Here is a 72,089-nt window from a genome sequence, read left to right on the forward strand (position 1 = left end):
GGACCAACCTTCAACCTTTACCAGTAGGATGCAGTTACAATCGGTGTCACAAGTGCGGAGATCCCAATTACTTTGCCAGAGACTGCCGGCAGCCCGGGGGCAAAGCAGGCAGGGTGCTTCCAGAGATATACTGTTATCAATCCAAGAAGCAAGGACATGTGGCATCCAGGTGTCCTGGAAACGAGACAAGGGGCGAGAGGCCAATACAATTCTCTCCCCACATAAACTAGAAGAGGTACTCCCCGTGGTAAAGATAAAGATTGACGGCTAGATCGGATAGCGTTGGTGGATTTTGGCTTCTCATCATCGGTTGTAAATGGGTTCTTATGTCAACCCAAAATACGAAAGAATACCACAATTCTGACGGCAGGACTGAAGCGTCTGTTAAGCCATCGTGTTGACAGCATAACATTAATATTAGCCAACAGGAATCCTCTGAAGACCGACGTACTGGTGGTGGACAGCAAACCATTGGTGTTTGACCTCCTTCTGGGGATAGACGTTATCAAGAAATTTGGCAGCGTACATATTGATAAGGGAGGCAAGGCACATTTTGTTGGGACAGCTATCCTTTTGGTGTGACCATTCAGATGGACCAACCCAACTTTCGTGCGGGATTCGACCAACGCACCAAAATCTGGACCGTGTTGTGGAAGTGGTCCGGTGATCAACCACAACAAAATTGATACAATTGAGTGCCAGAATATAACATCCCCGCGAAAGCCCGCGGAGACTATGATAATGAGCTACAGATCTGGATTAATAATGGATTGTTGGTTCCGTACCCAAAGAAGGAACTGGGGCCCCCAAGGGTCTGATCTCACTAACGGCGGCCATTCACCAGAACCAACAAAAGGTGAGAACAGTGCTCGACTATCAGGAGTTGAATAAATATTTAGACCTTTTTACGGCCCGTGCAGACATATCTAATCTAAGATCTGAAAATGAAATCGTATGTAAGACTAGTGAGACACCTCGTTATCCTGAAAAGAAGGAATTCAAGGGGAGACACATTCCATTAAAATACTTGTAAAACAGGTGATACAGCATTGAACCAATAGAACAGGGGTTGGGGCTTAGTTGACAGCGCGGGACCTATTAGACGAGAGACACTTTTATGGACACTGTCCAGAAAGGAGAAACTATTGGTAGAAAACCAAAGTTCACCAAAGAATTCTCAAAAGAATCTTGGCTAAGTCCCTTAAAAGAGAAACCGTTAAAAGAAAGGTTGATCAGGAGGCCGCAGTAAAAGAGGGGTCGTTACTTTAACATAGAACTGAAAAGTTCAATAAGAAATATTCCAACTCAATCAATAATAATCTTGACTCGTGGTATCGGAAATCAGCAATGACAGTTCAAAAAAGCAATCGATCGAACAAAAGATCTGGCATTAAAATCGTACGTTAGAAAAGATTCACGAGGGCAAGAACTTTACAGAATAAAAACAAAAACATGTAGTGATTTTTTTGACAAAGGGCAGAGGACTGCTCGAAATATCAAAATAAAAAAAAACGATAAATTAAAAAAATGCAACAACATAGTTTCAATGCTTCTGTTGATTTAATACGTCGAGCCTTTCTGTTTGTGGCTTGATAAAACTTCTCAAATGCACTTTTCGTGTTTTGGTCAAAATCGGACTGTTCCAAGTTTAATCAGAATTTTGTAATTATCAATTATCGATACTTGTCGGAGGCATTCCGATGCAAAACCTATTTGATCACTCCCAGACAGATGGAATACATTTGTGTGCAATCTCACAGAAATCGGTTCAGCCATTTCAGAATCCATAGGAAATGAACTCACCCACACAGTGTCGCTTTTCTATAAGTAAATATATAGGTGTATGTTTCTAAATATATGGGATATTTAGTCAAATCAAATCAAAGAAATTTAATAAAACAATGAGTTACAGAGAATTGAATTAATATGTTTTTTTTTTCTATAATATCTTCCAGATTGTTGGTTGGTTGGTTGGTTGTTTGTTTTACGGCATATCAACCCTTTTCGGGTTATTTAATGCCGAATCCAAAGATTTTGAAGAAAAACTTTTTTAATAGAATATATTTGTTGTTTTCACGTCGTTTTCTATTTAACCCATAGTTGGAACCCTAACAGGTACTACCACTCCGGGTCAGAGTGGACCTGGGAGCAATGGTAATTAAAGGGTGGCTCCACACTCCCAAAAGCCCACAAGCTGGGGCCTCACCACTGGATATAGTTTAAGGTCATAACCAGGACCGCAAATTAGGGAGTGTGCTCGAAAAGCAAAAGGAAAAAAGGCACCACATGTTGGAGCAGAAGGAAAGTCTTCGTCGAGGAAAATGGACGTGTAAAGTCGAGGCTAAAATAGACATGTGATAACAAGTAACGGTAATAAAACCATTTGTTAAAAATTGTAATTTATTTTGTTTGTTTTCACTGCAACGTTACATATGAGCGTCCTTTCCCAGCGTGTTGATTAATAGAACAAACAGAAGTTAAAAAGAGGATCGGAAATAAGATGGATAATGGTGTGACAGTGACTAAGACAAAAAACCGAACATAGGATTTCCGATTTTGTCCATAAATTTAAGAATGGAGACTACTAGTTTTATGGATAGTTTCTAACAATCTTGAGTTGATGTCAGTTGACAACTGCTGGGTGATCTGGGTCGATCAAAGGAGAACAGTTGACATTAGCGTTTAGAGCAGTGGTTCCCAACTTTTTTTCACGGTTGCACACTATTGGATTTTTTAAATGTTCGCGCGACACCCATCACAAAATATATTCTACTCATAAACCTGTTGTACAATAAAATAATGTAAAAACAAGAAATGATATAAAGAGAATTTTGATTCATATACATATTTGGTAAAGAATAATAATGTTACAGTTGTGCCTGGTGTTTTTTCACTATTGCAGCAATATGTAAGCAAATATAAGAAAGACACGCCGCAACGTTATGAACCAAAAACTCATTTAGGCGCCAAAGCAAACTAAAAAAGTTCTCTTATTTATTTTTATGTTTTAAAGTGTTTTATTTTTTTTATTTTTTATTTTTTATTTTTTTAATTTTTATTTTTTTAATTTTTTAATTTTTATTTTTATTTTTTTAATTTTTTATTTTTTTTAATTTTTATTTTTTTAATTTTTAATTTATTAAATTTTTTATTTTTTTTATTTTTTATTTTTAATTTTTTATTTTTTTAATTTTTACTTTTTTTTATTTTTTATTTTTTTAATTTTTGATTTTTTTAATTTTTTATTTTTTTTAATTTTTTAATTTTAATTTTTATTTTTTTAATGTTTTATTTTTTTAATTTTTTATTTTTTTAATTTTTTATTTTTTTAATTTTTAATTTTTTTAATTTTTATTTTTTTTAATTTTTAATTTTTTTAATTTTTTATTTTTAATTTTTAATTTTTTAATTTTTAATTTTTTAATTTTTTTATTTTTAATTTTTAATTTTTTTAATTTTTAATTTTTTTAATTTTTTTATTTTTTTAATTTTTTATTTTTTTAATTTTTAATTTTTTTAATTTTTGGATTTTTTATTTTTTTAATTTTTAATTTTTTTAATTTTTTTATTTTTTTAATTTTTTATTTTTGTAATTTTTAATTTTTCATTTTTAATTTTTTTAATTTTTTATTTTTTTAATGTTTTATTTTTTTAATTATTTATTTTTTTATTTTTTTAATTTTTAATTTTTTATTTTTTTAATTTTTATTTTTTTATTTTTTTATTTTTTAATTTTTTATTTTTTAATTTTTAATTTTTTAATTTTTTATTTTTTTATTTTTTTATTTTTTATTTTTTTAATTTTTATTTTTTTATTTTTTTAATTTTTTTAATTTTTAATTTTTTGATTTTTTTAATTTTTTATTTTTATTATTTTTTTATTTGTTTAATTTTTTATTTTTCATTTTTTTTATTTTTTTTATTTTTTATTTTTTTAATTTTTAATTTTTTTAATTTTTTATTTTTTATTTTTTTAATTTTTTATTTTTTTAATTTTTTTTTTTTTTAATTTTTTTTTTTATTTTACAGTACTCGCCTTACGTCATGAAATTGACACCTGAGAAAAATTCCGGGTTTGAAGGATTTGCTGTGGACATTTTAAAAGAATTGAGTCGCCAGATGAATTTCAGGTAAATTGGTTCATGATTTGATAAAAGTTTTATTGGTGTTACAAGCAAAGGGGAATTAAGTTTAATAAGAACACAATTAAAGTCTCTTACTCTACTATGCCTAATCTTCATCAGAAAATAATTAGCTCTAAAAATAAGAAAAGTAATAAACTACAAAATACAACTATACAAAATACATCGGATTGTAACTGTAGAAGAAAAAATAAATGACCCCTACAAGGCTCATGTAAAATTAAAAATGTTATCTATAGCTGCACAGTATCAAAAACTCCAAATATACAAGAACCTATCAGCAGCCATAACTCAACTACCAGATTAAATAATAACACCAACTTAAATCAATCTACAGATCAATTACTAATCAACCCACCACATTATAATCCAACAATAGACCTAACGGAAAATAATCATAATAATCAAGAGGTAATATATATTGGTTCCACATCTGGCCCAATAAAACATAGAATTTCAACGCACAAACATACTTTTAAAAATAACTCTCTATCAAACCAAACTACTCTATCCAACTATATTTGGCAACTAAAAAATAGCAATATTTCTTTCAACTTAAAATGGCAAATAATTGAGACTTGCAAATCATATAAACCAGGAGATAAATTTTGTACACTATGTACAAAAGAAACCCTAAAAAAATTTTAAATATGAAGATATAAAAAGCACAACCAAACTAGTAAATTCAAGACACGAGCTTCTAACATGTAATAATAAACGTTGGTTTAAATTTAATAAATATAAACCACATTAAATCATTAAAAATTACTCATTAGTAAAAATAGATTACAATTTTTTTTTTTTTTTAATAAATTAAGTTAGACCAATTACCGCCCTTAGACCCGTAAATCAAATAATAAATAAAGCCAATAACACATGACAATTATCTCCCCTTAAAAACTTGCAAAATAAATATTCTCTCTATATATATTAACTGTAGCGTCTTTAAATCAAAATACGCTAACGGAAACAATTTACTGCACGAGCGTCGCCCTTTTAAAATTCATCATTCAATAAAATAAAAAGCTATAGCAAACATCTAAATGACTACTTTAAACACAGTTCCTGATTTCAAAAAACGAAAAATTAAAAGGTAACTATCTCTATATATTTTTAAAGCAAATTTATTATGTACATTCAAAAATATATATTTTTCTCTACTTATTTCTATCTCTAACCCATATTAATTTTCTTATAAATTTTAAATCCAGACCTTTTATTTCAATTTTTCAGATTCATCTGCCTTACTTTTAATGCTAGGTTTATTTATGGTGTCTTTTAAATTCAATAAAAACCCTTCAAAATTTGCTGATAAGGAGACCTTGCTTACCAAAAAACTATATATAATTATTCTACATAACTTGATGTATACCACAATAAAAAGCATTGTTTTCCGAAACGATCGTACAGATAATTGATTTTGTTGTTCCTTCTTATGAAACGGATTTTTAATTTAATTAAAATTTGATTTTTAAATTTTAAATTATAAATCACATTATTTAATATATATATATATATATATATATATATATATATATATATATATATATATACTAGCGGGGAATCCCGGCGTTGCCTAGGATGGAATGTTGAATGAGGATAACTACTATGCACTTTTTCGTTATTCTCAAACACAGTTTTAGTTCCTTTGTTTTTACTAACTTCTTCCTCGCGTTTCAATTTCTAATATAATCGCGATGTTGGCAGGCCTTAGAGCTTACATATTTATATATACTAGCGGGACTCATTCATATGTAATATATTGATGTTGGCATTCTGTAGATGTTCAGCGTAAATGGAGACACTGATATTATTGTAGCCTTTTTGTTAAAACTGCAAAAGTATTTATCTAAGCTAGCGGGGACGCCCGGTAAAGCCCGGTCGTAAAATACGCGTAAATATGATATTTTAATGATTGCAGATTTCGTATATATTATTATAGAGTTAATGTTCTATCGAATTTTATGTTTTATTAAGTTATGATTTCAAAAATTAAAAAAATATATCCATATCACTTCGAAACCGAAATAAAAACTTATGAAAAAAAATGTATCTATATATATATATAAATATAACTTGAGTTCCTTCAGCCATAATCGAAACCGAAACCAAAACTTATGACGAATTCCTGGTAAAATTATTTATGACAAGAAATAAAACATAACAATTTAACGACCCGGATGTAAGCGTCTCACACAAAAGAACACACACGCTATGGTAGTTATATATATAGATTATATAGTTTTATTTTACATCATTAAATCATTACATTATTTCATATTATATTTTATTATATTTTAGAATTATAAATGTTATATATTCTTATCTTTATTATATTTGTATATTAGTTATAAGCGCAAATTAATCCTGATATATTTTTGAAGATTTTAGCTGTTTAGATGCGAATTCTGTTTATGTTACAGGACATTTATGCAGTTATTATAATGAAATGTTTGTCTTGTGTTGTAATGTCTCCATTTTTTTTTGTAATATCTCTTTTTTTTTGTAATGTCTCTTTTTTTGTAATGTCTCTTTTTTGTAATGTCTCCTATTTTGGAATGTCTTTTTTTGTAATGTCTCTTTTTTTTGGAATGTCTTTTTTGTAAAGTCTCCTTTTTTTTAATGTCTCCTTTTTTTGGAATGTCTTTTTTGTAATGTCTCCTTTCTTTGTAATGTCTGCTTTTTTGGGGGAATGTCTCTTTTTTTGTAATGTCTCCTTTTTTTTGGAATGTCTTTTTTTGTAATGTCTCCTTTTTTTGTAATGTCTCCTTTTTTTGGAATGTCTTTTTTGTAATGTCTCCTTTTTTGTAATCTCTCCTTTTTTTTGGAATGTCTCTTTTTTTGTAATGTCTCCTTTTTTTGGAATGTCTTTTTTTGTAATGTCTCCTTTTTTGTAATGTCTCTTTTTTGTAATGTCTCCTTTTTTGTAATGTCTCCTTTTTTTGTAATGTCTCTTTTTTTATAATGTCTCTTTTTTTGTAATGTCTCTTTTTTGTAATGTCTCCTTTTTTTATAATGTCTCTTTTTTGTAATGTCTCTTTTTTTGTAATGTCTCCTTCTTTTTGTATTGTCTTTTTTGTAATGTCTCTTTTTTTTGTAATGTCTCCTTTTTTTTATAATGTCTCTTTTTTTTGGAATGTCTTTTTTGTAATGTCTCCTTTTTTTGTAATGTCTCCTTTTTTTATAATGTCTCTTTTTTTGTAATGTCTCCTTTTTTTGTAATGTCTCTTTTTTTGTAATGTCTCCTTTTTTGGAATGTCTTTTTTTTGTAATGTCTCTTTTTTTGGAATGTCTTTTTTTTAATGTCTCTTTTTTTGTAATGTCTCTTTTTTGTAATGTCTCCTTTTTTGTAATGTCTTTTTTGTAATGTCTCCTTTTTTTGGAATGTCTCATTTTTTGTAATGTCTCTTTTTTTGTAATGTCTCTTTTTTTATAATGTCTCCTTTTTGGAATGTCTTTTTTGTAATGTCTCCTTTTTGTAATGTCTCCTTTTTTTGGAATGTCTCTTTTTTGTAATGTCTATCTTTTTTGTAATGTCTCTCTTTTTTGTAATGTCTCTTTTTTTGTAATGTCTCCTTTTTGTAATGTCTCTTTTTTGTAATGTCTCCTTTTTGGAATGTCTTTTTTTTGTAATGTCTCCTTTTTGGAATGTCTTTTTTTTAATGTCTCTTTTTTTGTAATGTCTCCTTTTTTTGGAATGTCTCTTTTTTGGAATATCTCTTTTTTTTGTAATGCCTCTTTTTTTGTAATGTCTCTTCTTTTTTGGAATGTCTCCTTTTTTTGGAATGTCTCTTTTTTATGTACCTTTTTTTGTAATGACTCTTTTTTTTCTTTTTCTTTTTTTTTTTGATGCGCAAAAGACATTTCTTTGTTTCTTTTTGTCTTCTTTTTAGTTTTTCCTGGCGCGAACCGGAAGACGGACAATTTGGAATGCTTATAAATGGCACATTCACGGGACTTGTAGGTCAGCTCGAGAAACGGGTAAATCTATGCAGACATAATTATAATTAACCCTAGGTGTCTACGTTTTGAAGATCGACTGAGCTCCTCTTGCTAGTTCATCTTTTTAAAACATTCGCAACAAAAACTCTACTTTCTATACGAAAGACATACTTCTTTCATGACCATAACGTGAGGCCGAATTTCCATGAACAGAATTTCTTTTCTTATAAATTCAAGACTGCGAAACATATTACTACAAAACTGCGTCTCTTCAAACTGCAAAATGGTCGTCTTCGAATCCAATGTTTTTTAATATGTTATAATCTGTCCTAATATCATTTTGCATTAGAAAAAAAAAACAATTTTAATAATTCACACAATAAGAGCCATTGCCAATATACACATGAAGAAGGCCAGATATTATATCGACCGAAACGTTCTGAGAATAACATCCAAGATAAGAACAATAGTTCGAACATATATATATATATATATATATATATATATATATATCATTACTTTATTAAATCACATAAATTTATAATTTTATGTGTAAATTTATCAGTATTTACTTCAACAGTGCTCAATACATAGGTAGAGCTAGATAGTAAGTTATGAAAATATATATGGCAATTAAACTACACCGAATAAATCGCTTAAGACTGACGAATTCTCACGAGAATGAAACGCGAAATATTCTGTGTCGCTTAATTGCCATATATATTTTCACAATTGACTGTATATATATATATATATATATATATATATATATATATATATATATATATATATATATATATATATAGTAGCAGGTCGCCCGTCGTTGCCCGGTAGTAAGATACTCATAAATATTATATTTTAATTCATACAGAAACTGAGACATGTGCATATGCCAGTATGTTTTTTTTCTAAAAAGTGCACTTCTTGCAAGTAAAAATAAAACATACTCCAGCTGAGATCGAAACCAAAACCTAAAGACACTGAGTCAAGTACGATAACCATTAGCCCAGCTTGACACGATCTTTAAAATGTGTTTTCAAACACCTTTATTCTTAATATCAGTGCATGTCCATTCGTGAAACAGTTGACAAACAGATAAAACTCCGATGATCCTTACTTAACAATGTTTAATTTCTGACATCTTAGCAGCCCTTTTTCCGAATGAAAACTGATTTAAAAGTTTTTCATAAGTCAGAATATCCTATATACCTAATTTCAAGTCCGTAGATCTTAAATTCGTGGTGTACATATGTTCAGAAGTATCACTGCACCCATTCTCACTTTTATAGATATATAGATAATACAATATATAACAAATACTGATCCAACGGGTCACGTGTGATCTTACTATTCTCTGTGTTTTCATGCCCTGTTTCCTCTACTATGTTTTTTTTTCTTATCTGTCTTTATAAAAGGATGATTGTAAACCAATATTAAAATTAAGAGCATACATATGTAATACAACATATAATGAATACTGATCCAACGGGTCACGTGTGATCTAACTTTTCTTTTTCTTATTTGCCTTTTACTGTTCTCTCATTTGAAAAGTGCCGATTCATAAATAACAACTCGTACGTCTGATACATCAACTGATCTAATAATTTCTCTTTTATAAATTAACTAGCGGGGGGTAACCGGCGTTGCCCGGGTGTTTGGAGGTGTGTGTGTTAAAAAAAAAAGAAAATTTTTAGTAGGAAGATAGGATTGAACCCCGTAGCCTTGACGCGGAAACAAAAGCCAACCACTTAACCATCTCGGCCACGAGTGAGAGAAATTGGTTATCGTGTTAAGTTAAGGGTTATAAAGTGAGTGAAAGAGGTTTGATTGAGAGGTAGATGCTTAATGAGGTCATCACAGGAGCGTTACAATGACGTGGCAGTATTTTATTTACTGCGGGGCAGTTTTTGAGGTTTGTTTACTTTGTTTAAATGCGGGGCGGTTTTCACTTCCCCAAGATGCTGGTGTGTGTGTGGTGGGTGGGGGGAACCAGCTTCCCATTTAAAGGGGGTTGTCCAAATTGAATAGCAATTGTCTGATATAAGAAGACACTCCACATTGATCAAAAGCTGGTTGCTTTCTGGACGTTCTGACGCGAAAGCCGAGAACACGCAACGTTTCAATTTAGTTTCACTTTATTTATATTAAAAAGTCGACCAAACAGGCGACACGGTGAAATAGCGCAATTTTTTATAAACGTCGATGTAAATTAATCTAGATGCGACGCACGTTCCCAAATTCTAGATATTATAAACACTTCTAAGTGATAGTAACTCCCCCTCCCCCGAGAATGGCGGCGAAAAAAGCCTTTGCTAGACATACATAAAATGATCACACACATTTTGCCTTTTATATATATAGACTAGACTGGTTGCCCGGATGTTTGGAGGTGTATGTTAAGCAAAAAAAAAAGTGGAAGTAGGCAGGCAGGCTTGAACCCGTTAATGTGGAGAGAGGTGTTAAAAAATGGTAGTAGTATGAGGAGTGAATCAAAACAGGGTGATGAGAGGTGTTAAAAAAAGTGGAAGTAGGCAGGTAGGATCGAACCCGTGGCGTGAAAGCAGAAAGAAAGTGAAAGAAAATCTGACGTCTTAGCCGCGAACGGAAGTCAAAGGTATGGAAATTAACCAAAGTTACTCGAACGCTAAATTGTTAAAATGTCAGCGAAAAAAATCGATCCCTCCTCGGCCGAGTTTGGGGTAAAGGAATTAATGTTTTGGGGCCAATCTTTTCGATATTTGTCATCTGAGAAGACGAGCTTTACAATGATATCAATCTTGTTATGATCCATTGCCTCTGTCAAAAGTTTTTGCGAGACATACATACATGCATACATATATGCATACATACATATATACATACATGCATACATATATACATACATACATACATACAAATATACATACATGCATACATATATGCATACATATATACATACATATATACATACATATATATATATACATATATACATACATACATATATACATACATGCATATATACATACATATATATATACATACATATATACATACATATATAGATACATGCATACATATATATAAATACATACATATATATATATATATACATACATATATATATATACATACATACATATATATATACATACATATATACATACATATATATATACATACATACATATATACATACATATATATATATACATACATACATATATACATACATATATATACATACATACATATATACATACATACATACATATACATACATATACATACATACATATATATATACATACATACATATATATATACATACATACATATATATACATATATATACATACATATACATACATACATATATATACATACATACATATATATATACATACATACATATATACATATATATATACATATATATATATACATACATATATATACATACATACATATATACATATGATGATTGCAACGTCTCTTGTCAGACGAGTGCCACCCCCTCAGACATTTAAAATTCATGAGCCCAAATGCCTTAGAGAGTATCTATACAAAGATGATGTTACAGAGTCTTAGCTTTGTACGACAGCTAAGTCTCTCTCTCAGTTCAAAATGTTGAGATCCAGCAACAAGCAAGAGCAAGATAGCCAGCAACAAATTCAACTGCAGACCGGCTTAATGCGGGTACTGGTCTCCCGCTTTAAGGTTTTTTCAAATCAGAGATTTGCTTCTCCTAGAAAGGTTGCCTTCACCACGGCTTACGGGAGCCCTCTCTACCCCAATACACACATATATACACACACACACACACACACACACAAATATACACGGTGCTAGTTGGCCGTTGACCCAGAAAAAGAGTTCATTCGCCCTTTGGAAGGTCTTGTTTTTAATCCTTCAGGGAGACTAGCTACCCTCCTCACCAAACAAGTCTGGTGGGGGAACCAGTTTAGTCGCCGGTGACCCGACCATGAGGCAGGTAGTACTGGGTTACATGGTACCAGTAGCATATGACATGACCTGACATAATGATATATATACATATATATATATACATACACACATATATACATACATATATACATACATACATATATATACATAAATACATATATACATACATACATATATATATACATACATACATACATACATACATTTAAACAGGCATATGAGATTTATATTATATATTCGTTTTTTTTTGTTTTGTAAATACAAAACATTTTATTCCTTTTTGTTTTGTAGGAAGTTGATTTGGTTGTGGCTCCCTTGACGATAACTTACAGTCGATCCAGAGTAGTTGATTACACGTACCCGTTCACGGAGGAAGGCTTAGCGATGCTTATCAAGAATCCAATTGATTCGTCAAAACTCGACCTGTTCAAAGTCTTTCGCGCCTTCAGTCTGACCACATGGCTGTCATTCATCATCGCCATCGTCGTCGTCTCGCTCTCCCTGACCATCATCGACGGCTTCAAACGAATGTCAGGTTCTCACAACACGATCAGAGGTTTCCCCGACAATCGGATGGATAAGAATCCTTGCCTTTTCTTCAACCTCAACTGGAAAGAGACATTATGGTCTATCTACACGATGCATTTATTCCAAGGTAAGATTGGCATGCCTATTATTGATATAAAAGAGTGAAATCAGATTCGATATGAAATTTTGATCATCCTACAAAATAAAATTTAAATTGCAATCGACTGCATCGATTACATCCAATATCCAAACAAATATTTCCTTCGGTAAAAGATATTTTATAATAATCATCTCTACTATTACATAAAAAGAACTGAGTTCGTTCCTTACGGTCTAGCTACACGATGCATTTATTCCAAAAGTTTATATTATCTATATAATAGAATAAAATCAGCTTCTTTGTGGATTTTGATCATACTACAAAATCAATATTTGATTCTGATTATCCAACCACTCACGGCAATTATCGTTCTGTTACTTTATTTTAAGGAATAAAATGTTAACTAAAATCAATTTCATCGATTACAATTGAGTAACGATTAGTCCCCGATTTCTATTGGCTTCGTTTCCTAATAATATATGACAATTGAACAGATAATACTGTTATCATTTATCTTTTTGTCCGGAGGGTTAGAGAGAGATATTGTGCATCATCATCATCATCATCATCATCATCATCATCATCATCATCATCATCATCATCATCGGCATCGGCATCGGCATCGTCATCATCATCATCATCATCATCAAATAGTGTGATATATTGCCATAGCTTTCTTTACAGTTACACAGACAGTAGGTTACAGTTTATTTCTGCCCGTGCAGTGCTCATACTGGGCGATTGTCCTGACCATTATACCCAGATGTATATTCTGTCTAGCACAACGAAATACGAAACCATAAACCAAATTATTTCTGCTTACATCCGTATTATGTCAGCCACCTGCTTTCCATGACCTCGCGTTACCCCAATCGAGTGGCTGGAATCTATATATATAATATATATGATTTACCTCAAGACACCCGGGCATCGCCGGGTACCCCCCGCTAGTATAAGAACTAAAGGACAAAATAGGGAATACATATGAATGCTCTGTTTGCATAATTAAAACTTTTTTATTATAAATAAATAACTATATCTTCAATTATTATCTGTAATTTATGAAAAGGCACATTTGAAATCAATAGATGAAGTTGGTTCTGTGTTTCTGCTATTAAATCAATTCAGAAATCTTTGTGATTTGTCCACACGTATTTATTTATTTATTTATTTATTTTTACTTAGTCATAAAATGTACAAACACAAACAAAATCCATAGTTTAGAAGTAAATCGATTTGGAAATGTTGTAGCTTTGGACATTTAATAAATAATTATGAATAATTATGACTATGTTTATTGTTGTCGCCAACAGGGGGCGCCCAGGAACCAACGTCTGCCCGTTCACGGGTGATTGTCATGAGTTGGTGGTTGTTTACGCTCCTTGTGAGCACTTACTATACGGCTAATCTGACGGCGCACTTCACGATAGTCGACCAACCTTCAACGATTGAAACGCTTAGCGATCTTGCGAAAGAGGAAACTCTCGTCCCAATCACGTTTAAAGGATCAAGTATCTACGATTCTTTCAAGGTAAGTTGTTAAATTAGAATGTGAAAAATTTCTGTTTCTCTTCAGATATTATTTTGGAAATTATTTAATATTTACAAATGATGAAAAGTCCATGAAGATTTTAGTGGATGGTGACGGCCTTTTCTAACCAGTAAAAGGTTAATCCATGTCAATGGCATTATTGTGTGCTTTTGAAATATGTAACGTATCGTTTTTAAATAGATAGTTTATACACACACACACATATACATATATATATATATAACTACTTCATTTACTCACGTAAAATTAATATACAAAAGTATAGATTAATGCGTAAACTTTAAGTATTTACTTCAAAAGTGCTCAATACATAGGTAGAGCTAGTTAGTAATTTCTAAAATATATATGGCGATTAAGCTACACTGAATATTCGGTGTTTCATCCACTCTAGGATTCCTCAGGCTTATGCGCGAATTCTGTGGTTGTTTGTCGTTTTTATATGGTCCTCTTCTATTGAGGATTTAGTTAGCCAATCAGCTTTCTAGTATCCACCGCGCCCCCTCCTATCAGCCAATGGGCATGCATTTTATCGAACAAAGGATCTGTTTTAAAACTAGGTTAGTGGTTTAAGACAGACATTTTCTTTTTTTTTTGTTAGTTTATATATAAATATACATATGTGTACATACATATTTGCACATATATATACATATATATATACATACATATATGTGTGGTCGTTTATGTATATTCATGTTTATTTAATTTATTTATTTGTTTATTTTCTATTGTTTTTGTAAGTTTTAAAACTATTTTGTATCGCTATCCTAGAGTAAATTTTATTTTGTGAACACAGTTATTTGCTATTTCTCTTCTACAGTTTAATAGATGTTGGGGTTCTTTAAATCAATAGAAGAGGAGCATATGAAAACGATAAACAACCACAGAATTCGCGCATAAGCCTGAGGAATCCTAGAGTGGATGAAACGCCGAATATTCAGTGTAGCGTGTAGCTTAATCGCCATAGACATTTTATAAATTACTATATATATATATATATATATATATATATATATATATATATATATATGATTGCAACGTCTTGTCAGACGAGAGCCAGTCCCTCAAACATTTAAAATCCATGAGCCCAAATGCCCGAGGGAGTATTTATACAAATATGATGTTATAGAGTCTTAGCTTTGTACGACAGCTAAGTCTCTCTCTCTCAGTTCAAAATGTTGAGATCCAGCAACAAGCAAGAGCAAGATAGCCAGCAACAAATTAAACTGCAGACCAGCTTAATGCGGGTACTGGTCTTCCGCTTTATGGTTTTTTAAATCAGAGATTTGCTTTTCCTAGAAATATACAGAATAAGAGAGAGATAGAGAGAGAGAGAGAGAGAGGAGGGAGAGAAACTACAATAATCAGGTTAATTGTTAAAATAGATGTTAAAGAATTATGTGGGAAAAACTCAAACGATGAACGAAATAAGCACAATGTTATAACTTGTAACGCAGTTTTATGACAAATCTTTGTTGAGAATGTATTTGAAGACAACTATATAGTAGTAAGAAGGTATTGTGTTTGAACCGACCGACAGACTTGTTTTGACTGACAGACTTGTTTTGACCGACAGACTTGGGTAAAACATTGTGCATGAATATCACTCCTGTCACGCATGGAAAAGAAAGGGATATTTATTCGTTATGGTAGGCAGACGATTGCTCCACTGTTAATGTCTTACCAGGTTAAAGAAAAATTGGAGCCAAGTCAAGCATCTTCTGTTAAACCGACAGTAAGAAGAGATTATACCCTACGAGATTATGAAAGTTAGTTTTGTACATATCTAAAGCAAGGATAATGCATTTGAAATATACACGTCTAAGGCAAGGATAATGAACTTGAAATATACATGTCTAAGGCAAGGATAATGAATTTGAAACATACACGTCTAAGGCAAGGATAATGAACTTGAAACATACACGTGAAAGGCAAGGATAATGAACTTGAAATATACATGTCTAAGGCAAGGATAATGAACTTGAAATATACATGTCTAAGGCAAGGATAATGAATTTGAAAATACACGTCTAAGGCAGAGATAATGAACTTGAAACATACAAGTTTAAAGCAAGGATAATGAAATTTAAACATACACGTCTAAGGCAAGGATAATGAGTTTGAAACATACATGTCTAAGGCAAACGTAATGAACTTGAAAAATACACATCTAAGGCAGAGATAATGAACGTGAAGCATACACATCTTAAGCAAAGATATTAAACTTGAGACATACACATTAAATGCAAGGATAATGAACTTAGCACATACACGTCTAAGGCAAAGATAATGAACTTGAAACATGCACATTTAAGGCAAAGATAATTAACTTGAAACATACACGTCTAAAGCAAAGATATTAAACTTGAAACATATATGTTTAAAGCAAGTATAATGAAATTAAAAAATACACATATAAAGCAAAGATAAGGAACTTAATACTTACACGTCTAAGGCAAGGATAATAAACTTAAAATATACATGTCCAAGGCAAAAATAATGAACTTGAAATATACACGTCTAATAAACAGATAACGAACTTGAAACATACGAGTCTAAGGCAATTATAATGAAATGAAAACGTACACATCTAAGACAAGGGTAATGGACTTGAAACATACGTCTAAGGCAAAGATAATGCGCTTGAAACATACACGTCTAAAGCAAAGATATTTAACTTGAAACATACACGTTTAAGGCAAGGATAGTGAAATTAAAACATACACGTCTAAGGCAGAGATAACGAACTTGAAACATACACGTTTAAGGCAAAGATAATTAACTTAAAACGTACACGTCCAAAGCATGGATAATGATCTTGAAACATACACATCTAAGGCAAGGATAATGAACTTGAAAATATTCTAAGGCAAGGATAATTAACTCGAAACATACACGTCTAAAGAAAATATATTCAACTTGAAACATACACGTGTAAGGCAAGGATAATGAACTTGAAACATACATGTCTAAAGCAAAGATAACAGACTTGAAAGATACACGTCTATGGCAGGAATAATACGCTTGAAACATACACGCCCAAAGCAAGCATAATGATATTGAAACATACACGTCTAAGGCAAAGATAATCAACTTGAAACATACACGTTTAAGGCAGAGCTAATGAACTTGAAATATACACGTCTAAGGCAAGGATAATACGCTTGAAATATACACGCTCAAAGCAAGCATAATGATATTGAAACATACACGTCTAAGGCAAAGATAATCAACTTGAAACATACACGTTTAAGGCAGAGATAATGAACTTGAAATATACACGTCTAAGGCAAAGATAATAAACTTAAAACATACACGTCTAAGTCGAGGATATTGAACTTTAAACATAAATTTCCAAGGCAAGGGTAATTAACTTGATACATACACGTCTAAGGCAAAGATAATGCGCTTGAAACATACACGTCTAAAACAAAGATATTTAACTGAAAACATACGAGTTTAAAGAAAGGATAATAAGCTTGAAACATAAACGTCTAAGGCAGAAATAATGAAATTGAAACATACAAGTTTAAGGCCAAGATAATGAACTTGAGACATACAAGTCTAAGGCAAGAATAATGAACTTGAAATATACTCGTCTAAGGCAAAGATAATGACGTGGAAACATACATGGCTAAGGCAGGAATAATGAACTTGAAACATAAACGTCTAAGACAAGGATAATTAATTTTAAATATACACGTCAAAGGCAAAGATAATGAACGTAAAACGTACCTATCAAAGGCAACGATAATCAAGGTGAAACATGCACGTCAAAGCCAAAGATAATGAACTTGAAAAATACACGTTTAATGACAGGGTTAATGAACTTGAAACGTATACGTCTAAGGAAAAATAATGAACTTGAAATATACACGTCTATTTTAAGTGATAATAAAATTGGAACCTACACGGTTAAGACAAAAACTATGAACTTGGAACATGAAATGTTATCCTTGAATTGGCATTCCACTGAAACATGTCTGCACATATGTAACCAATAACGTTTGTAGAATAAACAAACTATATACGAGCTCTGTCCTTTTGCATTGAGCACTCTTTAAAATCTAGAATGAAACCTAACCTGGTGATTCTCGATGCAAACTATGTACTGCATGCAAGCAAATGTAAATATACAACTTTGCACTCATTTTCGAGGGGCGTTCGTATATATAGGAGGGAGTGTGGGTGCGTATCTTTGCAGGTGTATATAACGAGAGCATATGTGCGTGCGTATGTGTATGTGCGTATGCATGCTTATCCGTGTACATGCATGCGTGTGGGAGCGTGCATCTGTGGGTTATATTTGTATGCAGAGAAGTATGCCGGCGCGCCCGTGTGCACCCACATCTAACCAAAAAAGTGAATGTAAATATACAACTTTGCACTCATTTTCGAGGGGGCGTTCTAATATATATATATATATATATATATATATATATAATTATTTTTTTGCTATAATAATTAAATACCTACAGGCACTAGTGTTTCATCATTTCGGGAATCTTCAGTGCAGTTTTGAACCCCGCACCACGAGACACCTCTGGCTCGATTTAGCGAAAACCTAATCCATTCGGCCACCATTAACCGCGTGAAATAACGTCGAATTTAAATATTTTAATTGTAAATGTTCATTTACGTCAGTCAGAAAGTGATCTAATCGTTAAACGATGATCTATGCATAAGAGCTAAATTGACCAACTTTAATTCAACTGAAAGTGCTCAACGATAAGAAATGAATTTCTTAAAGGGGCTGTCATAATTATTTTTTTGCTATAATAATTAAATACCTACAGACACTAGTGTTTCATCCTTTCAGGATTCTTCAGTGCAGGGTGTCACGATTAACACCAGCCGAACGATTCGAACCCTGCACCACGATATAGATATATATATACATACATATATATATATATATATATATATATATATATATATATATATATATATATATATATATATTATACCTGAGGGGATCAGAGGGGATTTCAAATTGCATTGTTATGATAATAGAACTTATGCATTCATGACCTGAAAGTTTCATCTCTCTATTGCAGATATTGATAGTGTGAGACTAATGCCATAAAAGAAGACAACGAAACGAAAAACCATGAGTAAATATTTGAGGATGAAATGAACTTGAAACTTCTTTATATAACGTGGCAGTTTGGAACAAATGACAGAAAGAAAGAAAAATCCAGGTCCGCAGTTTTTCTTTCTTCTATTTACATAAGTCGTTTATTACTGTTACCCTCCCGTCCTGACACCAGCTTAAAAGTCTCTCGATTTTGCTCCACTACACGCCGTTATATGTCCATTTTTTTCAGGCAAACTCTTTCTTCCCTCTTCATTTTACACGTCCATCTCCTTCGGCGCCGACTTTGTTTTTCCTCGACCACGTGGTGTCCTTTTTTTTCTTTTTCTTCAGACGCAAGCCCGGGCACACTTACTAATTTGCATATGTGTTAAAACACTGCTCCTGCTGCCGCCATCCATCCTTCGGCTGCCGCTGATATTTTCATACGCGCTCATATACGCTCTGTTAAAGAAGATTTGGCATTAACCTGCCATGAAACAAAACAACCAAACCAAACTCTACAAATAAATACTTGAAGATAAAAAGAAGTTGAAACATAAAAACTTTCCAAAATAACTGAATCCAGCATTAATTAACCTAAAAAGGGTTGATATGCTGTAAAACAAAACAACCAAACCAAACACTTTGAATAAATGTTTGAAGATAGAAAAAAATTAGTACATAAAATATTTACCAAAATGATGTGTTACTTTGGCCTTCGGGCCGAGATCAAAGTGTAGTATCTGTTCCGGCAGATACTGCAAGCAAAGACCATATGTTGGGGCAATCCCACATTTAAGACCTTGGTCAATGTAGGGGCAACCCTTCATACCAATTGTCACTATCCAGCTCCCCTACTCCCCGGGGAGTTGGTCCCCATTTCTCCTTCACTCCTCACTTTAAAAATCGGCCTTGTGCCTAATTTGCTCGGTGGGGGAGCAAATAAATACCATCTGTTCCGGCAGATACTGCAAGCAAAGACCATACGTTGGAGCAATCCCACATATCAGACCTTGGTCAATGTAGGGGCAACCCTTCATACCAATTGTCACTATCCAGCTCCCCTACTCCCCGGGGAGTTGGTCCCCATTTCTCCTTCACTCCTCACTTTAAAAATCGGCCTTGTGCCTAATTTGCTCGGTGGGGGAGCAAATAAATACCATCTGTTCCGGCAGATACTGCAAGCAAAGACCATATGTTGGGGCAATCCCACATATCAGACCTTGGTCAATGTAGGGGCAACCCTTCATACCAATTGTCACTATCCAGCTCCCCTACTCCCCGGGGAGTTGGTCCCCATTTCCCCTTCACTCCTCACTTTAAAAATCGGCCTTGTGTCTAATTTGCTCGGTGGGGGAGCAAATAAATACCTCAAAGTGTAGTACCTGTTCCGGCAGATACTGCAAGCAAAGACCATATGTTGGGGCAATCCCACATATAAGACCTTGGTCAATGTAGGGACAACCCTTCATACCAATTGTCACTATCCAGCTCCCCTACTCCCCGGGGAGTTGGTCCCCATTTCTCCTTCACTCCTCACTTTAAAAATCGGCCTTGTGCCTAATTTGCTCGGTGGGGGAGCAAATAAATACCATCTGTTCCGGCAGATACTGCAAGCAAAGACCATACGTGGGAGCAATCCCACATATCAGACCTTGGTCAATGTAGGGGCAACCCTTCATACCAATTGTCACTATCCAGCTCCCCTACTCCCCGGGGAGTTGGTCCCCATTTACCCTTCACTCCTCACTTTAAAAATCGGCCTTGTGTCTAATTTGCTCGGTGGGGGAGCAAATAAATACCTCAAAGTGTAGTACCTGTTCCGGCAGATACTGCAAGCAAAGACCATATGTTGGGGCAATCCCACATATAAGACCTTGGTCAATGTAGGGACAACCCTTCATACCAATTGTCACTATCCAGCTCCCCTACTCCCCGGGGAGTTGGTCCCCATTTCCCCTTCACTCCTCACTTTAAAAATCGGCCTTGTGTCTAATCTGCTCGGTAGGGGAGCAAATAAATACCTCAAAGTGTAGTATCTGTTCTGGCAGATAATGCAAGCAAAGACCATATGTTGGGGCAATCCCACATATAAGACCTTGGTCAATGTAGGGGCAACCCTTCATACCAATTGTCACTATCCAGCTCCCCTACTCCCCGGGGAGTTGGTCCCCATTTCCCCTTCACTCCTCACTTTAAAAATCGGCCTTGTGTCTAATTTGCTCGGTGGGGGAGCAAATAAATACCTCAAAGTGTAGTACCTGTTCCGGCAGATACTGCAAGCAAAGACCATATGTTGGGGCAATCCCACATATAAGACCTTGGTCAATGTAGGGGCAACCCTTCATACCAATTGTCACTATCCAGCTCCCCTACTCCCCGGGGAGTTGGTCCCCATTTCCCCTTCACTCCTCACTTTAAAAATCGGCCTTGTGCCTAATTTGCTCGGTGGGGGAGCAAATAAATACCTCAAAGTGTAGTATCTGTTCTTCAAATGCGGCACTTCCATTTCTTGTTCTCTTTCAGTGGATGAGAAATCCTTCACGGCTGAGACAATTTTTATTTTTGTACCTTTTCTCCGCGTAAAAAACGACCCTGGTGTCTAACTCTGCCCCGTGGGGAGGCAGTGTAAATATGTTTTATGATAGAAAGTCAAATAACATCATGAATATTTTTTTTTTCAAAATTAATGCATTCGGCATGAAATTATCTGAAAACTGGTTATGTACTATAAAACGAAATAATAACACCAAAACCTGATGGAGCGCGTATGACTACGAGGAAAAAAATCACGAACAGCGAAGGATGGATGGCAAGCGATTGTATTAGCAGCAGGAGCAGTGTTTGAACGCGTATGCAAATTAGGAAGTATGCACGAGCTGACGCGAAAAGAATAGGGGAAATAGGACACCAGGTGGTTGAGAAGAAACAAAATCGGCAAAATTCTTACGGGGAGGGGCATTCATAAACGTTACTTTAAATATATATATACATCAGGTCACATAGTCGCCAACATAGGAACGTATACAGCATGTTTGTCGAGCCCAGCATCAATTGTAAACTAACTATAGCTTTGATAAAAAAAATAAATCTAAAATGATGAAGTTAAACTGATCTTTGATTCACTTTGTGAAAAGATGTGTATTTGTTGTATTCTACCTTTAGATTTATTATTTTTTATTGTTTATGATTCAAATTTAATTATTTAAAAATCTTCTTCTGTTTTAGATGTCAACGAATCAGGTGAAACAAACGATTTATAATCGGATGAAAGACGCGCCCAACGTGGTTACGTCGGAAGAATCTATACCGTTGGTGAAATCGGGGAAATATGTGCTTATCAGCGAGTGGTCAAGTCTCAACTTGTTGGCGGCCCAAAATTGTCGAAAATTGATGGTCCCCGGCAAAACGTTCGAGACAACCCAAATTGCGTTCGCCCTCCCCAAGGGATCAGCGTTGAACTCCGAAATGTCAACATTGTGAGTCCCCGTTTTTAGTTTTGCTTCGCAATCCTTATGATGAGAATTGTCAATTTGGATTATTTACTCACAAAGTGTGACACAAGGTCAGTGTTTAACAGGGAGTATATTCAACTCACTGAAAAGGAGCACTGTAAATGAGGCAGATCTTTTTTAATTTTTTTTTTTTTTTTTTTTTACAGATGAGTAACCACTTATTTAGGTCAGAAAACGCTTGAGATACAAACAGCCAATCGAGAAAACAGCAATTTTCCCCTTTGTCAGAAAAATTGCTCATCGAATATGATGAGTAAAAAAAAAAAGTAGAAGAAGAGAATGTTTTCATCTTTTTCACTATTATTAAATTATGGTTATAATAGTTTATCAGTAATAATTATATTAATATTATTAGCAAAGATAACCGCGTTTCGCGTGGGACGTCACTGTGCACTCGGGTACCCGCGGTTCGACCACCCTTGCAGTAAGTTAATGTTATAAGAGCAACTGTTGCTTAAGGTGTTTTACCTGAAAGCACTTCGTTCAAGATACATTGAGATCATTGCCAAGGCTGCTGCAAAGAAGGTGGGCTCTCTATACCGTGCTTGAAAGTTACTTACTCCTGAAAGTATCCTATACCTCTACAAAGCCACCATTCGCCCATGTATGGAGTACTGCTGTCACATTTGGGCTGGTGCATCTGCTACTAGTCTCTCACTCCTGGACAGGATCCAAAAGAGAGTCGCCAACCTAATAGGTCCCGAACTGTCATCTAAACTTCAGCCCCTGTCCCACCGATGAAATGTTGCATCCCTCTGCCTGTTTTACAAGTATTTTAATGGTGGATGCTCTGACGAATTACAAGCCCTTGTACCCCCTCGACGAAAATACCCCCGACAAACCCGACAAGCAGCAAAGTCCCACCCCTACACAGTTGAGATCCCTAGATGTAAGAAAGCCTTTTACTCTAATATCTTCTTCCCCAGAACTGCAGGACTTTGGAATTCTCTTCCGGTTTCCTGCTTCCCCAACTGTACTGACATGCAGAAGTTCAAGTGTCATGTGAACAGACATCTTGCTGCTAAACTCCCTACATAGTGAGTACCTCTGTAACTTAGGTCCCTGATAGTAGCCCCCTACATCAAAATGACAATGTGCCTTGTTTGGGGTGAAAATGTAATAAAAAAAAAATTTTTTTAAACATTTAACTACCTCTTGAAGTGACTGAAATCTAACCATGAACTTTAAAGCAAATAGATTTTATTCACGTTGACAGTTATATTGTTGCACATAAAAATTGGAACAATTACAAAATAACAAACACATTTTTATCAAAGACATAGCAAGGTGCCCCAGCTTAATGTGCACCATCCTTAGGTAGGAAGTTTATGAAAGGCTGCACCAAATATGACCTTACATTTTTACCTTAACCTTGTGCACCATCCCTAGGTAGGAAACCATCATCATTTCAGATTTGATCATGATCGGTCCAGTGGTATAGGATGTACGAGAGTATATATATATATATATATATATATATATATATATATATATATATACATATATACATAGGCTATGACCTTTACCTATGACCTTTACCTTTGACCTTTACCTTGGAAAATGGGTGGGGGACAATCATCATGCCAGGTGTGATCATGATCGGTCCAGTGATGTGAACTGTAGGAGAGCATCTATATATATAGGCTATGACCTGGATCTTTGACCTTAACCTTAAAAAATGGTGTGCAGCATCCCTGCGTGGGGGGGGGGGGGGCTATTATCATGCCAGATTTGGTCATGATCCGTCCAGTGATGTGGGCTGTAGGAGAGTTGTACACACAGACACACACACACGAACGATACTACTTTATATATAGAGATATGTGTTTCACTCATAGGTAATTTATTTCATCATTTATTATGCACATATTACTTTCTGTTTAGATCAGAAATTTTGTATGTAGCGAACTAAGAATCATGGTCATATGTGTCACTAAGTCAGATTTTTGAAAACAATACTATCCACAAACTTCAGAATTATGTTGCTTTCTCTTTTTTTTTAATTTTCTTCCTTTGAAGATTGTAACGCTCGGTATAGGGCAGCCAAACCAGCTGCCAACATTGCCCTGCTTTTTATTGAAACCAACCGAGAGCTCTTTTAAGTATCCTTGTTGTTCCCTTAAGTGCAATTGTCTGGATCTCTTTTGCACTCATTTGCGAGGAACATAATAGAAATGATGATGCGACTTAGTGGCCAAAGCATCAACCACCATTTTTAAACCTTGGACGAAAAAAAAATCAAGTTAGATATAAAAATGCCAATAAAACACTTTTCCGCAGGTTAAGATATCTTTTTCAAAAGAATACGAACCAATCATGGTCACGTATACCTATCGACTTTGCTTGCTCGCTTGACAGGCATTACTACCTTAAGCAGCTGCGTTGTCAATGACAATGATACACAGTTTACGTTGAAAAGATTTTTTTGCCATACTGGCTTTTAAAATGTTAATGGTACTCCAATTTTTGTGGCTTTTAAATTTTTAATGGTACTCCAATTTTTGTGGCTTTTAAAATTTTAATGGTACTCCAATTTTTGTGGCTTTTAAAATTTTAAAATTTTAATGGTACTCCAATTTTTGTGGCTTTTAAAATTTTAATGGTACTCCAATTTTTGTGGCTTTTAAAAATTTTAATGGTACTCCAATTTTTGTGGCTTTTAAAATTTTTTAATTTTGATGGTACTCCAATTTTTGTGGCTTTTAAAATTTTAATGGTACTCCAATTTTTGTGGCTTTTAAAATTTTAATGGTACTCCAATTTTTGTGGCTTTTAAAATTTTAATGGTACTCCAATTTTTGTGGCTTTTAAAATTTTAATGGTACTCCAATTTTTGTGGCTTTTAAAATTTTGAAATTTTAATGGTACTCCAATTTTTGTGGCTTTTAAAATTTTGAAATTTTAATGGTACTCCAATTTTTGTGGCTTTTAAAATTTTGAAATTTTAATGGTACTCCAATTTTTGTGGCTTTTAAAATTTTGAAATTTTAATGGTACTCCAATTTTTGTGGCTTTTAAAATTTTAATCGTACTCCAATTTTTGTAGCTTTTAAAATTTTGATATTAAAAATTAGGGGACTTTACTTTTAGAACGACCATCGTATGACAGGATGCGCTCCAGACGCCCATGCACAGCTATCATCAATCGCTGGTAACAATGCATTTAGAATGGTGGTAACTATGTAGAAATATACATTCTAAAGAACAAACGGTTGTTCGTTTTAATGGTACAACTTCCGTCTTCGCAGACCTCTAACATTTTAAGATAAAATACGAGGCTTTACTGTTGGATTGACTTTCGTATAACAATTCAATTCAATATCATTTTGTATCTTTTTTTTTTTAGAATCAACATCATGAGAGAGGCGGGCCTGGTAGAAAAATGGCGTTTGTTTTGGTTACGAAAGCATGGGGCCTGTTCCAAGCCGACTGACCAAACACCAGTAACGCTGGACATCGAGTCACTAGGTGGCGTTTACATCGTTTTTGGACTTTTCACGTTAGCCGCGTCACTCATTTTCGCGTTTGGAATATTCAACCACAATCAGAATAGACGGAAGAAGAGAATCCCGCTTAATGACGTCACGCAATATTAAGTAAATAGAATATTTCATTTATTTGTTTGCAAAATGCCTGCAACAAAAAATATCGTAAATTTACGTTTAGAAATCAAATGGTTTAATTGACTTCCGCTTTGAGATCACCTGGGACTCTTACTTGTTGATTATATTTGTTGCGCATAAAATAGTTTCAGACATTAAAATTTGTAAAACAGCAGGAGCTATTTGTCGTACCGTAATTTGTTGTGCGTTAATTTGTCATACCTAAATATCAAATAAATCGGGAATGAGCAGGAGGAAATTATGGTAACTTAATTTGTCATGCGAAATTTGTATAACCGTGTTTTTTTCGAGAGAGATTAGCCGCGTCTTTCATTTTTGCGTTTGAAATATTTAACCACAACCAGAAAAGACGAAAAAAAATCTCACTTAATGACGTCACACGTAATCTTTTTCTATATATCTTCTATCTTCTTCTTCTTCTCTTCTCTTCTCTATATAAATAAAATGAACTCATTTTTTCCCGCTGATTTTGACCTTAATAGGATTAAAAATCAAGATATTTCATGCAAATATAATATGCACAAACGGCAGAACAATATCTGAGGTGTGTTATAGGCTTATTATTTCTCAAATTCCTCGATAATCTTAGATTTCTATACTTTTTCTGCTGAGAAGTCACGGCCAAAATCGGTTAAGATCAATGGAAGTGGTAAAATATTTTCTCTCTAATAAATTCCTCCTCCCCCTGCCACCACTTAACACCGTTTGGGGATCGTTCACAAGGAACAGTTGAGAAGAGAACACCGGTTTGGCTTCGTAGTTCTTTCATGTGAAGTTATTTAAAATCACTAAACTAAGCTGCAGTGCTCTGTGGCGTAGTGGTTAGCGTGCTGGACAATTCACATTATATTTTCACGTGTGCGCCGACCTACCGTAGTCGTTTTTTTTTTTTTTTTTCCTAAACAACTGAAATGAACTTTTCTTGGTGGCCGAACTGTTAACGTTGCAGATGTTTTTTTTTGTTTTGTTTTTTCACACTTTATTTTCCTACTTTTACTCATGACTCCGGGTTTGATCCTTCCTACTTACCTACCATAACATTTTTTAAAACTCCCCCCCCCGTCCTGGAAACAAACACTCGGGCAACGCCGGGTACCCCCGCTAGTATTAAATAAATAATCTATCTTCTATCTATCTTCTCTATATAAATAAAATGAACTCATTTTTTCCCGTCGGATTTTGACCTTAATAGGATTAAAAATCAAGATATTTCATGCAAATATAATATGCACAAACGGCAGAACAATATCTGAGGTGTGTTATAGGCTTATTATTTCTCAAATTCCTCGATAATCTTAGATTTCTATACTTTTTCTGCTGAGAAGTCACGGCCAAAATCGGTTAAGATTAATGGAAGTGGTAAAATATTTTCTCTCTAATAAATTCCTCCTCCCCCTGCCACCACTTAACACCGTTTGGGGATCGTTCACAAGGAACAGTTGAGAAGAGAACACCGGTTTGGCTTCGTAGTTCTTTCATGTGAAGTTATTTAAAATCACTAAACTAAGCTGCAGTGCTCTGTGGCGTAGTGGTTAGCGTGCTGGACAATTCACATTATATTTTCACGTTCGCGCCGACCTACCGTAGTCGTTTTTTTTTTTTTCCTAAACAACTGGAATGGACTTTTCTTGGTGGCCGAACTGTTAACGTTGCAGATGGGTTTTTTTTTTGTTTTTGTTTTTTTCACACTTTATTTTCCTACTTTTACTCATGACTCCGGGTTTGATCCTTCCTACTTACCTACCATAACATTTTTTAAAACTCCCCCCCCGTCCCGGAAACAAACACTCGGGCAACGCCGGGTACCCCCGCTAGTATTAAATAAATAAACGGAATGTGCTGTTTATTTACTTGCAAAGGCGATTTTAATTTTAATATATATATATATATGTATATATATATGTATATATATATGTATATATATGTATATATATGTATATATATATATATATATATATATATATATATATATATATATATATATTTATGCCATTAAAATCGATAAAACTTCAGGTAAATTGTCAAAGTTGAAAGTTTGTTAAATGTTATCGAAAAGAATAGAAATCGCGATTGACTTCCGTTTTGGGGTCACCTCTAACCTTTAGTTGCTGATTGTGTTTGTTGTATATAGAATCGTTATGGCCATTAAATTTTATAAAACCTTCAGGCAAATTGCCAGAGTTAAAAGAATAGTAGTTCGATGGTAGAAACTATTGGAGCGGAAATTTTTCTGTGTCTATGTAATAGAATGTATTATTCGATTCAAACGACACTCTTCTGGAGGTTGAAGGTTCTAATTGTCAATGTGGACGATACAAAGAATGCAATTGTGGCTTAGTGGGGATGCCCTTTTCTCTTTCCTGCAATCTCTCTCCCACAGAAGAGATTAGCGAGCCTGTCTTTGTTTTATCGTTATTTCCATGGCAAGTGCTCGTCTGAGCTCCAATCTCCTCCCCCTCGCCAATCTTTCACAAGAAACACTCGTCTGGCTGAAACCACTGTCAGTAATTTTTCCCACTCTTTATCTGTGCCTAAATCAAAACGTAGATTCCATGAACAAAGCTTCTTTCTTAGAAGTGCACGCCTGTGGAACTCTCTTACGTTTGCCTGTTTCCCACCTGACTACAACTTGGATGTCCTCAAGTCCAACGTAAACAAATTCCTGACAAATCGCTCCCTTATCAAATCTCTAATACTAACGATTACTACGATACGATCCCATTGATTACTGTACACGCAATAATCCTTGTCCCCGAATGGCTTCCGGGCCTTGATAAGTGGTGACCTCCATGTAAAAAAAAAAACTTACTGAAAGAACAAGAACATGTTAACCCTTTTATTAAGTAAAGAGTTCCGTTTGAACCTGCGCAGGGATTCCTGATTTCGACAGTAATATTCCTGAGTTTCACAAAAATTGTAATACAAAGTATTCTTGGCGCCAGCGACCGAGCTTCTGCTTGTGACGGGATTGGGAGGGAAGAAGAAAACAAGAAAAACGTAATTTTGTAGATGATTTTTTTTTTTTAATAGCAATTTGCATATGAGGTGGTATGTTGTCAATTAAAAGGACGACTTAGTGAGACGGGGTTTTACGTTGAGTAAAACTGAATTGAACGTTTCGATATTTCGCGTGCGAGTTTACATATACAGGGTGAATCAGAGGAAACGGATGTTTTGGATTCACCATTTTTCACGCAAGTTCACGACTCCACGGTAGCATGAGGGCAATAAATTAAAAAGAAAAACAATTCAAAATCAATAACTAAAACAAAATTTAATATAAAAGATAAACAAATAACAACAAACTAAACAGCATCTTAAGCAGGTTTAAAGAGTACCTTCCTCACTCCCTATCCCTTACTCAAGGAGAGCCAGGAGCGTTCTAAAAACATCCGTTTCTCGTGACTTACCCTGTATATAATGAATAAATATTTAATAATTCAATCATAATGTTATAATAAACTAGTAAGAAATATTAATAAATATATACAAGAAATGGTAACATGATAAACGTATAAATATCTGCGAGATACCACAAAATGCATTCCATGATTTTTCCAGACGTCCAGGCGAAATCTTCAGATAGATTCGAGGCCCTGTCGGTGGGGCATTAGAATACGCCGACTGCCCCCCCCCCTGCAGAGGGTAAAAGTCCGTCAATGGGGGTCCTGGATATGACCTTAAACTATATCCAGTGGTGAGGCCACAGCTTGTTGGCTTTGTGGAGTGTTGAGCCACCCTTTAATTACCATTGCTCCCAGGTCCACTCTGACCCGGAGTGGTAGTACCTGTTAGGGTCCCAACTATGGGTTAAATAGAAACCGACGTAAAAACAACACATATATTCTATTAAAAAAAAACTTTTTCTTCAAAATCTTTGGATTCGGCATTAAATAACCCGAAAAGGGTTGATATGCCGTAAAACAACCAACCAACCAAATCAGATAGATTCGAGATTTTTTTTTTAGAAAAGACGTATACAGGGTGACCCCCCCCCCAAAAAAACATAGAAAGTATATATTGAACATATGCTGTAGAACGGAGAAAAAAAGGCCAAAGACCCTAGTGTTTTGATGTGATGCTTTGAATATAATAAACTAGTTATGACCAAAGTTTCATTTCATTCGGACAAAACACTAAGAAACGGGGTATAATTAGAGTTGGGGCCTGTTTTTTGGGGGTCACCCTGTACTATCGAACACTAAAAAATAATATGGCAGCGTACTCTACGGGTCTGGCTCAGTACGCTATGATAGTACCTATTTACTATGCCTCCCCACGGGACAGAGTTAGACACCAGCGTCGTTTTTTTAACGTGGAGAAAAGGTACAAAAATAAAAATTGTCTCAGTCGTGAAGGATTTCTCCTTCACCGAAAGAGAACAAGAAATAGAAGTGCAGAATCTGAAGAACAGATGGTATTTATTTGCTCCCCCACCGAGCAAATTAGGCACAAGGCCGATTTTTAATGTGAGGAGTGAAGGGAGGGGGAAGGGAAAAAGGGGACCAGCTCCCGAGAGGTGGGAAATGGGAGCTGGTTAATGGTCAAGCATGTGGGGTTGCCCCCACATCTGGTATTTGCTAGTCATAGCTAGTCATAGCTTGCAGCATCTGTCGGAACAGATGGTATTTATTTGCTCCCCCACCGAGCAAATAAGGCACAAGGCCAATTTTTAATGTGAGGAGTGAAGGGAGGGGGAAGGGAAAAAGGGGACCAGCTCCCGAGAGGTGGGAAATGGGAGCTGGTTAAAGGTCAGGCATGTGGGGTTGCCCCCACATCTGGTCTTTGCTAGTCATAGCTAGTCCTAGCTAGTCATAGCTTGCAGTATCTGCCGGAACAGATGGTATTTATTTGCTCCCCCACTGAGCAAATTAGGCACAAGGCCGTTTTTAATGTGAGGTAAAAACCAGCTCCCCTAAAAGGGGTCGCTCTGGTTACCAAAAATAATAATTGTCCCAGTATAGAGGGTTTCCCCTCCATTGACTGGTACAAATTATCTTAAGTGCAGTATCTGCCGGAACAGATGGTATTTATTTGCTCCCCCACTGAGCAAATTAGGCACAAGGCCGTTTTTAATGTGAGGTAAAAACCAGCTCCCCTAAAAGTAGGCAAAAAGGGGGCACTCTGGTTACCAAAAATAATAATTGTCCCAGTATAGAGGGTTTCCCCTCCATTGACTGGTACAAATTATCTTAAGTGCAGCATCTGCCGGAACAGATGGTGTTTATTTGCTCCCCCACAGAGCAAATTAGGCACAAGGCCGTTTTTAATGTGAGGTAAAAACCAGCTCCCCTTAAAGTAGACAAAAAGGGGGCACTCTGGTTATCAAAAATAATAATTGTCCCAGTATAGAGGGTTTCCCCTCCATTGACTGGTACAAATTATCTTAAGTGCAGTATCTGCCGGAACAGATGGTATTTATTTGCTCCCCCACTGAGCAAATTAGGCACAAGGCCGTTTTTAATGTGAGGTAAAAACCAGCTCCCCTAAAAGTAGGCAAAAAGGGGGCACTCTGGTTACCAAAAATAATAATTGTCCCAGTATAGAGGGTTTCCCCTCCATTGACTGGTACAAATTATCTTAAGTGCAGCATCTGCCGGAACAGATGGTATTTATTTGCTCCCCCACTGAGCAAATTAGGCGCAAGGCCGTTTTTAATGTGAGGTAAAAACCAGCTCCCCTAAAAGGGGTCACTCTGGTTACCAAAAATATTAATTGTCCCAGTATAGAGGGTTTCCCCTCCATTGACTGGTACAAATTATCTTAAGTGCAGTATCTGCCGGAACAGATGGTATTTATTTGCTCCCCCACTGAGCAAATTAGGCACAAGGCCGTTTTTAATGTGAGGTAAAAACCAGCTCTCCTAAAAGTAGGCAAAAAGGGGGCACTCTGGTTACCAAAAATAATAATTGTCCCAGTATAGAGGGTTTCCCCTCCATTGACTGGTACAAATTATCTTAAGTGCAGCATCTGCCGGAACAGATGGTGTTTATTTGCTCCCCCACTGAGCAAATTAGGCACAAGGCCGTTTTTAATGTGAGGTAAAAACCAGCTCCCCTTAAAGTAGGCAAAAAGGGGGTCACTCTGGTTACCAAAAATAATAATTGTCCCAGTATAGAGGGTTTCCCCTCCATTGACTGGTACAAATTATCTTAAGTGCAGCATCTGCCGGAACAGATGGTATTTATTTGCTCCCCCACTGAGCAAATTAGGCACAAGGCCGTTTTTAATGTGAGGTAAAAACCAGCTCCCCTAAAAGTAGGCAAAAAGGGGGCACTCTGGTTACCAAAAATAATAATTGTCCCAGTATAGAGGGTTTCCCCTCCATTGACTGGTACAAATTATCTTAAGTGCAGCATCTGCCGGAACAGATGGTATTTATTTGCTCCCCCACCGAGCAAATTAGGCACAAGGCCAATTTTTAATGTGAGGAGTGAAGGGAGGGGGAAGGTAAAGAGGGGACCAGCTCCCGAGAGGTGGGAAATGGGAGCTGGTTAAAGGTCAGGCATGTGGGGTTGCCCCCACATCTGGTCTTTGCTAGTCATAGCTAGTCATAGCTTGCAGCATCTGCCGGAACAGATGGTATTTATTTGCTCCCCCACTGAGCAAATTAGGCACAAGGCCGTTTTTAATGTTAGGTAAAAACCAGCTCCCCTAAAAGGGGTCACTCTGGTTACCAAAAATAATAATTGTCCCAGTATAGAGGGTTTCCCCTCCATTGACTGGTACAAATTATCTTAAGTGCAGTATCTGCCGGAACAGATACTACACTTTGATGGTATTTATTTGCTCCCCCACCGAGCAAATTAGGAACAAGGCCAATTTTTAATGTGAGGAGTGAGGGAGGGGGAAGGGAAAAAGGGGACCAGCTCCCGAGAGGTGGGAAATGGGAGCTGGTTAAAGGTCAGGCATGTGGGGTTGCCCCCACATCTGGTCTTTGCTAGTCATAGCTAGTCCTAGCTTGCAGTATCTGCCGGAACAGATGGTATTTATTTGCTCCCCCACTGAGCAAATTAGGCACAAGGCCATTTTTAATGTGAGGTAAAAACCAGCTCCCCTAAAAGTAGGCAAAAAGGGGGCACTCTGGTTACCAAAAATAATAATTGTCCCAGTATAGAGGGTTTCCCCTCCATTGACTGGTACAAATTATCTTAAGTGCAGCATCTGCCGGACAGATGGTATTTATTTGCTCCCCCACCGAGCAAATTAGGCACAAGGCCGATTTTTAATGTGAGGAGTGAAGGGAAGGGGAAGGGAAAAAGGGGACCAGCTCCCGAGAGGTGGGAAATGCGAGCTGGTTAAAGGTCAGGCATGCGGGGCCGCCCCCACATCTGGTCTTTGCTAGTCATAGCTAGTCATAGCTTGCAGTATCTGCCGGAACAGATGGTATTTATTTGCTCCCCCACCGAGCAAATTAGGCACAAGGCCAATTTTTAATGTGAGGAGTGAAGGGAGGGGGAAAGGGAAAAAGGGGACCAGCTCCCGAGAGGTAGGAAATGGGAGCTGGTTAAAGATCAGGTATGTGTGGTTGCCCCCACATCTGGTCTTTGCTTGCAGTATCTGCCGGAACAGATGGTATTTATTTGCTCCCCCACCGAGCAAATTAGGCACAAGGCCGATTTTTAATGTGAGGAGTGAAGGGAGGGGGAAGGGGAAAAGGGGACCAGCTCCCGAGAGGTGGGAAATGAGAGCTGGTTAAAGGTCAGGCATGTGGAGTTGCCCCCACATCTGGTCTTTGCTAGTCATAGCTGGTCTTTGCTAGTCATAGCTTGCAGCATCTGCCGGAACAGATGGTGTTTATTTGCTCCCCCACCGAGCAAATTAGGCACAAGGCCGATTTTTAATGTGAGGAGTGAAGGGAGGGGGAAGGGAAAAAGGGGACCAGCTCCCGGGAGGTGGGAAATGGGAGCTGGTTAATGGTCAGGCATGTGGGGTTGCCCCCACATCTGGTCTTTGCTAGTCATAGCTAGTCATAGCTTGCAGCATCTGCCGGAACAGATACTACACTTTGAGATATTAAATCTTTTATTCATGTTAAAAAAATACAGTAAAATTAACGGTGAACAAAAAACTTAGGCACATGGCCAACTCAAAAGGGGGGATTTTGGGGGTCGTTGGTCATCCTTGTCGCTCCAGAACTAAACAAAGTCAAAAGTTTCTCCCAGCTAGTATCTTCTTTCACCATAATACCGCATTCACCCTTTCATCTTGGGGGACGTCCTAGTAACTCCCAATTTTTAAAACATTTTTTATTGACGTGTAAAAACAAAAAAGATAACAATAAAATGGTAACAATAATTCATTTGTGTCGAGGGAGGGGGAAGAAAAAACAAAAGGTGATTAGTAGGACCCTCCCAACCCCGTCTAGTTGATAGATTGCCCGTTCCACTAGGTTTGTAAAAGGAACCTCGCTTCTGCGGGTCAGTCTCTAGGTGGGGATGCCCTCTAGATGGGGGTGAATGGAGAAAAGAAAATTTTGTGGGTAAGGGATGGAGGTTAGTTTGTATTTCTTTTTCTCCAAGATGGGTAAAATTTAGAGGAAGGGGTGAAAAACAAAAATTGCAGGTAAGAGGGGATGGGGATCTTGGAGGCTTCCTAATCGGGGAGGGATGGAACACACACTCAGCTAGCTGAGAGACTACTTGTTTAATTTAACTTTACAGAACTGTGCGTTCCACACCTAGGCGGGGAACACGTATTCGAATTTGGCTCCTCTTCGTACACACAGACTTGCCACATGTATCCATCTTCTGTCAAATGCCGCGCGATGCAGCCTTCTTCTATCACATCTGATCTTCACCCGTAGTTGGTGTTTAAAGAACGCGATCAGATCTTGATCAGAAAAAGACAACACCTCCCGGCAACCTTGCAGACGCGACGTCCAAATCACCATTCTCGCCACGGCCAGAATCGTAACGTAGACCATTTGTCTTTCCCGGTCCCACGGCGGCCTCACGTTGTCCACAACATTGGATACAGTAATTGGGCGAGGATGCTCAGGATCGATGCGAGCCGTCACCCCACTGACATACGACCAGTACTGGCGGAGTTCGCGGCAATCAAAGAAAGCGTGATCCGTAGTTTCCACAGCCGTTGTCCCACAACGGGGACAATCGGGCGACTCCAGAAACCCAGAACTGCATTGTATGTTGTTGAGTGGAAGTGCATTTCGGGCCAATCGCCAGGTCAGAGAGAACTCCGAATTGTTCAGATGACTCGAACCTGGCGCCCAGCTCCACGCGGAGCGGATCTCACTCTGCTGCCACCCCAAACGCGCGCATAGCGGGTCGTCAGCGGCCTCCCTCACTAGATCCCTGTGGAGTTCCCTACGGGTAGCAGTCACAAGGTCACTGGACCTTGGTAGTCGTTTTAGCGCGGCTCGGCACTCTTTCATGTAGGCAGATTCTCCCCGCGGCCTGCGACGGCTCTCGATGGAAGGGTCGAGAACGAGGTCGGGGAAGGCGGCAGTAACCACGGGGTGCCACGGTTGGTCCTCCTGCATATAGTTGCTCAGGAAGGCCAGTCTCTCAGCATCTCGATGACACTTCAAGTCCGGCATTCCCAAGCCTCCCTCACACGGACGTTGAATACAGACCTGTCTGCTCACCCAGTGTCTTCCTCTGTCCCAAAGGAGCGAGGACAAGAGTTCGACGAGAGCTTTTAGGTGTTGTGCAGGCAGGGGAAGTACGGCCAGTCGGTAAAGGATGAGAGGAAAGACGTAAGTGGCGCACGCCTCAGCTCTACCCTTTAAGGAAAGTTTCCTAGGAAGCCACGAACTGACTGCAGCCTCCACCTTTGACCGTACCTCCAACCAATTCTTGTCAAGCTGGAGACCCGGTCCGAACCACACGCCGAGGATCCGGACCGGGCCATCTGTCCAGCTGAAGGGCGCAGGGAGGTTTGCGTTGCCACTCCATGCGCCCAACCGCAGTCCTACCGACTTGTTGCGGTTTATCTTGGCCCCTGTAATTCTTTCGTACTGTGTGAGTGCCTCCGACACGACCTCAATGTCTCTGGAGCCCGACACGAAGATCGTGACATCATCGGCGAACGCGGATACCTTGGCAGCTGAGCCGCCAGGCAGAGCCATTCCGCGCAGGGCCGAATTTGCCTCCCCATGTCTCAGCTTGCGGAGAAGAGGCTCCAAAGCCAGGACATAAAGCAGGGGCGACAGCGGACAACCCTGACGAACCGACCGAGAGATAACAAAGGGTTTCGAGCGCTTTCCGTTCACTTGCACGACAGCCATGGGCTGCCGATACATTATGGAGATCCACTTGCAAAAGTCCGGTTTAAAACCGGCGGCCTCTAAGACAGATGCCAGGAAACGATGGTCGACCCTATCGAAAGCTTTGGACTGATCTAAGTTTATCAGCGCGGCTTCTGTGTCGTCATCTATTCCCCCCTCTAGGATCATGCGGATCAGGTGCAAGTTGTTCTGAATCGATCTCCCCTTCACAGCGTAGTTCTGTTCTGGTTCAACCAACTCGTCGATAACAACCTGCAGCCGATTCGACAGGACCTTGGCCAAAATCTTCAACTCTGTGTTTAGCAGAGTTATGGGCCTGTAGTCATCTAACTCTTCCCCTCCATGCCCGTCACCTTTCTTCAGCAATGTGATCACTCCCTTGGTCACCTGCCCTGGGATGGATCCCTGAGCAAACCAATGGTTGAACATATCCGTCAGAAGAGGCAGAAACATGGGCGACAGCCTCAAGTACAGTTCGTATGGCAGACCATCAAGTCCTGGCGATCTGTCACAGCTGACCTGCTTCAGCGCAGTAAAGACCTCCTGCTCCGTCACCCGGCCCTCGCAACCAGCCGCTCTAGCCGCCTCGAGGCGGGGAGAGTCGGCCAAATAGTCGCTAAACTCAAGGACCGGAAGATCGGGCTGCTGCGTAAAACGCTCCTCGAAATGTTCTCGAAACCCCTCGCAGATCTCCCGAGTCGATTCCAGGGTGCGTCCATTCGGATGTTTGATTTTTGCAATATATTTGTCCGAGCCACGCCTAGAAACCTCACGGCGCACGTCTGCATCAGAATTGACTGCTTCGTTGCCTATCTTTCTAAGCCTAGCTCTAACTACTTGGCCTTCGTAACGCTCGCTAGTCTCGCGTAGAAGGTCCTGCTTAGCTAGTTCCTGACTAACCCTATCACCCTCCCCGGTAGCCTGGGCTAGTTTCTGCTCTAGCTTCTTCTTCGTCTTGGCCTTATCTAGTGCGAGGCGCTGGGCATACTTGACGGAGAAGCTTCTGATCTTGGCTTTGAGACCTAACCACCACTTACTCCCGGTAACCGCCCCCACTAGTGCCTTTTTAATCAATTCTCTTAACTGATCTTGGAAGTCTTGTCTCTCCAGAAGGGAGGTGTTTAACTTCCAGTACCCCGCTAACTTAGGCCTATTTCCTAGCTTCAGCCGGGCCATAACTAATTTATGGTCCGTCTGGCCTAGCCAAGTGAACGTGGGACAAGATAAGAAGTCTACTTCGCCTCTCCTAACTAACATCCTGTCCAAATAAGTATTTGGATAGGAGGAAACACTATTGGTCCACGTCCACATCTCCCGCCCTGGATGCTCGACCCGAAACCTGTCGACCAGACCGCATCTAGCCATCAGATCAGCCAGGCTGGACTCGCACCTCTCCGATCCTCTAGCTCCGCCTCCTACCTTATCTATGTCGGGGTCTAAGATGGAATTCCAATCCCCCATTAGCACTACCCGCTTCCGACAATCTACAAACGCGTCAAGCTGACTGAAGAATGAGACCCTCTCACGAGCGGTGCTGGGCGCATGAACCGCAATCACCCGAAACACAGAATCTTTTACGGCAACATCGGCCACAACCAGCCTACCCACTGCATCTCTATGGACAACGTCGACCGTCGCCGACAGGGTACGTTTAACCAGCACGGAAACTCCCTTCCCCCGCGGGCTGCCATATGCTGAGAAAACCTCAAAGTCTCGGGCCAGCACCTGACAGTCCACAGAGGAAACGAAATGCGTCTCCTGAATCGCAGCGACATCCACTCCCAGGGACAAGAGGTCGTGCCGGAGGCGAGCCGCCCGGCCCGATGATCTCAAGCCCCTCGCATTCAGACTAGCCAAATTCAAAGCCATGGTACCTACCTTAAGGTGTGTTACACTCAGCTCCGAAGTCAGCCGGGGAAAGGACACCGACGTTGTGTGCAATGCTCAAGGTGGTCAGGTTTTTCATGTCCTGACCTTCTCTCACAATGCCGCCGACATCCAAAGGGTAGGTCAATTTAAGGGCCCTATAGAGTGACGGATGGACCAACACTGGGACCCTTCCCTTGCATTGTTTTGACAGTTCATCAAGAGAAGGGTCATTTTTTTTAACCAGTTCAATTCCCGGAAACGCCCCTTCAGCGGCCTGCAGCCTTGTCCACAAGTTGGTCTTGCAGGCCTCTGGAGTTCTGACAAAGGTTATTAGGAGTGGGGCGTCCGGGAAATTTGAGGGGATATTTACATCTTTCCCCTCTATCTGTTTGTAATCGAGCAGAGGTTTTAAGTTTTTCCTCTGCCGATGGGAAATGTCTGTGGCCACAGATAGAGGGTCTACATAACATAGTTCCTCAGGGGCAAGGACCTTTGGTCTGCAAGAGGCAGAGGAGTCTCTCCTCTCCCTCGGTTCATTCTTTTCATTTTCTTTTTGGGGTAGTGGCTCAGTTTGCCTTGGTGTGGGGACGGGTGTTTGTGTGGTGCCTGGTGTTGGTGTTGGTGTTGGTGCAGTGTTTGGTGTTGGTGCGGTGTCTGGTGTTGGTGTTGGTGCGGTGTCTGGTGTTGGTGTGGTGTCTCGTGTTGGTGCGGTGTCTGGTGTTAGTGCGGTGTCTGGTGTTGGTGCGGTGTCTGGTGTTGTTGCAGTGTGTGGTTTGGGGGTGGAAGTGGATTTTGTTGTTAGGGGTGGTGTATGTTCACAGGGAGTGGGGGCCACCTTTTCTTCCTCTTTTCTTCTTTTGTTTTTCTTTTTCATTCTTTCGAATGAACCGGGGAGAGGTGAGGTTGAGTTCCTCTCCCTCTCACTTGCGGATTCATCCTCAGAGGAGCAGTCTTTTCTCCGCTTGATCCCCGTCTCGATTGGTGTGGGGACCGTTGGTTGTGTCTGCTCCTCTATTTGCTGCTGCAGCTGTTTTTGTTGTTGCTGCTCTCGCTGGTGTCGTTGCTGCTGCTGCTTCTGCTGCACTTGCTGATTTTGCTGTTGCAGTAGTTGCTGCTGCAGTTGTTTCCGCGGCATTGGCTGCGGTGGCTGTTGTTGTTTCTGCATTTGCAGAGGCTCCTGCCTCGATTTTTGGGCTGGTGGTGGGACGGTGGCAGAAGGGATTAAGTGTTTCCGCTTTTGTCTCACTACCGTGCTCCATTCTTCCCCCTTGGCCTCCTGGGTGGTTTGAGTTTTCCTTGGAGCTGGGGTTGGTGCTGCAGTTGCAGGGGTTGTTGCCGCCTGTTTTGGTGCGGGCGTTGTCTCAGTGGATGTGACCGCCTTTTGGGTTGTTGGATTAGGGGTTACCCTTTGGGGGCAACTCCTAGCCATGTGGCCCTGCTTTTGGCAGAACCAACAGTGTGGACGACGGCCCTCCACCACTACCGTTATGCTGGCGTCTTTGTATGTCAGCAGCGGTGGTATTGCCTGAAAACCTTTCCTCTTCAGCCTCATTGCTATTGTGTAGCAGCCCAGGTGAGTCCCAGTTTTTGACCGTATTGGGGTCACCTGTTCTACCTCACCGTACTGGCTGAAGAGGCATCCTAATACTTCCGCAGGTATTTGGGTTGGCACATTAAATACCTGCACCCGAGTCCTTCTCTTGCCCTGGTATTCAGGTGTTAGTTTGACTCTCCCATGCTTTATTTCTTGGAGGGAGAGTCTCTCTGCATCTTCCTTGGTGGGTAGGAGGATGTCCCACATGGCGTAGCTCCTCTGGTACAGGTATAATACCGGGATATTTAGCTTATGTAGGAGCCCTGCCATGTCTTCCTTTTTCATCCCTAGGAGGCGGTTTTCCGGCATATCCGAGATGATGAGGGAGAGCACTCTGTCTTCGATTGCCTCCCAAGCGCCTGGCACTGGTTTAATTTCTGCCCCCTCTATGTATTGTCTGTACTTGGTCAAGTACAAGTCTTTATACTCTTGAGGGGACAGTTGCTTCTCTACAGTCTTCCCCCATGCCAACCCTCTTGTTGGTGTTGGATCTTTGGTGAGGTTGGACTGTTTTTGCTGTTCCTTGGCGGAAGGGTTGCTATTTTGAGGGGCATTTCCCTTTCCGCTTTCCTTTGGGACCGACTCTCCCTGCTCTATACTTCTTCCAGGAAATACTTCCCTTTTTGGGGAGTCGGCCTCCTGGGGAGCATTGTCCTTGGGAGCTTTTGCCCCTTTTGTTTTGGGGAGGTTTAGGCTGTATGCCCCCTCGTTTTCTTGATTTGCTCCCCTTTTGGGGCAGTAGCCCTCCTGGGGAGCACTGTCTCTCTTATCGTCCTTTGGGGCTACTGCCTCTTGATTTTTGTTGTCAGAGCGGGATGCCCTGTCCAACATTGTTTTTTCTCCCCTTTGTGGGGAGTCGCCCTCTTGGGGAGCTGCTGGTGAGTTTTCTCCCTTCTGGGGGGCGTCCTTCGGTTTTGTGTCCGGGCGGTATGCCCCGTTGCTTTTTGCTTCCCCTGTTGGGGAGCCGTCCTCTTGGGGAGCAGTTTTTCTTGTGGTAGCCTCCTGGCTGGGGGTATCTGTATTGGTGGTCCCCGGGCTGGGGGTGTCCATTTTTGAAAAAAGCTCTCTCTCTTCTGTATAATTCACCAAAATGAGTGACGTGGAGTCGGCGTCCAAATTGGGAGCCGACTTTGGCGCCAAAAAGAAGTGGCGCCAAAGGCGGCAAGAGGGGAGATAGAACTGAGAGAGGGAGTGGGAGGTTAGTGGAGGGAAGAGAGAAAGTGTTTCCGACCCTCCCTCGCGGGAAGGTCGTAAATTATCAGCTCGGATCCCCCCCCGTGGGGGAGGGGGGAGAGCAGAGAAAGACAGACAAAGTGGGGGTGCGGACAGAACGCTACCCAACAAGCTCTCCGGGCACGAGAATGTGTCGCCAGAACACGACTGCCTATCGCTGTGTATGTATCAGAGAACAGATACTACACTTTGAGATATTAAATCTTTTATTCATGTTAAAAAAATACAGTAAAATTAACGGTGAACAAAAAACTTAGGCACATGGCCAACTCAAAAGGGGGGATTTTGGGGGTCGTTGGTCATCCTTGTCGCTCCAGAACTAAACAAAGTCAAAAGTTTCTCCCAGCTAGTATCTTCTTTCACCATAATACCGCATTCACCCTTTCATCTTGGGGGACGTCCTAGTAACTCCCAATTTTTAAAACATTTTTTATTGACGTGTAAAAACAAAAAAGATAACAATAAAATGGTAACAATAATTCATTTGTGTCGAGGGAGGGGGAAGAAAAAACAAAAGGTGATTAGTAGGACCCTCCCAACCCCGTCTAGTTGATAGACTGCCCGTTCCACTAGGTTTGTAAAAGGAACCTCGCTTCTGCGGGTCAGTCTCTAGGTGGGGATGCCCTCTAGATGGGGGTGAATGGAAAAAAGAAAATTTTGTGGGTAAGGGATGGAGGTTAGTTTGTATTTCTTTTTCTCCAAGATGGGTAAAATTTAGAGGAAGGGGTGAAAAACAAAAATTGCAGGTAAGAGGGGATGGGGATCTTGGAGGCTTCCTAATCGGGGAGGGATGGAACACACACTCAGCTAGCTGAGAGACTACTTGTTTAATTTAACTTTACAGAACTGTGCGTTCCACACCTAGGCGGGGAACACGTATTCGAATTTGGCTCCTCTTCGTACACACAGACTTGCCACATGTATCCATCTTCTGTCAAATGCCGCGCGATGCAGCCTTCTTCTATCACATCTGATCTTCACCCGTAGTTGGTGTTTAAAGAACGCGATCAGATCTTGATCAGAAAAAGACAACACCCCCCGGCAACCTTGCAGACGCGACGTCCAAATCACCATTCTCGCCACGGCCAGAATCGTAACGTAGACCATTTGTCTTTCCCGGTCCCACGGCGGCCTCACGTTGTCCACAACATTGGATACAGTAATTGGGCGAGGATGCTCAGGATCGATGCGAGCCGTCACCCCACTGACATACGACCAGTACTGGCGGAGTTCGCGGCAATCAAAGAAAGCGTGATCCGTAGTTTCCACAGCCGTTGTCCCACAACGGGGACAATCGGGCGACTCCAGAAACCCAGAACTGCATTGTATGTTGTTGAGTGGAAGTGCATTTCGGGCCAATCGCCAGGTCAGAGAGAACTCCGAATTGTTCAGATGACTCGAACCTGGCGCCCAGCTCCACGCGGAGCGGATCTCACTCTGCTGCCACCCCAAACGCGCGCATAGCGGGTCGTCAGCGGCCTCCCTCACTAGATCCCTGTGGAGTTCCCTACGGGTAGCAGTCACAAGGTCACTGGACCTTGGTAGTTGTTTTAGCGCGGCTCGGCACTCTTTCATGTAGGCAGATTCTCCCCGCGGCCTGCGACGGCTCTCGATGGAAGGGTCGAGAATGAGGTCGGGGAAGGCGGCAGTAACCACGGGGTGCCACGGTTGGTCCTCCTGCATATAGTTGCTCAGGAAGGCCAGTCTCTCAGCATCTCGATGACACTTCAAGTCCGGCATTCCCAAGCCTCCCTCACACGGACGTTGAATACAGACCTGTCTGCTCACCCAGTGTCTTCCTCTGTCCCAAAGGAGCGAGGACAAGAGTTCGACGAGAGCTTTTAGGTGTTGTGCAGGCAGGGGAAGTACGGCCAGTCGGTAAAGGATGAGAGGAAAGACGTAAGTGGCGCACGCCTCAGCTCTACCCTTTAAGGAAAGTTTCCTAGGAAGCCACGAACTGACTGCAGCCTCCACCTTTGACCGTACCTCCAACCAATTCTTGTCAAGCTGGAGACCCGGTCCGAACCACACGCCGAGGATCCGGACCGGGCCATCTGTCCAGCTGAAGGGCGCAGGGAGGTTTGCGTTGCCACTCCATGCGCCCAACCGCAGTCCTACCGACTTGTTGCGGTTTATCTTGGCCCCTGTAATTCTTTCGTACTGTGTGAGTGCCTCCGACACGACCTCAATGTCTCTGGAGCCCGACACGAAAATCGTGACATCATCGGCGAACGCGGATACCTTGGCAGCTGAGCCGCCAGGCAGAGCCATTCCGCGCAGGGCCGAATTTGCCTCCCCATGTCTCAGCTTGCGGAGAAGAGGCTCCAAAGCCAGGACATAAAGCAGGGGCGACAGCGGACAACCCTGACGAACCGACCGAGAGATAACAAAGGGTTTCGAGCGCTTTCCGTTCACTTGCACGACAGCCATGGGCTGCCGATACATTATGGAGATCCACTTGCAAAAGTCCGGTTTAAAACCGGCGGCCTCTAAGACAGATGCCAGGAAACGATGGTCGACCCTATCGAAAGCTTTGGACTGATCTAAGTTTATCAGCGCGGCTTCTGTGTCGTCATCTATTTCCCCCTCTAGGATCATGCGGATCAGGTGCAAGTTGTTCTGAATCGATCTCCCCTTCACAGCGTAGTTCTGTTCTGGTTCAACCAACTCGTCGATAACAACCTGCAGCCGATTCGACAGGACCTTGGCCAAAATCTTCAACTCTGTGTTTAGCAGAGTTATGGGCCTGTAGTCATCTAACTCTTCCCCTCCATGCCCGTCACCTTTCTTCAGCAATGTGATCACTCCCTTGGTCACCTGCCCTGGGATGGATCCCTGAGCAAACCAATGGTTGAACATATCCGTCAGAAGAGGCAGAAACATGGGCGACAGCCTCAAGTACAGTTCGTATGGCAGACCATCAAGTCCTGGCGATCTGTCACAGCTGACCTGCTTCAGCGCAGTAAAGACCTCCTGCTCCGTCACCCGGCCCTCGCAACCAGCCGCTCTAGCCGCCTCGAGGCGGGGAGAGTCGGCCAAATAGTCGCTAAACTCAAGGACCGGAAGATCGGGCTGCTGTGTAAAACGCTCCTCGAAATGTTCTCGAAACCCCTCGCAGATCTCCCGAGTCGATTCCAGGGTGCGTCCATTCGGATGTTTGATTTTTGCAATATATTTGTCCGAGCCACGCCTAGAAACCTCACGGCGCACGTCTGCATCAGAATTGACTGCTTCGTTGCCTATCTTTCTAAGCCTAGCTCTAACTACTTGGCCTTCGTAACGCTCGCTAGTCTCGCGTAGAAGGTCCTGCTTAGCTAGTTCCTGACTAACCCTATCACCCTCCCCGGTAGCCTGGGCTAGTTTCTGCTCTAGCTTCTTCTTCGTCTTGGCCTTATCTAGTGCGAGGCGCTGGGCATACTTGACGGAGAAGCTTCTGATCTTGGCTTTGAGACCTAACCACCACTTACTCCCGGTAACCGCCCCCACTAGTGCCTTTTTAATCAATTCTCTTAACTGATCTTGGAAGTCTTGTCTCTCCAGAAGGGAGGTGTTTAACTTCCAGTACCCCGCTAACTTAGGCCTATTTCCTAGCTTCAGCCGGGCCATAACTAATTTATGGTCCGTCTGGCCTAGCCAAGTGAACGTGGGACAAGATAAGAAGTCTACTTCGCCTCTCCTAACTAACATCCTGTCCAAATAAGTATTTGGATAGGAGGAAACACTATTGGTCCACGTCCACATCTCCCGCCCTGGATGCTCGACCCGAAACCTGTCGACCAGACCGCATCTAGCCATCAGATCAGCCAGGCTGGACTCGCACCTCTCCGATCCTCTAGCTCCGCCTCCTACCTTATCTATGTCGGGGTCTAAGATGGAATTCCAATCCCCCATTAGCACTACCCGCTTCCGACAATCTACAAACGCGTCAAGCTGACTGAAGAATGAGACCCTCTCACGAGCGGTGCTGGGCGCATGAACCGCAATCACCCGAAACACAGAATCTTTTACGGCAACATCGGCCACAACCAGCCTACCCACTGCATCTCTATGGACAACGTCGACCGTCGCCGACAGGGTACGTTTAACCAGCACGGAAACTCCCTTCCCCCGCGGGCTGCCATATGCTGAGAAAACCTCAAAGTCTCGGGCCAGCACCTGACAGTCCACAGAGGAAACGAAATGCGTCTCCTGAATCGCAGCGACATCCACTCCCAGGGACAAGAGGTCGTGCCGGAGGCGAGCCGCCCGGCCCGATGATCTCAAGCCCCTCGCATTCAGACTAGCCAAATTCAAAGCCATGGTACCTACCTTAAGGTGTGTTACACTCAGCTCCGAAGTCAGCCGGGGAAAGGACACCGACGTTGTGTGCAATGCTCAAGGTGGTCAGGTTTTTCATGTCCTGACCTTCTCTCACAATGCCGCCGACATCCAAAGGGTAGGTCAATTTAAGGGCCCTATAGAGTGACGGATGGACCAACACTGGGACCCTTCCCTTGCATTGTTTTGACAGTTCATCAAGAGAAGGGTCATTTTTTTTAACCAGTTCAATTCCCGGAAACGCCCCTTCAGCGGCCTGCAGCCTTGTCCACAAGTTGGTCTTGCAGGCCTCTGGAGTTCTGACAAAGGTTATTAGGAGTGGGGCGTCCGGGAAATTTGAGGGGATATTTACATCTTTCCCCTCTATCTGTTTGTAATCGAGCAGAGGTTTTAAGTTTTTCCTCTGCCGATGGGAAATGTCTGTGGCCACAGATAGAGGGTCTACATAACATAGTTCCTCAGGGGCAAGGACCTTTGGTCTGCAAGAGGCAGAGGAGTCTCTCCTCTCCCTCGGTTCATTCTTTTCATTTTCTTTTTGGGGTAGTGGCTCAGTTTGCCTTGGTGTGGGGACGGGTGTTTGTGTGGTGCCTGGTGTTGGTGTTGGTGTTGGTGCAGTGTTTGGTGTTGGTGCGGTGTCTGGTGTTGGTGTTGGTGCGGTGTCTGGTGTTGGTGTGGTGTCTCGTGTTGGTGCGGTGTCTGGTGTTAGTGCGGTGTCTGGTGTTGGTGCGGTGTCTGGTGTTGTTGCAGTGTGTGGTTTGGGGGTGGAAGTGGATTTTGTTGTTAGGGGTGGTGTATGTTCACAGGGAGTGGGGGCCACCTTTTCTTCCTCTTTTCTTCTTTTGTTTTTCTTTTTCATTCTTTCGAATGAACCGGGGAGAGGTGAGGTTGAGTTCCTCTCCCTCTCACTTGCGGATTCATCCTCAGAGGAGCAGTCTTTTCTCCGCTTGATCCCCGTCTCGATTGGTGTGGGGACCGTTGGTTGTGTCTGCTCCTCTATTTGCTGCTGCAGCTGTTTTTGTTGTTGCTGCTCTCGCTGGTGTCGTTGCTGCTGCTGCTTCTGCTGCACTTGCTGATTTTGCTGTTGCAGTAGTTGCTGCTGCAGTTGTTTCCGCGGCATTGGCTGCGGTGGCTGTTGTTGTTTCTGCATTTGCAGAGGCTCCTGCCTCGATTTTTGGGCTGGTGGTGGGACGGTGGCAGAAGGGATTAAGTGTTTCCGCTTTTGTCTCACTACCGTGCTCCATTCTTCCCCCTTGGCCTCCTGGGTGGTTTGAGTTTTCCTTGGAGCTGGGGTTGGTGCTGCAGTTGCAGGGGTTGTTGCCGCCTGTTTTGGTGCGGGCGTTGTCTCAGTGGATGTGACCGCCTTTTGGGTTATTGGATTAGGGGTTACCCTTTGGGGGCAACTCCTAGCCATGTGGCCCTGCTTTTGGCAGAACCAACAGTGTGGACGACGGCCCTCCACCACTACCGTTATGCTGGCGTCTTTGTATGTCAGCAGCGGTGGTATTGCCTGAAAACCTTTCCTCTTCAGCCTCATTGCTATTGTGTAGCAGCCCAGGTGAGTCCCAGTTTTTGACCGTATTGGGGTCACCTGTTCTACCTCACCGTACTGGCTGAAGAGGCATCCTAATACTTCCGCAGGTATTTGGGTTGGCACATTAAATACCTGCACCCGAGTCCTTCTCTTGCCCTGGTATTCAGGTGTTAGTTTGACTCTCCCATGCTTTATTTCTTGGAGGGAGAGTCTCTCTGCATCTTCCTTGGTGGGTAGGAGGATGTCCCACATGGCGTAGCTCCTCTGGTACAGGTATAATACCGGGATGTTTAGCTTGTGTAGGAGCCCTGCCATGTCTTCCTTTTTCATCCCTAGGAGGCGGTTTTCCGGCATATCCGAGATGATGAGGGAGAGCACTCTGTCTTCGATTGCCTCCCAAGCGCCTGGCACTGGTTTAATTTCTGCCCCCTCTATGTATTGTCTGTACTTGGTCAAGTACAAGTCTTTATACTCTTGAGGGGACAGTTGCTTCTCTACAGTCTTCCCCCATGCCAACCCTCTTGTTGGTGTTGGATCTTTGGTGAGGTTGGACTGTTTTTGCTGTTCCTTGGCGGAAGGGTTGCTATTTTGAGGGGCATTTCCCTTTCCGCTTTCCTTTGGGACCGACTCTCCCTGCTCTATACTTCTTCCAGGAAATACTTCCCTTTTTGGGGAGTCGGCCTCCTGGGGAGCATTGTCCTTGGGAGCTTTTGCCCCTTTTGTTTTGGGGAGGTTTAGGCTGTATGCCCCCTCGTTTTCTTGATTTGCTCCCCTTTTGGGGCAGTAGCCCTCCTGGGGAGCACTGTCTCTCTTATCGTCCTTTGGGGCTACTGCCTCTTGATTTTTGTTGTCAGAGCGGGATGCCCTGTCCAACATTGTTTTTTCTCCCCTTTGTGGGGAGTCGCCCTCTTGGGGAGCTGCTGGTGAGTTTTCTCCCTTCTGGGGGGCGTCCTTCGGTTTCGTGTCCGGGCGGTATGCCCCGTTGCTTTTTGCTTCCCCTGTTGGGGAGCCGTCCTCTTGGGGAGCAGTTTTTCTTGTGGTAGCCTCCTGGCTGGGGGTATCTGTATTGGTGGTCCCCGGGCTGGGGGTGTCCATTTTTGAAAAAAGCTCTCTCTCTTCTGTATAATTCACCAAAATGAGTGACGTGGAGTCGGCGTCCAAATTGGGAGCCGACTTTGGCGCCAAAAAGAAGTGGCGCCAAAGGCGGCAAGAGGGGAGATAGAACTGAGAGAGGGAGTGGGAGGTTAGTGGAGGGAAGAGAGAAAGTGTTTCCGACCCTCCCTCGCGGGAAGGTCGTAAATTATCAGCTCGGATCCCCCCCCGTGGGGGAGGGGGGAGAGCAGAGAAAGACAGACAAAGTGGGGGTGCGGACAGAACGCTACCCAACAAGCTCTCCGGGCACGAGAATGTGTCGCCAGAACACGACTGCCTATCGCTGTGTATGTATCAGAGAACAGATACTACACTTTGATCTTGGCCCGAAGGCCAGTTATTAAATTCTCAATATTATACTTTGATTTACCTACACTCGTATCGAACAAAGCATTGCATTGGCAACGACTTAAAACAATTTAATTTGTAGAAAAACAGAAAGTAAAACAAAATTACAAACAATAAATTTTAACCAATTTCATCGTAAAAATTTCGTGAAACAACGAAATAAAACTATACCAGAAGAATATAATCGCAACATTTATAAGTCGTAAAAGAGGCTTGCTAAAATTGAACATTATTAATCCGAGTCTACAATTTTTTAATTACAACGAAACGATGTATTAAAATGTGAAGCAAAAGTTCGAGAACTAAAGAATCTTTTAATAATGTTTTACTTTTTATGGGAGTGGGGCTTTGTCCGGGCGTAAAATACGCTTAAATAAGATATTTTAATTTGTCCAGATTTCGCATATATTATTACAGAGCCGTGACTTGAAAAGTAAAAAAAAAAGATATTTAGGTGCCATTAGCTAGTATCGAAACTAAAGCTATAACATTCAAAGTTGGTGACGTTACCTCTGTACGAACGTGACACACAAATAAACTGATTAAAAATTACAAATTTAAAATAAACTAAGATGAATGTACAAAATGTATAACAATTTTTTTTTTTCAATTTTGACCCATTTTTGACCCCTAAAAACTATTTTAACCGTCTAAAGACCCATAAAAGAATGGTCCGTAAAAAATCCAATCATTTGAGATCCTTAGCGCCACTCTGCGATTTGAGTTTTGGAGGAGATAGAATTTGAAAATATGGAGACAGACAAACAAACAGACAGACTGAGAGACATATAGCCGTTTATATTATCATGCCCATATATTCAACATTTTAAAAGTTTCATCTATCTGTTGCAGCTATTGACGGTGTGAGACTCTAACAAAGCAACCTTTATTATGGACGTGCGTGAGAATCAGGGATGCATCATCAAATTCCTCGATGTAGAAAAAAGTTTGATCGATCAACATTCACCGTTTTTATTTTGTTTTTTTTTTATATGGTAGTCACCACTTATCAAGGCCCGGAAGCCACTAGGGGATGAGGGTTATTGCGTGTACAGTAGTCAATGGGATAATATCGTAGTAACCGTTAGTAATGGAGTGTCTAAAGTGTCTTACTTAAGGGGGGTCGTTTATCAGGAATTATGTTGAACTTGAAGAGATCCAAGTTGTAGTCAGGTGGGAAACAGGCAAACGGAAGAGAGTTCCACAGGCGTGCACTTCTAGGGAAGAAGCTTTGTTCATGGAATCTACGTTTTGATTTAGAGACAGATAAAGAGTGGGGAAAAATTTTGATAGTGGTTTCAGCTAGACGGATGCTTTTTACCTTTATTATGGGCGTGCATCAGAATCAGGGATGCGTCATCGAATTCCTCGATGTAGAAAAAATTTAACCAATCAACATTCACCGTTTACAAAGCCGATGCAGTTGCTCTTAGCACAGTTGGGAGATGTGTTCGCCAATATGAGAGTAGCGTCAGAGATGTGAGTGACAAAGCACCCACTAGATTTTTATCATCAAATATAATGGGAAAATGCAGTGAGAATTGTGGTGACTATGTAGAAACACAAAATGTCGCTCGATTTAATAGTACTACTTCCGTCTTCATTTATGCATGCAGGTTTCATATACATATACATACATATATATGTGCGCATGGGAAAGTTGGGTTGTTCAATGTCTATATATACACTTTTAAAAAAATGCGTTAAATATGTACACTTTTTTTTTCTCTAAACTTATTCATTTTGTTGAAATATTTAAGGAAATACGGTTAGCCAGGATCTGTTTTGATATTTTGTTCTTTGATTATTATTTTCCCTATGCTAGGGGCTAAATGGTAGAAGCCCTTTCTTTGCGTAATAGTATTAGTGTTTAATATTAGTGCTGATTCTAATATATATACGTGTGTGTGTGTGTGTGTGTGCGTGTGTGTGTGTGTGTGTTTTGTTGAACAGCAGTGATTAATCCTGTTTGTTTTTCTTGAAAACGTTTTCGACTCCCAAAGGTCGTTCTCAGGCGAGTGATGAATTAAAAATCGGGGTTCTTGAGTTAATTGAGAAGTCGATTAAAATCATTTAAAACAATTAAAAGCGTGCCTTCCCCCTCATATTGAGCCCGATTAATGGTCTGTTTGTTTATGCGAATGAGTAGGGCTTCAATGATTAGGAAGCGCAGATTACAGTGTTAGATGGTTAAAGCGGCAATGTTTTTTTTTATTAATGTTTCTAAAACGATTTTTTTACACTCGAACAAAACATTCGAACGTTGGCTCGCACCTGTCAGAGAAAACACACACACGCGCGCGCCCTCCGGGGCCCGGGCGACAAGATCAAAGTGTAGTATCTGTTCCGACAGATACTGCAAGCAAAGACCAGATGTGGGGGCAACCCCACATACCTGACCTTTAAACAGCTCCCATTTCCCACCTCTCGGGAGCTGGTCCCCTTTTTCCCTCCCCCCTCCCTTCACTCCTCACGTTAAAAATTGTGTTACATGATAAGGGCTGTCCCCTTTTCATGTAAGTATAAAAATGGAGAATTTAGTTTAAAATGAAAATGAATTAGCAATAGACAAATTCGAACCTCGTAATTTGGTTTAGAAATAGATTACGTGTGAGAATTTAAAAATGTAAAACAAACATTTGTTTAGAATATAGATAAATATTTCAAGGAAAGAATGTTAACTATCAAGTTTGTTATGAAATTTTAAATTGAAAGAATGCAGCTTATAAGATAATGTTTTTAACATATTGAATATAGGTTAAAATTCCTTTTGTAGAAATAGGAAAAGTTTTGGACACGTATGTCCATAACACGTGAAAGAAGGCACATGTTTTAACATGTGTATGACGTCACGGAAAATAGAAAGTTCTAGGATAGAGAAAAAACTTTAGAGGGTTAGTCAGTCAGTGAAAAAACTCAGAGAGATTCAGTCGTATAGGAGCGAGACGTCACTTCAAGAAAAAAATGTGAAACTTTGAATTCTTGATGATGGAATCACGGCCGTGTGAAGAATAAACCATCAAGTGTTTTTTGTAAAGCTCGTCTTGTGTCTTATGATTCTTACGAAAAAGGTAAAGTCCAATTGTATTATGTATTTGTGTTATATGTATTTACATACACGTCTCAACATCATCATGTCCGAACTGTCTGAACACTATCCCTTCACACCAAGAGCTTTCTTCTTCTTCTTCCATTCAACTCAACAAGGAATGAACATTTAATATATAAGAATATCTCCTAACATGAACAATATCTCTCTAAGACTCATCTTTTAATAAAACTCTCTCAATGAAACCCCTATATAACAATTGGTCTTGTGCCTAATTTGCTCGGTGGGGTAGCAAATAAATACCCACCCACGTGTGTGTGTGTGTGTGTGTGTGTGTGTGTGTGTGTGTGTGTGTGTGTGTGTGTGTGTGTGTGTGTGTGTGTTCTCTCTGACAGGTATGTACATCATAAAGATTTTATTTTGATTTTTTTTTCGTTCAACAGGCGCAGTTGCCATATATCAAAGATATAAACGGCTATATGCCTGCCTATTAGCTGGTCTGCAGTTTAACTTGTTGCTGGCTATCTTGCTCTTGTATGTTGCTGTATCTCAACATTTTGAACCGAGAGAGAGACTTAGCTGTCGCACAAAGCTAAGGCTCTGTAACATCATCTTTGTATAGATACTCTCTCAGGCATTTGTCTATTAAAATGGTCCTGTGGTGATGGAAGTCATTTTTGGGCTCGTGGATTTTAAGTGTCTGAGGAAGTGGCACTCGTCTGACAAGACGTTGTAATCATCATATATATATATATATATATATATATGCTTCATTTTATATCTAAATATATGCTTCGTGATATATATATATATATATATATATATATATATATATATATATAGCTGAATGTGTAAGAGGAAAAGAGAAAGTTCAATTCCACAAAAGGAGACTTATCCGGATAATGCTAAGCTGAACAATAATTATTGGACCTTATACAATGGGACAACAAGAGTATGAAATGAAGACACAAAACTATATATTGGTAGATATAGAATGGATCATTTATTGAATAATGGAATACAGGCAAAATTTGTGGGGTGGAAGGGACTCTTTATGCCATGGCATTTCGAAGCCTAATGCTTCTCATCAGAAGAGTAGAGAAGGTGCTAGGTAGCATGGGGAAGATGCGGCGTCTAGCGTAAGGTGCATTAGGGATGAAAAAGATTAATAGGAATTATAGAATGTTGGGGGAAGCTTTATTGAATTCTAAATAAATAAGAAGCTTATTATATATAGTATGATATATAAGAACATATATGGTCTTTAACATAGTATTGAGATTAAGGGGTATATGTATTAGGGTTAAATTTGGGGTGTATTGTTGTTGCGTGATAATTTATTTTAACGGTTTGTGGGGTGTCTATTTTCTATTGAGTGGTAATTTTGATTGGTGCCACCTAAACGGCAAATGGCGGCTATAAAATTGCTTTTGTTATTTTTTTTGTGTGTGTGGTGGGGGGTATGCAAGGTTGTAAAACTAAAAGGTAATATGCGGCAATATATTTATAAGTTTATATGTATACTAGCGGGGGGTACCCGTCGTTGGGTGTGTGTGGTCGGTCGGGGGGGGGGTGTTAATGAAAACACAAGAATAACCGAAGTTTAAAAAAAAAACAGAAAAACGAACGTTAAAAACATCTGAGAAACACGTGAAAAATGGCTTAAATAACCCTGCTTCAATATTAAAATTAAAAAAAAGACGTCTCATACCACGACTCGAACCCAAAGCGTTTAGATAACGAGACCGCGCTCTAAGCAACTGAGCTAAGACGACGTCACCGAAAGTGTAAATTAGGTTACGACGTCGTATAACCCATGCGTAGAAGCGAACTCGTAATGAGAGGACGGTGTTTGCTGACCCCTCCCCCCTGTAGAAAACTACTGATTTCAGAGTGAAGGAATTAACGTTTTTGGCCAATTTTTCGATATTTGTCGGGCGAAGGTTGGACGTTTAAAATGATACTGATCTGGGGAAAATCCGTGACCCGTGTGAAAAGTTTTTTGCGAGACATACAAACACACATACATACATACAAACACACATACATATACACATTTTCACTTTTATATTTATAGATAACTGTGATATATACGATGGAACAGATGAGCTTTTCAACAGTTAGGTTGGTGATAATTTACCTGGGTACTTCTGCTCCATATTTTTCTTTCGTGGAATTGTAGTCCTTTCCTTTTCAGGTTTAACATCAGTGGCAAAACGCCATCAATGCTAAGATGACGCTGTTATGCACGGTTTTCATTAAGTGGATTTTGACCCCCGTTTAAATAAAGATTAAAAACAGCAATACAAAGTAGAGTTCCAGAGAAATTGATCTCAGATAAATGCGTTTTAACAACAATTATTTCAAAATGAGATTCTAAGAGGTTGAAGGTGGAATTCTTACTACAGACTAAACAATAAAATCAGAACAAAATAACAATTAAGTATACTTTTTCAGGATGAACTTTTAACCCTCAATACAATTAGGATCAAGAAAAAATGGCTGGGTTCGAAATTCCATAGAGATTTCCGAGTTCAAAAAAATGCACACAAAGAAGAAGGTTGGAGGTTGCATCGGCGGGAACGTTGTGAAAATAACAACCAAGATGAGAATTGTTATACAAATAATACAAATATTGGTACTTATGCAGTATAAGGACTGTGATATCGTCCGAATAATCAGGGTGGTTTACGAGAAACTCCGGAAGGTGCCGAAGGAAAGTTCTGTGATTTTTTTTGGGGGGGGGGGCGCAGAGCTGGCATTTTCTTATTGAAAAATATATTATTTCTGTCAAACATCTATATATATAAAAGCGAAAATATATGTATGCATATATGTATGTATTTATGTGTGTTCGCTTTTTCTGTATGTCAACAAAAGGCTTTTTTCAGAGAAGCGGTCGCTCGATTCACAACTTTTTAAAACTTTTTAGATCACATATAAATCGTAATATCTCACAGTTAACAACGAAGCTCGCCTGTCTATTTAATTTGCTCGATTTCAGGAAGATAAATATTCAATATTTGTCGCTCGCCGCATGTGGGTTAGTCTTTTTCCTATAACATCTTGGGGGGGGAGGAAGCGTTCAGCAGTAAATGAATACTATCCCGCAGTCAAACTTGACCTCATTAACTCATTAAAATGGGCACTTGTTAAATCCAAGTAATTAAATAAATTCAAACGTGTTTCCGCTAGCATCTCGCAATGGGGCAATTGTTAACGTCGCACTTTTTTTTTCACACTTTAATTTACAACTTTGCCTCAACGGTTCGGGTTCGATCCCCATACTTACTTTTTTTTAACCCCCCACACACACCTCCAAACACCCGGGCAACGCCGGGTACCCCTCGCTAGTATTAAATAAGGCTGAAAGATTAAAATTCAAATAAAAAAAGATCGTTGTAAAGTAAGTTTCATGATTATTTTTTATAATAAACACCTGCTAGCAAACAATATTTTTTATATCAGGTTGTTGCATAAGTTCCCGCCGTTTTTTTTTTGTTTTTTTTTTACATAGGCGTCACCATTTATCAAGGCCGAGAGGTCACTCAAGGATAAGAGTTAAAGAGTGTACAGTAGTCAAAAGGACAATATAGTAATCGATAGTAATGGAAATTCGGTAAATTTGTTAACTCAAGTGAAACGGCTTATCAGAAACTTGTTTACTTATGACTTGAAGGCAATCATATTGTAGTCAGCTGGAAAGCAGGAAAACGGAAGACAATTCCACAGGCGTGCAGTTCTATGAAAGAAACTTTGTTCATGGAATCTACGTTTTGATTTCACAGATAAAGAGTCGGTGAAATCTTTGATAGTGTTTTCAGCTAGACGAGTGCTTTTCGTGACATTTTGGAGGGGTATCATAGATTGAAACTCAGTTGAGCACTTGCCATGAAAATAATGATAAAACAGTAACAGGCTCGTAACATCTCTTCTGTGATAAAGAGGTTGCAGGGAAGAGAAAAGGACATCTCTTACGAGGCTATAAGTCTATTTTGAACTCTATTAAGGCAGGACAAGTACTTTCTAGCAGCTCCTGTCCACATGTGGCAACAGTATTCCATCCTTGGACGTACCTGGCTCTTATATAGATAGAGGATTGTATCAGCAGTGAGATATTTACTGGATCGATATAAGGACCCAACCATTTTTCCAGCGGCATTGGCAACAGATTTGATGTACGTATTCCACTCAAGATCAGTTTCATAAAAAATTTTGTTCTAAAACATGTTTCGATATTTGGCAAAGTGTTAATTGTATCATTAGAAAACACGTATTCTTTACTACAAGATAATGGTAATCGTTTTTTGCTCATATAATTTTTTCTCGTTTTTCAGAACCGTCAAATAGATTGTCACGTGGATAAAAAATCACATTTTCGACACCTTTTTAATCGAGGACAAAAAGCGAGTGAATTGACCAAAGATATTATTGCCGTATATGGAGAAAACGCTAAAGCTGAGAAAACTGTTCGAGATTGGTTTATCAGATTCAAACACGGTAATTTTTACCTCAAAGACGCTACTCGTTTCGGAAAACCAGTCAAGATAAACGGAGACCAACTCCGGGTTATTTTGAAGGAAGCTGGCCATCAGAGATGAAGAGAATTGATTGAAAATATGAAGTGTGATGTTGAGACAATTTTATGCCATCTTCAGTCAATCGGAATTCATGCAAACCTTTACTTTTACTGTTAATCCTTTGATTTTCTTTAAATAAAACGGCGGGAACTTACGCAACAACCTAATAAATACAAATTTCGTACAAAAAAATCATACAAAAATTCATTAGAATATCAATTTGTTATTGCTTTCTATGCGATACTAAGCACCCACTATAATATATATATATATATATATATATATATATATATATATATATATATATATATATATATACTAGCATGGGTGCCCGGCGTTTCCCGGGTGTTTTGAGGTGTATGCTGAGCAAAACAAAAAAACGGTCAATTTTTTTTTAATTTGACCCCTATTATGACCCCTTAAAATTTATTGTTTAGGGCTCTAATAAAGTTATTAAGTAAGATCCATGTCCAAGGAATCTATATCTAAAATTTCACGTGTTTAGATCCAAAATTGTAGGAGGAGTTTGGTAGAGTTCTCAAAGGTCAAATCGTTGAACTTTGACCCCTTAATCGGCAACTTTCTGTTCGAAAACCAATCACATCGATTTTCACAAATCTCAGTACCCTGTATATCAAATTTCGAATCTGTAGATTTAAAATTGACAGAGTTATTGCGTAGGGAAATGTACACAGACACACACACACAGACACACACACACACACTTTCACTTTTATATATAGGTGAAATTGTCTATTTGTCTGTGCGTGTCTGTGTGTGTAGATTTCCCTACCAAATAACTCTGTCAATTTCCGGTCTACAGATTCGAGATTTGACATAAGGGGTATTAAGCTTTGGGAAAATTTTTATGATCGATTTTCGGCCAGAAATTTTGTTGTCAAAGTTCAACGATCTGACCTTTGAGAACTCTACCAAACTCCTCTGCCAGTTTTGGGTCTAAACATTTGAAATTTTAGATGTAGGTTACTTGGACATGGATAAGACTTTTTAATTTAATTTGAGCCCAATTCAATAAATGTTAGGGGGTAAGAATTAGGGTAAGAGTTTTGAAAAAATTGACCTATACGGTCTGTTAAGGGGTTAAAGTTCAAAAGATTTGATTTTTACGGTCTCTAGCAAACTACTTAGCCATCTTTGGGTTTAAACATTTGAAATTTTACATAACAGGTATTCAGATATGCGCCAAGTATTTTAATCAATTTTAGGGCGAAAATTTCGCTGCCAAGATGTCAAAGTTGAAAGATTTGACCTTTGCAGATTCTACCGAACTAAAGGTATTGAGATTTGGGAAAATCTTTTCAATTGGTTTTCAGCCAGCAATTTGTCTGTCAAGGGGTCAAAGTTCAACTAGTTGACCTTTGATAACTCTACTAAACTTCTCCGCCAATCTTGGGTATAAACACTTAAAATTTTAGATGTAGATAACTTGGACATGGGTCAAATTTTTTATTTTGAATTTCAGACCAAAACAAGAAATGTTAAGGGGTCAAAATTGGGGTCAAAGTTAAAAACTTTTTTTACTTTTGCGCTCTCTACTAAATTACTCAGCCAATTTTTGGTCTAAACATTTTAAATTTTTGATAAAGTGTATTCAGACATAGGACAAGCTTTTTAATCGTTTTTTGGCCGAAAATTTGGCTACCAAGGGATCAAAGATCAAAAGATTTTACCTTTGCGGCCTCTAGCAAACTATTCAACCAATTTTGATTCTAAACATTTGAAATTTTACATAAAGTGTATTCAGACATGCAGCAAGATTTTAATCAGATTTTTGGCTGTCAAGAGGTAAAAATTGAAAAAGATGATCTTAACAGACCCTATCAATCTCCTCCGCCAATTTTGAGTCCAAACACTTGAAATTTAAGATATAGGTTACCTGGACAGGAGCCCAACTTTTTAATATATATATATATATATTTACCAGTGGTGAAAAAACCGGACTAGAGTGCTCAATGTGTAGTCAGAGCAGTATATAGGAAATTTATTACTGTGAGTCCAGAATGAGTTTAAAAATTGTTTCAGCTAGAGGAAAATCCTCAAAGAGGAAAAATCCAACTAGCATCGTCAGAATTCATAGATGGACTAAGTTATAAAATCAAATAAGAATGGAAAAATCGTAGATGAAGGGGAGTTAGAAAAGAAGGGGAGTTGTAGGGAGAGGACGTTAGAATTTAAAGTAGTAGGAGTGTATACAATAAGAGAGGGGTTTATAATTAAATATTAATTATGTGTAAATTCTTATATACGTTTTTTTTTTAGTTTATAACGGTTTAAAATTAAAAGTCGCTACTCTTATTTATAACGGCATAAGTAACAGTTAATTTAAAGGATCACCATGGCAACAGGTTGGAGAGTTAATGTTAGTGAAGGAACGGGTTGAAAATGGGGTTTAAAGTGATTTAGACGGGCGGGGAGAGATTGAAAGATATTTATTGTTTATAAAATGGAAAGAAAAAGAAAAGGAAAAATAAATTAATGAATTATACTTTACAGGTTTATTTTGATAGTATAATGGTAGGTAAGAGTATCAGTAAGTAAATAAAATAAATTAAAAATTAAAATATTAATAAATAATCGTTAATGATAAGTAAATAAAATACGCACAAACACATAAATACACATACACGCGTATTTATTTAATTTTCCATCTATATATAATATATATAATATATTTTTTTCTTTTATATTTACCTCTTACTAATTCTCTCCATAATAATCATCATATTTTTAACACGAAGCTGACGACTACTCTCTGACCTGCAACCATCCGAAATGGAGATTATAAAAATCTAGAAAAACAGTACTAATCAGCCAAAACACCCAATGGAAGAATCAACCCGGATCATTTGACCTCTCAATGGGATCTCTGGATTCAGCAGAAGCAACCGACCTAGTTGGTCTCTTCATTCCATATAATCTCACAAAAACTATAAATAACAAAAACATACGACTATATAGAGACGATGGCCTTATCTTAGTTGAAAATTCAAATGGCCTGAAATGCGAAAAATTGAAAAGAATCCTAACTAAAGAAATGAACAGAATAGGTCTAAAACTGGACATTAAATCTAACGTAAAAACTGTTAACTTTCTCGATATAACTCTCAATCTCTCATATGAACCTTACACTAAAGACAGTACTTACCCACTCTATATACACCCACTATCGAACCACCCAAAACATATCATTAAACATGTCCCTGGATCTATCGAAAAAAGACTTAGTACAAATTCCTCTAAACCTGAAATATACAACAGGCATAAATATTTTATGAAAATGCCCTTAAAGAAAGTGGCCACCCAAACACCACCTTTAATTACATTGAACCTAATCCATCCAATACCCCAAACAAGAAAAATAGGTCCAGAAAAATAATTTGATTCCCCCCTTCAATATAATGGTTAAAACGAAACTAAGCAAAAAATTCTTCCAACTAATAAACAACCATTTTCCACCCTATTACACACTACACAAAATATTTAATAAAAACACAATTAAACTTAGCTACAGCTGTACTGATAACCTAGAACAAATAGTAAAAAACATAATAGGAAAATACTTAACAAAGACGAAAACACAAATAACACTAGCAGAAATAATTGTAACTGCACCAACAAATTCCAATGCCAACTTAATCAACAATGCCTACAAACAGAAGTAGTCTATAAAGCCACAATTGCACCTGAAGAAAACCCAAACGACAAAAAATACTATATTGGCCTGGCAGGAACCTCCTTTAAAGATAGTTTTAGAGTACATAAATGCTCCTTCACAAACCTCAACCACCCTAACAAAACCTGAATAACCTCCCAATATCTAGATCCAATCCAAAATAACCTTACACCAACCATTAAGTGGGAAATCCTTAAAAAAATCTTAGGTATGTAAATCATTGAACTCCCCATACCTCCTCTGCCTAAACGAAAAACTTTTTATATTCAGTTTTAAAGATAGACACAAATTACTAAATAGAAAACATGAAACCACCATAAATTGTCGACACTACAAATCCCACCTCCTTAGCATTATAGACCCTTCTGAAACACCCCTCAGACAACATCCTTTTTGGAATAATACACACAATACTTCCATCTACTGTATACACCCAATTACTGTAACATCAACACAACCAAATCCCCTCACTCAACTCTCCCCATACTCTATATAACCTTACCCATCTACACATTTGTCTACCCATGAATCCTACCACCCCCACCTACTTACTAATTACTACTAAAACTCCCCACACCTATATGGGTATACATATGTTTTAATTTTGTTTTGTATGGATACCTGTATGTGCATATATGTTTTCCCTAGACACTATAAATTAATCCATATCCAATAAGCCAAACAAATCAATAAAGACCCCTAAAAATTAAACCAGCAACAATAACTTTAATTTTCCTTGCTTAGCATAGATGTGAACGCCTCTGTGTGTACATATATATATATATATATATATGATATATATATATGTGTGTGGGGGGGGGGGTCGTGTGCTTTTCTCAATATGTGTATAGGGATGCATGTGTGTGTGCGCGTATGTGTGTGTGCATGTACATCTCATTAGAAATCCCTGCATATATCTTCGTTTATATTTGTATAACTTTTTATTTTACATGGGGGTCACCACTTATCAAGGCCTGAAGGCCACTACGGGATAAGAGTTGCAGGGAAGAGAATAGGGCATCCCCCAACTAACCACGACGTCTATTTTGTACTCTGTCAAGGCAGGATAGGCTGTTTTTAGCAGTTCCTGCCCAGCTGTGGTAGCAGTACTCCATCATTGGACGTAATGTGCTTTTATACAGATAGAGAATTGCATCAGCAATGAGATATCTTCTGGAGCGGTAGAAGGATCCCACCATTTTCCCAGCGTCCCTGGCAACAGATTTGATGTACGTGTTCCATTTCAGATCAGGAGTAAAGGTCAAATCCAGAAGCTTGTCAAAACAGGGATCCTCCCCAAGACGAGAGCCGTCCACTTCAATTGATGCTAGATGGGGATCAGAGCGTTGATGATGTAAAGATAGAAGCTTGGTTTGGGATGCATTAAAAGTGACCAGCCACTTCTTCCCCAATTGTACCACGCGCTCAAGATCAGAGGAGAGAGAATTAGAGAGAACTTTGTCATTTACTGGGCCTATACATATACACATATATATATATATATATGTATATATATATGTATATATATGTGTATATGTATATATATACACACACACATATATATATATATATATATATATATATATATATATATATATATATATATATATATATATCCTTATGTGTGCTTGTGTGTACGTTTCTGTGTGCGGGGATGTGTGTCCGTGTGTCGTATGTAGATGCATGTGTGGGTATAGGTATATCTATATCTGTATGCATATGTGTGTGTTTGCGTGCATCTAGCTGTTTATGTCTATATATATGTGTGTGCGTGTCTCTGCAGGTGTGCATAGCTGAACATGTGTGTGCGAATACAGCTGTACCTGAGTTTATGTGCAGACTTGTGTTTATATGTGTGCGTGCCTGTAACAGCGATGCATTTAGCACTGAAAGTGAAGTCAAACGAAGCCACTGCTCAAGGCGCCAGGTTGGTGGCCCACCCCCATGTGTGTGTGAATTTTACGATGTATCTACCCAGTCTCTCCTTGGTACTCGTACATTTATTTTTTATTTATTTATTATTATTTGTTATTAATTACTTATTGCCTTGTTTGCATGTCTATATATATATATATATATATATATATATATATATATATATGCATGTATATATATATGCCCAATGCACTAGGTTGGTATATGTGAACTTAGCGATGCATCTGCCTAACCTCGCAATATAACCACAACCATCTGCTTACTTTAAAAAAAGTTTTAATTTTAAAATTTTAAATTTAAATTTTATTTTTTTATTATTTTATATTATTATTTTTAATTATTTATCTATTATCGTCTATCTGTCCTAACTTTACCTTATTTGCTTAGTATAAATATGGACATGTCTGCATATATATGAATATGTATATGTATATATATGTATATATGTATATATACATATATATACATATATGTATATAATTGTCTACGTGCTTATATTCCTATTAACATTTATTAATATCTATATTATGTAATTGCATATGCGTGTGTAAGAGTAGATGCATATGTATGTGTATGTATGTATGTATGTATGTGTGCACATATACTTCTTACTGGAGACCTTATCTCCACATATATGTATATAAGTGTGTGTATATATATGCATATATGTGTGTATATGTGCCTATATATTTTTGTGAGTGTAAATATATGTATAAGAGTTGTGTATATATGTGTGTATGTCTACTTATGAACCCATGTATGTCTGCATTTACTTTGTTTATATATATATGTGTGCGTGTACGTATGTGTCTGTATGTGGATGACTAGAAGTGTACATATTTATGTATATGTCTATATGCAAATGCGCCCGTGCGGTTACTTATGTAATAAAAAAACATTATAAACGGCAAGGAACAAGGCGACGTGTAACGACTACGAACATTTAACCCCGTACTTGTAAAAAAAAAATGACATTTACACTAACCCTTTCCCTCTTTCTCTCTCTCCCTCTCTTTCCCTCTCGTTCTCCTTCTCTCTCTCCCTCTTCCATCTATTTAATATACCTTGCTGAAAAACTAAAAGCCAGTTAAAATTTAAAACTAAAATATTGACACTTCCCCCTCCTCTCATAACCCCTCACTTTTCTCTTTATCATCCTCTCTCCACCTCACCTCCCTATATCCATATATCTCCATCCACACCTACCTGAATCTGCTACCCCCACCCACAATACAATCGAATGTATCTTTAACCTTCAAAACTGAAATATTGTCAACACCCGCATCTTCCCTTTTCTTTCTTTCTTTCTTTCTTTTTCTGAAAAACTTTTTTTCCAATAACTAACAACCACTTCTACGAGGCCTGACGAGGTTGTTGAATCGTAAACATGGTTCAACATTTGAAACAGATAAAACGGTAATAAGAAAATAAACACATATTTGCTCTGCAATAGTATTGAGCACTCTCCTCAAGTTTTTACTAATTACCAGTTTTACTATATATATATATATATATATATATATATATATATATATATATATATATATATATAAACGCCGAACATTCAGTGTAGCTTAATCGCCATATATATTTTATAAATTACTATATATATATATATATATATATATATATATATACGTTTTATTTTTCATTACCATATCTTTCTGTCAAGCTATATTATTGTTTCTGCTACCCGGCCGTTTTTTTTGACCGTCTGTAGCTTCCTCAGACTTTTACAGAAATGTTCGTTATTATGGGATGAAAGAGTGAAAGAGTGAATGAGGTCAGGAGGTGTGAGGAGGGCGGAAGAAAAAGAGGAAGGGAACAAGGGGGAAGGCGGGAGGGGGCGCTTGGTATGTCGGTAATGTTTTAGTTTTGGAGTTTAAGGAACTTGTGGGGGAGGGTCTGGGAAGTTTATTTCTGGTTTGGCTGAGGGCATAGGGATACATGGAGGGGAATATGTGGGGGTAGGAGTAGGGGGTTTACTTTAAAATTCGAGTCTTAATGTTAAAGTTTTTGGCGTCTCGTTGGTGAGATGATTTCTTGGTAAGTATGTCTTGACCTGTTGGGTGTTCGCTTATGTTCGGAGGCGGGAGGGGGGGGCTATGATTCGGTTTATTTATTTAGTTTTTATTTTGTTGTTAATTGTTTGGAGAGGGTTAGCTAGCGGTCACGGAGACGGGTACACACATGCGCACATGCACATAAAGTTATGAACAGTGCATAGGGCCTGAGCAAAGTCGGGCTAAACTGCTAGTCTATCTATAAAAGTGAAACTGTCTTCTTGCGTACACTCCCTGCCAAACTACTCTGTCAATTTTCAGTCTACGGACTCGAGATTGGACATAAGGGGTATTGAGATTTTGAAAATCTTTTTAATCAGTTTTCGTCCAGAAATTTGGCTGCTAAGAGGTCAAAGTTTTACAATATGAATTTTGATAACTCTACCAACTCCTTCGCTAATTCTGTGTCAAAACACTTGAAATTTTAGATGTAGGTTACTTGGACATGGATCAAACTTTTTAATTTAATTTGGGCCAAAACAATAAATGTTAAAGAGGTCAAAATTGGAGTAAAAGTTTTTAAAATTTTAATCTCTGCAATCTCTACCAAATTACTGAGCCAATTTTTGAAAATGTGTGTGTGAGGACACTTCTTAACCTATATACTCAACGAATTTTTGATCTACAGACTTACAATTAGGTATATAGAGTCATCGGATATGTGGGAAACTTTTAATTAGTTTTCATCCAAACAAGGGGCTGCTAAGGATTTCAAATTATACAATTGTTAAGCGGGGTCGTCGGATTTTTATCTGTTTGTCAACTGTTTCATGAGTGCTTATGCGTGAATCGTTCACACAAAAGATTACATATGTTAAGAATACGTAGGTTTGAAAACATTCTTTGAAGATCGTGTCAAGCTGGCCTAATGGTTATCGTACTTGTCTTACTATCTTTATAATTCGGTTTCGATCTCAGCTCTAGTATTTTTCTCTTACGAGAAATGAACAGTTTAGAAAAAAGATAATGCTCGCATACACATGTCTCAGTTTTTAAAATATTTTTTACATAATTTTTCTTCATAGAAATTTAACATTACGTTTAATATCTACAGTATTTCTGTGTATAATAATATTTAATATATTTATGCGTACTTTACGACCAGGAAACGCCGGGCAATGCCGGGCAACCTGCTAATATTTTATATATTGTAATATCATCGCATTAAATGTAAATGGAGCCTGACGGCGAGGCGGGAAAGGAGGAGGATGAGGCTTGACACTGATTTTTGTTTTGTAGTTTTTGGATACGAGTCATAATTAATCCGACAATTAAGCACATAACTCCAAAAATAGCGACGCATGTGTAGATAATAAACGCCCCTCCAATAGCGTTCATCTTCAGTCCGCTTGCATCGATTCGGTTCTCCTTGGAAGGCGCCAAGCACGATTGGTTGTAGTTCCACCAACGTTTCTCTAATTTCTTGATTAATCCGGCTTCATGCATTGCTACGATGCTGCCAAAATACAAAAGAAATATGCGATTTCAAGACAATAAAATATAACAATGCACAAAACATACAAATAAGTCCATTGCATTAAAACCTGTGCTACCGAAGTGAGAAACAGAGAGAAGAGCGAATTAAAGAAAAAGAGAAAATTATTGTTTTTTTATTAAATTTAACCTTTGCTTACGGACTCACTATTTCTTGATACAAACGACATAACCCGACCGTAATCGATTAACCAACGGCCCCATTAATATATATATATATATATATATATATATATATATATATATATATATATATATATGATGATGATTGCTGCATCTTTTCAGATGATCACCATCACATTGAGTTCTCCCAATCTCGTCGTCCATACCATCTCAGATGAATCTGCACTCCTGCCGCAGATTTGCACATCTTCAAGCAGATGCGACATACAAATTGAGCAATTTCCATCGAGTTGACTTCCTCTGGAGGTTGAAGAGTATTTCTATGAACAATCACATGTCTTCTCAAACCAGCAGTAGACTTGCAAACTTTGCTACATGTTAAACAGATCGTTTGGTTCGGACTAATAGGCGCAAAGTCGACCTGAACAGGAGTTTTGTGCGACTTAAGTTGGTTGACGTAGCCAGCTTTTGACAAAAGCACTCGTTCACAAGTGTGGCATTTCCAGCTCTGTGTGTCATAGTTAAGACCATCAATTAAACCTTTGTGAAGATCTCGCTTCAGATTGCTGTGAGCCTGCTTTCTTTTCTCTAGAGCATCACAACTTTCACGTACAAGCTTTCGCCACTTCGGCCTTTGCAGTCTACAAAGGCCGAAGTTCTTCCCATGTGTCGATGTCGATTTGTAAGACTGTCAAATTATTCTTTGTAGAGTCCCTGAACCTTTTCCTAGGCTGGTGTTGAGGGCGCTTGCCATTTTCCAGCTCCCCATAAAAACATTGTTTTGGCAGCCTACAATCTTTCATTCGAACCAGGTGGCCCACCCAACGCATGTGAGATCTGATTACAAGGGTCTCAACACTAGAGCAACATCCTCTTACAAGGATTTCAGTATCGGGTACTTGTGCTTGCCACTTGATGTTTAAGATACGTCTCAAGCATTTTTGGTGAGCATATATATATATATATATATATATATATATATATATATATATATATATATATATATATATATACTAGCAAGGTGACCCGACTTTGCCCGGGATTACGTGATGATCAACGAATGTTTAACACTCCCACATTTTTATTGCAATCGAAATCGATGAAAGATACTAATTTTCAAACAAATCGATTGATTGCCTCTAATTGGGAACTCAACTTCAGGCTACAAAACAATTGTCACGAGAATGAAGGGAAGTAAGAACTAATAAACGTTCAATTCAGGCACGGACAGTAGACAATCTATTTGAAGTCGTGCATAAAAGTTAGTTGATTGCCTCTTATTTTATACTTCTTTAGGGTCTTTATATATATATATATATATATATATATATATAAATATATATATATATATATATATATAAATATATATATATATATATATATATATATATATATATATATATATATATATATATATATATATATATATATATATATATATATATATATATATATACGTAAAAAAGTCGCGATATCGAGCAGTCGCGCGATATGGAACACTAGTATAGGTTCAGGCTTCTTTCCATGGGGTCCTGATTTCGAATCTCGCTAGATTCAGCTACTCTGATGAGTCGTAGACGATGAAACACGTGTTAGTGAAAAATTAAATTTTAAAAATAATATATATATATATATATATATATATATATATATATATATATATATATATGCCGCTCCCCATTTGGAGTTAGGTAAAAATGCATTTGCATATAAATAATTGAATTCAGTCATAAAGTATCGCGAACAAAAACAAAGAAATAATATATATATGTTTTATTTTTTATTACCGTTTTATCTGTTTGGTTACATATGTTTCGGATGTTAGGCCGTGTTTACGATTTAATGTCTGACGAGACTGTTAGATCGTAAACACGGTCCAACATCCGAAATATATGTAACCAAACAGATAAAACGGTAATAAAAAAATAAAACACATATTTGCTCTGCAATAGTATTGAGCACTCTCTTCAAGTTTTTACTAATTACCAGTTTTACCATATATATATATATATATATATATATATATATATATATACATATATATATATATATACATACGTTTTATTTTTTATTACCGTATCTTTCTGTTAATTTACATTATTGTTTCGGCTACCCGGCCGTTTTTTTTTGCCGTCTGTAGCTTCCTCAGACTTTTACAGAAATGTTCGTTAGTATGGGATAATAACAAACATTTCTGTAAAAGTCTGAGGAAGCTACAGACGGCCAAAAAAAACGGTCGGGTAGCTGAAACAATAATGTAACTTAACAGAAAGATACGGTCATAAAAAATAAAACGCATATTTGCTCTACAATAGTATTGAGCACTTTCTTCAGTTTTTATTAATTACCATTTCCACACTATATATATATATATATATATATATATATATATATATATATATATATATATATATATATATATTAACAAGGTTATTACTTCCAGGGGTAAAGTAACCAATGAAGTTTAAGGAGGTTAATAGAAGAGTGCTCAGTACGCATTCATGAACATGTTTCGGTCAGCTAGTTACTAACAACTAGAAACATCTACTGCGATTTATAAGCAAAGAACAATCACTATTTTTAGGTTTACATTGAAAGTTTTTCTTACGCATACTCTTCAGAAAAAATAGAAAATTTTCTTAGAAAAACATCAGCTGGGAATTTAGCAAGTAGAAGAATTTTATTCATTTATATGTGCTTTGTTATTATTGTGAACAAATGGATGAAATGCATCAGAAACTTCGACAACAACACCCAGCATTAGTCAACAGAAAAGGCCTAATTCTCTTTCACGACAATGCCCGACCGTACATTGTTAAACCGACCCTGCAGAATTGGGCCACGAAACTTTGTCTCATCCACCAACTCTCCAGACCTCTCACCTATCGAATACCACTTTTTCAAGCATCTTAAAAAATTTCGGCGTGAGAAATGCTTCAGAAACCCAAGAGATATCAAAAAACGTCTTCAGCGACTTCATCGCCACCAGAACGCAAGATTTTTTACGTTACTGGCATAAATGCACTTGTTTTGTACTGGCTAAAATATGTTGAATCTGATTGTGCTTATTTCAATCAATAAGTGTTTGTTTAAGTCAAGATATGTTCACTTGAATTTAAAAGTAAAAAACCACAAGAACTTTTTATGAATTCCCCCCTTCACGCACACACACACAAATTATGGCGATATTACGTATGCAAGGGGGGACTCTTAAATGCTTAGGGCGGTACTAGTAGCTGTAAACAGCCAGTAATCGGTAACAATAACAAGGAAACGGTAACATTTTTGCGATAAATTATCACATAGCCTGATCCTAGCGCGATAGTGATCGTTGATTTGTATCTGACGAAGTCAGCAATGGTATGGACCACTTTTACTGCAAAATATAGTCTGCGAATAATTAAGAAGGAACTTTGTGTGTGGTAAGGAAACGGATGGGCTGATTTGGGGGGGGATTTAACACGAAAGTACTTGATGTGTCTGGGAGTGGTCTTACGTAGGTTTTGTATGGGAATGCGTCTGATAAGTATCGAAAAATCGATAATCGAAAAATCGATAATCAGAAAAGATCCGATTGAGGACTGAAGTCTTATTTTTATCAAAGTTAACACTTTTATACAACCTAACATTTCAAGTGCATTTGAGAAGTTTTAAGCGGAAAGGCTCTGCCTATACAACTAACCATATCTTCTTTTATAAAACAGTGGCGCGTTCGAAATGTATGTTTCTTTTTAGAGCACAATTGAATCATAATATTTAAGTTTTGTACGCTTAACTTTAATTTAAGTGATTATGTAAAAATGATTTCATAAAGTCAACAGTTGGTTGTTTGACTCTTGCATGAAATCTCTACAGTTCAATGTATACTACAATGTAGTGTGGGCTTAGTTACAGAAGCGAGGCATGTGAAGCTTCCTTCCGGTGCAGTGCAGGAGTTGGGGGGGAGCTAACTTGAGCAGGGAATCAATCGATTCGATTGATACTAGGCGATTTCACCAATTTTGATTAAAATAAAAATGGGAGTGTAATACAAACTAGGAAAGTGACAACACACTACAACAGTCCATCTGCGTTCTCCCCGCGGCCTCCTTTTATGCAGTCGAGCAGCGAGATTTTACACACGGGCAGCGAGAGTTTCCGCCACTTTGCGAGACCGCTTAGATATAAAAGATGTGAGCACCGCCATCTTGATTCTTTCTTCTCTCACACGACACATTATACACCCATGTGCGGCCGCTTTAATTGTACGTCATTTTCTTGATTTCCACAATTTTCCCTGCAAAAAAAACATTTGTTGGCCCCATTGAATCCCGAACAACGTCGGGTTTCCCCTTTAGTTAATTAAATAACTGTATTGAACTAAAACACAATATATTTTCAAACCTGCTCAATACATGAAGTTCCTTTTATAAGTAGAAAGATATAAACATAAGAAAACTCCTATACGGATCAATCTACGTTTCAACGATGTTGATCGGCTCATCTGGGGTTCAACGGTGGTCAAAATAATTACCTAAAACGCTAACACGAAAATGAATAAAGTGAAATACAATGAAAAGTAAAACAAATACAAACATTTACAAATAAATTAAAAACGTTATTTGCAAAACTGACGTTCGGCAAACTGACAACAATTAAAATCTGTTTTCTACAACAATGTAATCCCCCATTAATATACATATATATATATATATATATATATATATATATGTGTGAGCGTGTGTGTGTGTGTGCGTGTTCGTGTGTGTGTGTGTGCGTGTGTGTGTGCGTGTGTGTGTATGCGTGTGTGTGTGTATTTGTGTGTGTGTGTGTGCGTGTTTGTGTGTGTGTGTGTGCGTGCGTGCGTGCGTGTGCGTGCGTGTATGTGTATGTGCGTGTGCGTGTGTGTGTGAGCGTGTGTGTGTATATATATAGTAACATATATACGCATGTATATAGTAACATACGAAAATATATTATGACAAATGCTAAAACTTAATAACAATATTGGAGGATGATTGCTAAATCGATTTAGAGTAATTTTTTTACTAATATTTTATTATATATATATATATATATATATATATATATATATACTATATTCACTATCTTTTAAGTCTAAAAATCGCAACCAAATTTTAAGTCATATTGGAAACAACGCATGTTTGTCTTAGTAAAAGTAACTATAACAAAATGTAAATACTAAATTCAAATTGAAGTAAAAAAATAGTATTTTGGTGGGCATTTCTTAATCGCTTTTTTCTTGTTAACTATGCTGCACAATTGTTTAATTTTGTATTAGTGATGTGACAAATATAACGCATGCCTTGCGTTCCCAACGTTTAAGGAAGTCACTGGCACGTATGAAAATGAAAGGAAAAAGAGAGGGGATAAAAATCACGTGTGGACGTAGCAGAGACATTTTTAACCACTAGGCGGCGCAACATGAACTTTTAAACAAGATGAAAGAATTATTTTTTCTCTGAACTTTGAACAATATTTTCGAACGACTGTTCAAAGTGGAAAGAATTACAAACATAATAGCTCGCTATAGCTGTAGACTATGAAATAGCTAATCGACCCCGAGGGGAAAAGTAGAAATGTGACCATATCTCCCTGGCTTAGAAAACACGTGTCAGGAGGCTTGGTGTGGAAACGACCAGTAATAAATGCCTCTTCTTTAAACTGAAAAAAAAATGATGCCTCTTCTTTAAACTGAAAAAAAAAAACTGGTGTCGAATTTGTTTCCTTCGTTTATATATATATATATATATATATATATATATATATATATATATATATATATATATATATAAGCCTTGACTGTCATTTTGGCGGTCGGGTTTCGATCCTAGCTTGAGGCAGTTGCCTGTTTAGCCGCACTGATGAGTTGTGAAACCGCGAAATATTACTGTCTGTGGATGACTATATATATATATATATATATATATATATATATACATATATATATATATACATATAGAGAGAGAGAGAGAGAGAGAGAAAGAGAGAGAGAGAGAGAGCGAGAGAAACAACCAGTAATAAATGCCTTTTCTTTCAACTGAAAAAAAAACTGGTGCCGAATTTGTTTCCTTTGTTTCGTTGCGAGACTTTCCTACACAACGTCGGTAACGTGTAAACATGTAACGTGCAAACATGTAACGTGTAAACATGCAACGTGTAAACATGTAACGTGACGACATTTTAGTTTATTTTTGATTTGAACATTTTAGTTTATTTTTGATTTGAACATTGAAAATTATGAAAATTATAAATTATATAAAAATGTTAATATGCTTATCCGAGCTTGGTGCAGAATTAGAGAAGACGACTTATTTATACTCGGATTTAGTCGGATTCTAGTTTTATATTGTCCTGATTTGTTATATATATATATATTGTTAAATTTGCAGGTTGAAACAAGTAACGTAGAAAGCAATACAAATGACGAC

The 72,089-nt window shown here is 38.5% G+C and overlaps 1 protein-coding gene across 1 annotated transcript; it reads left to right on the forward strand.

Annotated features, from left to right (window-relative positions):
* The first annotated feature begins 3,911 nt into the window (after positions 1 to 3,911).
* On the forward strand, positions 3,912 to 56,370 carry LOC145243748 (glutamate receptor U1-like). The gene is made up of 7 exons (XM_080106793.1): positions 3,912 to 4,130; positions 8,036 to 8,123; positions 12,324 to 12,687; positions 13,974 to 14,191; positions 22,518 to 22,768; positions 26,151 to 26,385; positions 56,107 to 56,370. Exons 1-7 carry the CDS (start codon positions 4,045 to 4,047, stop codon positions 56,368 to 56,370), a joined length of 1,506 nt encoding a protein of 501 aa, XP_079962919.1. The 5' UTR covers positions 3,912 to 4,044.
* The last annotated feature ends 15,719 nt before the right edge of the window (positions 56,371 to 72,089 follow it).

The sequence above is a fragment of the Euprymna scolopes genome, chromosome 22 (assembly GCF_053919585.1).
Source record: "Euprymna scolopes isolate OS-2025 chromosome 22, ASM5391958v1, whole genome shotgun sequence".
Classification (NCBI taxonomy): domain Eukaryota; kingdom Metazoa; phylum Mollusca; class Cephalopoda; order Sepiida; family Sepiolidae; genus Euprymna; species Euprymna scolopes.

Excerpts from the sequence above, each read along its gene's own strand:
- LOC145243748 (XM_080106793.1), top strand. The coding sequence starts at position 4,045 with ATGAAATTGACACCTGAGAAAAATTCCGGGTTTGAAGGATTTGCTGTG. Across the intron at positions 8,124-12,323 it reads TAGGTCAGCTCGAGAAACGG|GAAGTTGATTTGGTTGTGGC; the intron begins GTAAATCTATGC and ends TTTGTTTTGTAG. Across the intron at positions 14,192-22,517 it reads GTATCTACGATTCTTTCAAG|ATGTCAACGAATCAGGTGAA; the intron begins GTAAGTTGTTAA and ends CTTCTGTTTTAG.